Source organism: Chrysoperla carnea, chromosome 3 (genome assembly GCF_905475395.1).
Source record: "Chrysoperla carnea chromosome 3, inChrCarn1.1, whole genome shotgun sequence".
NCBI classification, from domain to species: domain Eukaryota; kingdom Metazoa; phylum Arthropoda; class Insecta; order Neuroptera; family Chrysopidae; genus Chrysoperla; species Chrysoperla carnea.
The window spans coordinates 79,445,181-79,517,269 of NC_058339.1; the positions used below are offsets into that span (position 1 = coordinate 79,445,181).

Genomic DNA, 72,089 nt, shown 5'->3' on the forward strand with positions numbered 1-72,089 from the left:
AATTTCTATGAAACTTAGGGCAAAACTTTGTATTTGAAAATCTTTTTAATGATTTTTAAATGCTCGTATGTCTTGAATTTTTACAAAATAATCTTGAGCGAGTTATTTAATTTACAATAAAAGTTTTTACTCAAAATTATTCCAATTTTTAAATTAGTACTTAAAAAATGCACAAATCTAATAAAGATCGAATTTTGAGGTTTCGTTTATTGTTTCCAAAATTGTTTTCGTATTTATTACTTTATTTCAATTCCATATTTTTCTTTTTTGAATACTTTTTGTTCCAATTAACAATTTTGAAAATGTAGTTCAATACTTCGAACGATCGAAATAGTTTCGTTCCTTATGTGAGCTCTCAACTATTTCGATCTTTCAAATTTCTTTTACTAGCCCCGATTTTATTCTACAAATAAACTACTTAAAATTTTGGTGAAATTGTTAAATGGAATAATTTTTCGGACAAAATGGACTTGATTTAAATTACAAAAATTTATTAATAGAATATTTATCAAAGTTTTTGGTGTTTATTTATTCGATTTAAATCAATACAATTTTTTTCTGTAACAGGTTCGTAAGAAATAATAAAATCAATGGAAGAATGAAAATTGACATAAATACCAAAAATATTTGATAAGCACACATTTTAATTTTAAAAAAAATGAAAATACGGTTTTATTTATAAACAAGTTACAAACAAAAATTATCGTATTAAGGTGAAAAATGTGACTTTGGAATAAAATCTTTGCCTAAAAAGAAAAATAAATATTTTGTTTTTTTATAGGAACATAATTTTTAGGTCTAGAGTCAAGCGTAGTATTTGTTATTTCAGAACGAATGATCATTTGAGAGGCAAGACACTTAATAATTTGCATGCTGTAATGTGTTTGATCGAAAACGTTGCTTTGTTGAGTTTCAAACAAAATGATTGAATGTTTTAGGACTTAGTTTCGAAAAAAAATGGTTGAATGTTTCTTCCCAATAAAAAATTTTCCAAACCTCTTGAAAAAGAAGTCTTTTGGCTATTAAAATTTATGTAAAGTAAAAAGTTGACAACAGCATGTCTTAAATTTCCCTCCGCTCTGAAATGATTGTCAAATATTACGCCAAACCCCGAACCTATTATATTAATTAATTTTTAATTAGTTAATATTTAATTAATATTGTGAATTGCTTTAGTTTAATTAAAACAAAACACTGTATTAGCGAATTATTTATTTTTACGAATAAAAAAATAATAATAAAGAAAAAAACTCAATGAAAATTTTAAAAAAATAATTTTTATTCATATATAGTACATTATTTTTCACTCTCGTATTTTGAAATATATTTTTCGTATTTTTTCGAATAATAATTGCTTTGATAAAACAAAAAAAAAAGAAAATTTCGTAAAGGTGTTTGTAATAGCTTAAGTTGTAATATTATAATATAGTTAATAATTATTAATTATAATTATATAAAATACTGTAAAAAAACCAAGCTTTGTTTTCGTTTTATTTAATTTATTTTGATTTTTCCACGTTTTCCCAAATTTTATCGACGATACCTTAATAATTTATTTCCTTCACGTTTGGCTGTCCGCAAAATTCACTATTATTTAATGATACATATTTGAAAAAAGAAAAAAGTGAGGTGTGCTTTTTGAGGTATGCAAATTTTATTTTCACGCACTCTATCGGCATCGAGGGCATCGTTGAAAGGGTCTTTAAAAGTGTTTTTAATTTCGAAAAATGTATAAAATATTTAACTGCTTCTGAAATATTTGTTAAAATATGAAAATTTCTAAATTGGAATCTATCAATGTTTTTTATGTACACAATTTTCATTTATTTACCAAATTCCATTTTAACGATTCATTTCTGTGAAAATTTTTGTTGAAAACTGTTATTATTCGACTGAAATTCATATTTATTTAGGAAACAAGGATTTTTCCCAATTTATAGCTTGAAAACAAATGATGATTTTACTTTTGTTTCTAATTTTGACGGAGGTCAATAACCTTTTGAGATTTATACTCTATTCATCCTAACATATTGTATATATATTCCTATTATAACTTAAAAAATAACAATTTCCGTTTCCGTATTTTAAATTTGTTAATTCTTAAACGTTATAACATTGGCATCGTGTATATAGAATATTTTGAATCGACAATATACGAATTAACATCATCGTAACCTTGACTTTTTCACGAAAGTTAATTACGAATTTGAATTGCTTGTTTTAAAATTGAATTTTATTTATTTAACAATTATAGTGATCTTTAATCTTTGTTAAAATGTCTATAAAATTTTGTTTATTTTTTAATTTGTTTTTCAATTTTATTTAATATGTTATTTAAGATTTTTCAATACTACATAATTTATCATCGTATTTTCCCCCTTTAATTGTTAACATGCATTAACCCCCTGATAAATTTGTTTATATTCTCTCCCTATGTAACTAATGAACTGTTTTATGTTTTTCCCCGAATTGCAATATTTTCATTTTCCTTAGTGTTTTTATTGATTTACGGTTTGAAGTTGTATGAATTCCCTAACTTTTTATACCATGTATATATAAAATATACATAGTATATTAAGTTTAGTCCCAAGTTTTTAACGCTTAAAAATATTGATGCTACGAAAATAATTTTGGTATAGGTAAATCGATCGGAAATCGATCCGAAATATCGTTTTTTTCGAAAATTTCTCGGCCAATCGCCAAATAAACTCGATTTTTGAATTTCTTGGGTCAAAATTACCTTATAAACTGAGTTTCATCAAATTCCGAAACAAATAATTTTTTACGATTTTTTCGAATTTTTCTAAGGGGTACCCCTTGAAAAAATTGCAAAAAATCGATACAAATTTGTCGTCTCCAATTTTGATAAAACTCTGTATATAAGGTAATTTTGACCCAAAAAATACAAAAATCGGTTTCATTTAACGATTGGGCGAATAATTCTCGAGATAATACCGGAAATCGATCCGAAATATCCTTTTTTTCGAAAATTTCTCGGCCAATCGCCAAATAAACTCGATTTTTGAATTTCCTGGGTCAAAATTACCTTATAAACTGAGTTTCATCAAATTCCGAAACAAATAATTTTTTACGATTTTTTCGAATTTTTCTAAGGGGTACCCCTTGAAAAAATTGCAAAAAATCGATACAAATTTGTCGTCTCCAATTTTGATAAAACTCTGTATATAAGGTAATTTTGACCCAAAAAATACAAAAATCGGTTTCATTTAACGATTGGGCGAATAATTCTCGAGATAATACCGGAAATCGATCCGAAATATCGTTTTTTTTCGAAAATTTCTCGGCCAATCGCCAAATAAACTCGATTTTTGAATTTCTTGGGTCAAAATTACCTTATAAACTGAGTTTCATCAAATTCCGAAACTAATAATTTTTTACGATTTTTTCGAATTTTTCTAAGGGGTACCCCTTGAAAAAATTGCAAAAAATCGATACAAATTTGTCGTCTCCAATTTTGATAAAACTCTGTATATAAGGTAATTTTGACCCAAAAAATACAAAAATCGGTTTCATTTAACGATTGGGCGAATAATTCTCGAGATAATACCGGAAATCGATCCGAAATATCGTTTTTTTCGAAAATTTCTCGGCCAATCGCCAAATAAACTCGATTTTTGAATTTCCTGGGTCAAAATTACCTTATAAACTGAGTTTCATCAAATTCCGAAACAAATAATTTTTTACGATTTTTTCGAATTTTTCTAAGGGGTACCCCTTGAAAAAATTGCAAAAAATCGATACAAATTTGTCGTCTCCAATTTTGATAAAACTCTGTATATAAGGTAATTTTGACCCAAAAAATACAAAAATCGGTTTCATTTAACGATTGGGCGAATAATTCTCGAGATAATACCGGAAATCGATCCGAAATATCGTTTTTTTCGAAAATTTCTCGGCCAATCGCCAAATAAACTCGATTTTTGAATTTCTTGGGTCAAAATTACCTTATAAACTGAGTTTCATCAAATTCCGAAACTAATAATTTTTTACGATTTTTTCGAATTTTTTCGAGTCATAAGGTCATTTGGGTCTTTGCTGCGTAGGACCTATCTTGTAAACCGTTAGAGATAGAACAAAAATTAAATGTAAAAAATGTTCCTAATAAAATATTAAACAACATTTTTTCCCGTGAGAGCACAAAATTTTATAGTATGTATGTTATGGTTATATCAGTTATAGTATCAGACAGAGTAATCAACACTGTCCATACATGGTATTTCGACAATTAACTCAATCAATTGTTTGTTTTCTCTTGTTTCATATGGAACTAAATAATTAGTTCTTCTAAGTTCTAATCAAATTTTGAACTGAAGGAATTATTTCTATTTCCATTCAAGAGAAGATATCTTAACTTCAAGCACTTTGACAAATTTTTGGGGATTAGGGTGTTATACAGACCACAGGGAATAAAATCTAAAAAAAATATTTGAAGATCAAAACACCTAAAAAACGTTTTTCGCAGATATTTTTCTCTTCTATTTTTTATAGGGTTCTGAAAACGGAACTGATTCCAATCTTCCTTCGATTATATAAACAAACGGATATTGTCATTTATTATACTAATCTAAAATTTTAAACAATGAAACAAGATATTTTGAATGAAAAATAATTAATAGTTTTTAAAAAGAAAATTGGCATCAAAATATAATTTAAAAAATTCTTTACATTTCGATTCTGTCTCTACAACTACGTAATTAAATTTTTAAATCGACATTAACATTCGATTTGACAAATATGAAATAAATTTATCATTTTTTTCTTTCTTAAACATTAAGTTATTTGTTTATAAAGCTTAAAAATTATTTGTGCAACCGCATCTTTACACATGATAAGTTAATACGTCGAACAGATTTGCTAATCGCTAGTATGCCACTTTAAAGCTATGTTTGATTTTCAGGATGGCGTGTTTTCAGTTTTTAAGATTGAGGTTGTATTTTTTATAATTTTTGGATTTGATAAAAGTATGTAAATCCAGTGTTTAAAAGTTTAGTATAAAATATCTGACAGATATTCGCGTGACCTTGAAATCATTTTAAGGTCAAAATAAATATTGGCGTCCATTCATATTTTTTATTACCAGATTTGAAACCATAGAAAAATTGCTGAGGGTTTTGATGAGACAGACATTCCTGCTGTGGATATTCAGGTACGGTTTCTGGAACTTAAACTTCGTATGGGAGGTTTTTAAATATAAGTTTAAAATTTTGTTTACTTAGAGTTCAGATATATGTTATTAAATTAATTATCACGATGCTCGAAATAAAATTTTGATTTGAATTCGAGTATCGTGGTAGTTATTACAATACTATAGCTTTTTAAATGTTAGGTTTATATATGACGAAATTAATCAACTTTTTTTTTTTTAATTTATAAAAGTTTTCATAGATAAAAATTTATAAACAATTAGCAAGATTTAAAAATGAAATTCATTTAAAACGAAGGATTAAATAAATTAATATCACTTATAATTATGATAATATATGAAACTTGTTGAAATTTTTTTTCTAGAAATTGGCTGTGTAAGCACCGGGTCATAATTGAATTGTATGAAGACAAATCCTGTTGGTAATATAAAAAGTAGCAAGTTTTGCTTACCATAAAAAGAGTTAGGGTAGAGAACGTTGCTAAAGAAAGCTGTGCTACAATTTAAGCAACAACATGTTGCGCATCACTTGTTGCTTAGTGAATATGCTTAAGTCTGAAATACGCGACGGGCAGAATTTTCTATGAATCAGGTTTTCCTTGGTTCACCTCTGACCTCTTAAGCCTTAAGAAATTGATAGAGAGGACAAATAAGGGATTCCCACTTATTAATAAATATTTTAAGAATCAAAGCTTTCCCCGATCACCTCTGATCTGCTACAATGTACAAAATCTAGAGAGTGAAAATGATGGAGAGTTTTCCATTTTATAAAAAATGTTTCCTGCTGCTATGATAATATAACGTGTAAATTATATTTCATATAGAATTTTATTCCCATTCCCACTTTACAGAAGACAGTGAATATTCTATTCAACAAAAATAAAAAACATTAATATTTATTATTACTATTGATATGACGAAATTTCCCCCGTCAAGCCGCACGGCGCGGCGAACTGATGATGATTATGAAAACGAATTTTAATTCGCAAAAAAATATATAATCGTGATGTTATATATAAAAACTGTCAAATATAAATACGGTGTAACTTTGAATATGAATAATAATAATGGATGCATGTAATAACATCTCTGTGAATCTGTAATATTGTAACATTTTAGTGTTTTGCTGGGCATGGATGTGATATGTGGTTCGTTACGTGTGCGCTGCACCTCATCAACGCATCCAGTGAATTTTATCAATAATAAAGAGCTATCAGAGCAGTCTAGTGATACAGACAATGAACATAATTTTACTACATATTATACAACATATGAACATAAACGTATAAATAATAGTGATTTGTGGTTATGTCCTAGTGTAATGTCACCTGAAACAAAACGACTGTTACCTCCAACAACCGAAACAATACAAACAAAACCATTTCCAATTCGTGGTAAGTTTGTTATCAATTGTATTCACAACGTTTTTCATTTTGAAATTATTAAAATATAAACAAACACATTGATTGTTGAATGTAACAATTGGGTTCTGAACTAAGATGTGTTTTTGAATTAATTCTCATTATTCATTGTTTTATCTAAAATTACGGACGAATATTTGGTTTTAATTACAGAATTTTACAGAAAAGTAGAAAATCTAGTTTAACAAAATATTTAGATTGTTTAAAAAATATTTAGTCGTATTTTTCTTTTGTTTTATAAAGTATCCCTTTGGAAAAAAAAAGGGTGGTGCGCATAGCTCGGGATATTTCATAGATAATATATAGTTAATTGTTTAGAATTCAAATGGTGTTCGGAATAAATTAAAATTTCGTCCTCCTCGATCTGGATTTATGATTTAGTTAGCTAACTATGTGTTCATGCTAAAATACTGTTGATTTTATGAGGCAAAAAATTTCTGATTTGCCCTCTGGACCGAAAGTTCTGCTTTTGTCTCTCATTAGGCAAAAAGGTGGGTAGCCCAATGATCCTCTTCATGAGCGTAAAAATGAATAACTCCTTAATTTTTTTTTTGTTGGATAGACGAACAAAGCTGTTTTTTTTTTCCACAAAGTGGCTGTGTTCATTTAGGATGCTCATGGAAAATACATTTTTTCAAAATAAACCTAAAAATCCCTTGAGAAAAAGGGTTTCTTATTAAAAAAAAATGTATTCATAAAGTATTCCTTGTTTTGTATTCGTTAATCTTTTTAAGCCTTTTGTCTGAAATATTTCCACAAGGATCTGCAGTATATCTAAGAATTAGAGACAGAGATTGTATTAGGACTTTATGAATGGTTAACGATTTGAAAGATGTTAAATTGATAATCGAATTTCGTGCAAATTGATTATCGAAGTTCCATCAATTTTCGAATAACTATAAGCAATTTGTAAAATAAGTTTAGAAATGACAAACAACTGTTTACGTTCGAATTTAAAGAACTCGAAACTCACGGAGAAATACAAAAAATTCAAACTATTGCATTTTTCTCTAATCGAGGTTTGAAGTATTAAAGGTTCAAAAGAATCAATTTCGAGTTTCAAATGTTGCGAGTTATTACCTAAAGTGCAAAGTAAGCAATGAAGCAAAAGTACATCATTGAGAAAAATTTTGAGTATGAAAAATATAGTAAAAAAAAAAAAAACGTAGTGTAAATTATGAATGAAATATAAAGAAATGGTTTTGTGCGCAACGTTTGAATGCAATTTTTACAGAAGAAAAGACCTTGTATGTTAAGGGTTTTCGTTTAATTAAAATATTTTTATAAAATCAATAAATTGATTATCGTCGCAGATTTTTCATATGAAAAACATGTCCGGGTAGAATGTAATGTATTAATTGAAAATTTCTAATAAAATGAACCTTGAAAATTAAAAATATTGATTTTAAAGATAATTTTTTTCGAGATTTATCGATATAAATCGTTCAATTTATTGTCATGTCAGTATCTATAAGAAATTATTAGAAAATATAATAATTATTATTTAGAGAAAATTTTATACTCTGGAAAATTTCATTCTTTTAAGTAACTTCTTAGTTGAAAAGGTCAATCGCTTTTAAACACATAATATTTGATAAATTGGCGGTTGATTTAGTCTACACTTCTACAGTCAAAGAAAGTAAGCGTGATTATTTAATAATGGAAGTGTCGCGCTTATTTTTTTTGGTATTTATGAATGTATAAAAGGCTGTAACATGACTTCAATACCTGATATGAAGAAATAAACACAGTTGAGCAGAAATGTAATTTTTTACATTTCCTTTAATTATCTGTATACATTTTTTATTTTAATTAGATTTAAGTTTAATCCCACGTTTGTAACGCTTAAAAATAATGATGCTAGGAAAAAATTTTTGTCATAGGTGTTCATAAAATCACCTAATTAGTCCATTTCCGGTTGTCCGTCCGTCCGTCCGTCTGTGGACACGATAACTCAAAAACGAAAAAAGATATCGAGTTTACCCATCTTGTAAACCGTTAGAGATAGAACAAAAGTTTAAATGTAAAAAATGCTCCTTATCAAAAATTAAACAACTTTTGTTTGAAACATTTTTTCGTAAACATCACTGTTTACCCGTGAGGGCGCCAATTAGGCGGAAATTTTATGTATGTGTCACATGTTTGTGTGTGTAATGTGATAAAGAAATCAACACTGACTATGCATGGTATTTCAACAATTAACTCAGTCAATTGTTTGTTTTCACTTGTTTACTATTCTCTTAGTATGACTTCAATGTCTTTATAAACTGATTTCATTTCAATACATACATTTGAGGTGTCAATTTTCTCGTCGTGACTTCATTATAGTTCTAAAATTTAGGAATAATTTTTGTTAGCTAAAAAATGAAACCCTTCAAATTTATGAGAGTTCTGCTAATTAAAAATATTTTTTATTTCCTTCCATAGAAAATAAATTTTTACGGGGCCTCCTCATTAAATCCTATTTTTTTTTTATCAATATTATTAATCAAACTAGAATTGTAAACAAATAGTAGAAGTCACATGTCTTAATAGTTTCAGATTGTTTACAATATGAAATGAAATTTCCTGATTGAAAATTTTTATAAACAAACAATTTATTAAATAAATTACGCATAAACAATATTTTTTGTATTTTTTTTTATGGATTACTAATCAATTGAATTTTTTTTATTTAATATTGTGTGTTATTTGGGGTTCCGTAGAGAACTTCAAGTATTTCTCTGAGCTTCCTAATGAAAATTTGGAATTTTGTATGTCCCTGAAAATTTCAAAAAATGCTTGTCTTGTTTTTTGGATTTTTTTGTGTAAATTAGACCCAAATTTTCATATGGATTTTTTTTCAGATCTTAGAGAGTATGCATCTAATCATCTAATTTTTGGTTCAAAATTATCCTATACTTAATTTTATCAAGTTCCGAAACAAAAAATTGTTTGTGATTTTTTCGATTTTTATATGGGACAACGCTTAAGAAAATTCAAAAAATTTGTTATTCTCAATTTCTGTAATACTAAAAGTTGTATTTATTTATGCTTTGTTTCTGAGATATCATCCGAAATCCCATACGAATTTTGGCAACTTTTTTAGAAAATGTTTGCCTAGTTGTCGAATAAATTGGACTTTCGTGACTTTTGGATTCTAACGTACATATAGAATTTTTTTATTTTCATTTCTTTCTTCGATCGAAAGTTTGGAAGTCGATTTCTTAATAACTAAAAATCTACTTATTATATATAAACTGATAATAAATAATTTAAATTTGTAATTTAAAATTATTAATTTATAATTAAACAAATTTTTTTCTCTATTGACGTCAGTAATAATTTTATAATTGTAATCAATATTTAAAAAACATAAAAATGAGTTTAACGATTATTTTCCCATAAATTGCATAATTTCAATGATAATAAAATTATTATACAGGATTCTTCAAAAAGATGTTACCACGTAAATGGAAGAAACCCATTGTCCAAAAATATATTACCAATTTCAACTTTAAAAACAAAAACTACAGCGTTATAGCCTTCACTTGTCTTGTCTTAGTTATGTCCCCTTTTTGTTCACAATTTCATGTTCACAATTCTATTTCTTTTGTACGAAGCTCAATTTTTTTGAAAATAAGATACAGTCCGTGCTATTCGCTGATAATGTAGCTGTTATCATGGCAACGGTTACCATGACAAAAATTAATCCGTCAGCACTTGCGTTATGAGCATTTTGCTTACGGTCGATTTAAAACATAAATAATTAATATTCATACTCATATAATTTTATCTATTTTCGAATTATTAATTTTTTAGATTTTTTCAAACTATCTACAGTTTATAAAAATAAATTTTGTTTCAAGTTTATCAGAAATTGTGAGAATTTCTCTCATCGCAATAAAAAAGAAGTAAGCAAAAAATATTACCTTCAGAAATTTTCGGGTCTGTTCGTGTAATTATTTTAATATAAGTCGTACTCGGTAAATTAAAAAAAACTTGTGTGGATATAAACATAAGAAATCTAAATTTTTTATACATTAAGATAATAGTTAATAATGTATACTCTTATATTATGTTCTTAAAATACAGATCTCTTTAAAATTCAGTGGTAATATTGTATTGAACAATACTGTCTATCTAAACACATCATTTTGTGGCAATCACCTCTAATTTCATATTTTGTGTTTTGAGATTCAAAATATTTTTGTTGTGACACGTTCGTCAATTTCTACCACTAAAGAGCATTTGGCAGAAGCGTATGCCAAAATATTATATTAATTACACAATACATAAAGCTTTAGCATTAAACATGGCAATGTGAAGCACGTGTGTTATGGGGAGGGGGGAATTTGCATAAAAAACAATAGTTCTCGCAGAAGAAATCAATGAAAATATCTGTTATTTTTTTGCTTAAATCATTAAAAATTTTTTTTAAAATAATAGTTATAAAAACGAATAATCTACAGAAAATATAGGGTCTAAAAAAATACATTTGAGAAAATGAAGCTGACCACCATTAAACCTAGAACCTATCATCCTCCAAAAATTTATTTTTTTGCAAATGTCAAGTTAAAAATAAGTAAAATCATCCAATTGACTGAGTTAATTGTTGAGATACCATGTATAGACAGTGTTAATTACGCAATCGTATGTTTTTTTACGTCATATAAGTAAAGAAAGGTAGCCAAACATACATATATGACACAAACACATAACTGATAATCTCATGTAATACATACTATATAAGTTGCTTTCTTACGGGTAAACAGTAATGTTTACGAAAAAGTGTTTCAAACAAAAGTTGTTTATCTTTTTATAAGGAATATTTTTACATTTAAACTTTACTATCTCTAACGGTTTACAAGACGAGTCCTGCGGACCTAATTGACCTATGTTGTTCATTTACGAACTCGACTTCACCTTTTATGTCCTGAGAACGCTATAAAAATTTCGAAGCTCGATATCGTTTTTCGTTTTTCAACTATCGTGTTCACAGAACCTCTTCTTTGCGGATGTTGTTTTTAAAATTTCTTAATTATTAATGCTTCATGAAATACATATTGGCGAAAAACGAATTTCTGGCAAATTTTTCTAGACATCATTCCGAATCTAACTAGCTATCACACGTATTTTTAAGACCATTTCTATGTATCACCGATTTGAACTTTTCGACTAGACATACTTACATAGTGATATCGAAAAAAATTTCTTACCGTGTGGTCATTTATTATGGTTTGTAGTACCTACCCAATAACATCTCAGTTTGTTATGCGTATTAACGATTCACATATAAAATTATAAATGAGTATCTAATTGTAAATGCTAATTAACTACTATTTGCACTTCCTTTGTAAAAAGTCATTCCGTATTCGAGTGTTCACACTCTAGAAAAACAAAAGAACAAAGGAAATTATTACCATGATCTCCATAAAATTTGATAAAATAAATTTTTGTAATTCTATGCATTTTTTATTTTCTTAGAATAAATAATATTTTCATTTAGATAACAATTTTTTTATGTTTATTTTATTTATAAACAAATAAAAAATTTTGCAACATTCTATTTTTTGCTTCAAATCATACAGTAAATCTATAGCACTGTTAGTAAATAATTGTGGCATTTCGTCAGTCCGTGTACAGTACATTATCTTATCGTACCACACTGACAACTGTTGTAATGCCACTGATAAAATAACGGGATTTATTAAATTTGTTTAGACACCGAATACAAATAAAGAATTTCTAAATATAATATTCAGAAAATAAAGAAGATTATTTGTATTATTAGTGTTATAATTATAGTATATTTCATATAGTTTGAACATTGGGCTTTGTTACGGTTAATTATCTAGAAATTGTCAAATTTAAAAATGAGTTCTTCATGTGGATGCTCCCAAAACAATTTTAGTTTGTGTACAAAACACACTCCGTTGGATACACTGGAACTTGCTGCAGATTTTGGAAAAGTAGGTAAGTTATCTCGTAATAAGATTTGGTGGCTATTGAAAACAAAACCCGGCATTGGGAAAAATATTTTTTGTTTTTGGTTTCTGATCGAGAATTCTCAAAAAACTTAACGCCTCGAGAACTCGAGAAATCAATTCTGTGCGCTAGGTAACTAAAAAAAGTCCGTATATAACACGTAGATAATGGATTATATCCAAACCTAAGTTAAATCAGTTTCATACATCGCAAACCAAGATAATGAAGAGGGACCTTAAACTTGAAAATGAATTATTTGAACTTTAACTAAAAAGGCCATTCAGACAGCTGAAACTCGAAACAAAAACACACTCACATACTTAACTAGAAATTTAATTTAAAAAAAAAAATGTCAGTTATTTGAGCCTAGTCTACTGGGTGTTTCCTCATTATCCGGAAACATTGCCACTAAAATAACAAACTGCCTGTCAGATGATGATGTTAATGGTAATGTATTTTTGCAAGCTGATTTTATAAGGAAAAGCTGTGAAATAAAATTTCATTTCTTTTTGTTGATTATTTTGTCTGTAACTGTTAGAAGTTTAGTTAGCATACTATGCTGAAATTAAAACAAGTGAAAAAAACAATTGACTGAGTTAATTGTTGAAATACCATGCATAGTCAGTGTTGATTTCTTTATCACATTACACATGCAAACATGTGACACATACATAACTGATAATCAAGTATAGTACATATCATAAAATTTCCGCATAATTGGCGCCCTCACGGGTAAACAGTGATGTTTACGAAAAAATGTTTCAAACAAAAGTTGTTTAATTTTTGATAAGGAACATTTTTTACATTTAAACTTTTGTTATATCTCTAACGGTTTACAAGATGGGTCCTACGGACCCAAGACCCAATTGACCTATGATGCTCATTTACGAACTTGACCTCACTTTTTACGTCCTGAGTACGCTGTAAAAATTTCAGCTCGATATCTTTTTTCGTTTTTGAGTTATCGTGTCCACAGACGAACGGACGGACGAACAGCCGGAAAAGGACTAATTAGGTGATTTTATGAACACCTATGACCAAATTTTTTTCCTAGCATCACCGGGGAAATTGTTATAAGTAAATGAAAATAAAAGATTATATTTAGGCTAGAGACCACACAGAATTCTCACAGTAGTCAACCGTTTCTCTGTTGGGATAGCTCCCAAAATAATTCTCTATCGAATCATAATTGTACAAATAATTGTATTTGAATTGTGATTTTCCATCACGAATAATTTTGTTTAAAACTGATTCGTATGATAGAAACTGTGCTATTAGTAGGAAGCTAATAATATGATTGTTTCAGACCTATTTACATGACGCGTTAAGCAATGTTGTTGTTAAGTCTACATTAGCTAATAAAAATGTAATTATTATGTTTGTATTTACACAACACCATCACACAGTCTCATAGTGATGTGAACTTAAACTTCAAATCAAACTTGTATTTTAGCTAATTTTATTTTACATACACCTCTCTATAATATCTCTAATGTGTTTTATTTTGAGCACATGTTTATTACATATTTTATACCTACACTTACATAGTAGAATAAGGAAAGGGGAAGACCTTGAAAATCGTATCGATGTGTGTGAATTTAAACGTAATTAAATTTATTAATTAAAATAAACATATTTTTTAGAAAGATTTATTAATTTCTAATACACGTGGAGACACTGACACAAAATTCCAATTATTAATAATAGGCTTTTGGCCACTAACAATAAATCAATCGGTTGGATAAAAGTTCATAAAAAAATATGGATTATTATTATTTTTATAAAATAATTTTAGTAAAATTGGCATTCAATCACGTGATAGCAAACACAAATCAGAAATGATTGAAAGTATTACGTCACACCATGATAGAACGAAACAGGTTAGTTGATTACAAGTGCTTAAATTTGCATACATAAAAAAAATTGTATGCCAAGTCATGATGTCATTCAAATCACCATGACACTCTACATTGTTTTCTAAGTAAATTTGAATTGGTTTTTGAATATGCAAAATATATAGTGTAAAGTGTTTTTTTTTTTTTTGTTTTTACGCGTACTAATGTAGCGTAAATTGCGCCTTTATGTCCGTGTCTCCAAGCTTATACCTCTTTAAATTCTGAAAAAAATACTTTAGTAACTTATTCTGTTTTTGATATAATTTATAAGATTTTGCGATGCAAACGTGAGATTTTAGACGTAGTACTTGTATTTAAGAATTCTCTAGGTCAGTGTTCTGTAGGCAAGAGGCACGTCAAAAACCAGTTTTTTTATTGATAAGGAATAAATTATGTAATTTATTATTATAAAATACTTTCCATTTTTTCGATCTTTTACACTTTTTACACAATTTCATTACATTAATGTGCGAAAATTTCTAAATTTATTCATTTATAGTAATGAAGTTATCAGCTCCAATACTCTATTAAAGTCTTGAGTAGGTATAAGATTGGTATAAAAAATAATTTTAAAAGATAACAAGCAAATCTTTCAATCCGGTCAAATGACCGGAAAAAAGGCTGATTCATTTTTATCAATTTGAAAATATGAAGAAATATTATTTAATTTTTATCAATTAATAATAATGTTATAATTATAATCAATTATTAAAAATTCGATAGTCACGAGTAAAATGTTTCATATTAAATGCTGGTCATGAGTAATTATCATTGGAGTGAAAATTCATAAACTGATAGAACTAGAATTTTTAACCTTCATGCAAAATTTAAGATAGTATTTAAATCGAATAGATTTATATACTTTTTACTTTTATCCTTTTTATTTTTTGCAAAAAATTTTTATTTCTGTACAAATTTTGTTTTAAAATTAAGAAATTGTTTAACAATTATACATTACTAGCTTCGCTGGCTTTAAAAGTAAAGATTGGTAAAGACCATCGCGATATAGCCTTCAACTTCCTTGTTCTCACTTATCCACCTTCTATAACACTCGAATAACGGATAGGGATAGTTTAACACAGGTAAAATATATGTACAGCTTAAAAATTTTTTAAATGTAAAATAGCCATAATTCCTTGAGTTTATCAGAAAATATGACCATGAATTGTATTTCGTTTACTATTTTTACAGAAATATTTAGTTAATGTTTCAAAATGGTACTCATAGATGGTCAGTAAAATGTTAGATTAAAAAAAATATTTTTATAAATTATAGCTCATGTGTTAGTCTGATGTATGAGCTATATTACTATCGAGTTTCATTCAATTCTATTCAGTAGTTTTTGCGAGAAAATCTAATAAACAAACAAACATTCTTACTTTCACATTTATAATATATAGAGATTAGAAATATATTTTAAAAAAGAAGTTAATATCTTTTAGCATACAAAAACTTTTGCTAAAGAAACAAATGTATATTGTAAATGTAGACGCATAATTAATAACTCATAAAAGAATTTTTTGTACTACTCATAACACTTTAATCTATTTTGCATAATAATTAATGAATAATGCAAATTATCATTTATTATTCTAATTTATTGCTTTAAAATAATTTTAAACAAATAACAAATTGCATACAATACACTAGAATTTGAAATATCTCCTGGAAAATGCATCACGGATTTCAAATTTATAAGAAACTTGCAGTTATCCACCAGTCTCGCTGGGTAATTTCAAAAAAACAAAAACTACCGTGTTATAGCCTTCATTTTCCTTACCCTCACTTACCTACCCTGGGCGTTTAAAATTTTTTGAAAATAAAATACTCCCATGTCACTTCCTGATAATGTAGGATGATTCTATAGGTGAAATAATTTTTAAAATCGATTAAGTAGTGGACTCCAAAATGGTGAATTTTCATAAATACATTCATCCCCTAATTCACCCTTTTAAGCATTTTGTTAAAATATATCCCCTTAAGGACCCACAATAAAAATATTTAGCTACATTATAAAATTATTATTAATTAGCTAGAAATAATAGCCCACAGAAATGCTCATCTTAATTTGAACACTCTTTTAAGGCATTAATTTCGAAAAATCTTTTATTAAATGACACCTACAGGGACTAAACTTAATACCTTGGTATATTTCATATACATAGTATAATATGTATATTTCATATACATGGTATAAAAATCATAGATAGTTTATATGGAAAATTTTCCAATAGATGTAAACAATAATAAAAGTTTTCCATAAAATTTTCTTATAAATTTGTTTTAACAGCAATTTAAAATTATGTAAATATTAAATTAAATAATGGAATATGAGTGAGTGCTTTATGTTATCCAAAATAAAAATTATACTAATTAATTAGATAAGCACACCTGTTAAGTATCTATTATGAGGTCTGTTTATTTGTGGATCAAATAAATTGTGTGTCTGGTTCAAGTTATGAGTTAACTTTGTTGATACATATTTTGGATAAAATAAGTATAATAAAGTCCTAATATCCACTTCAATATATACAGGATATTTGAAACATTAAGTTAGTTATTTGAGATCAACAGCTAACAACAGTTAATATTCTTTAAATAAAATTGGCAACCTTTTGAATATTATAGTCTATGCTTAAAAGTTAATAAAATAAACAAAAAAAACCGACTGCGTTAAATCAAATCTGAAAACAAAGAAACAAGTCCAGTAGTTTATATAGCGTCTTTAAGAGTCGGGGCCTATTATTGGGAATATATAAGTCGGTCTAGATGTTAATTGGCGTCGACTGTTAAAGTCGCTATGTAAACTTCTGGACTTGTTTTTTTTTGTTGTCAGATTTTATTTAACGCAATCAGGTTTTTTATTTTTTTTAATTATTTATATTATTTTAGACTTTTAATTTCCTTTATTTTAATACCCTACTCGATAGGTTTTGTTAATTTTTTTAACTAACGTATTACTATTTCAATCCAAAAATCCGCCATGTTTTGTTTTTTCAAACACCAATCTATGAACACTTGGGTTTTTTAGACAAATATATTATACGTTAAATGTTGAAATCTATTAAGCTGTTTGGAATATACGAGGTAATAAAAAATTTACAAATATACATACATACGAGATACGCGCGAAAATCATAATTACTTCTTAACAGTCGGGTAAAAAGGTAAAACAGATTTAAATCTGTTCTGTGCAATATAAATTGTTAAGTACATTATTACATAGATATTATAATAATTGTAGTTTGTAGATATAGATAATAATAAACCCTTTATGTTATGATATACTTTTGTATGTAGATATGCATAATATAAAATACCTACATTTTATACAAAAATAATATAAAATTGACGTTGAAACAACACCCACGAACTTAACATGTTATGTACCACGTGAATAACACGTGAGTAACATCTGATTTACTTTTTATTTATTTATTGTACAAGATGTTACAGGAATTATAGGCAGTCATTATTTTTTGAAGAATTAAGAGAGTATTATCGTCTCTCTAGAAGACTAAATCGTAGGAATTTTTCAAACTAAGATAAACAAAAATGAAAAACATTTGTGTAGCCATTTTTTCATATGATATTTAAAAAATAGAATCCAAAAATTTAAAAAATTAAAAATTATTAATTCTTCGAATTACAGGCCAAGCCAGTGAAGAAGGGGCTACAAAATAAAACACGGCACCGTGGATGACACGATTACAGGCTTTGAATTGATCCGAAACAAAAAATTTTGAAAAATTGTTAATTAGTAAAGATGTTGCTATCGTCTGGACCTTAGACAAAAAAAAAAAAAAAATCACAAAATGGCATTGGCCCAAAATTTTGTTTTGACCCCTCTTTTTTACCTTTTCGGATTTTTAAAAAAATACTCAAAATTGAAATTTTTTGAGTTATTTAATTTAATTTATAAAGAAGATTCCCACCAAATCGAATCGGTTAAGTCGAAGTTGAGATATCATATCAAACACCTCGAAAAATGCAGTTTCAAAAATAATGCGTTTTAAATTTGAGAGACAATTCCATCATATTACTCACTTTGGATTAATCGGCGATCTCAGATCCATACATTGAGTCTTCTTCTACTTCATATGCAGTGTCTTGCAAAGTTATTACTGGTACCCGAGTTGTTTTGCCTTCTTTTGAAGCAGCAGAAGCTGTCATAAGTTTATTATCCGAATCCGCATAGTTTTTTTGTCATGAATCATGTGTTTGCAAGACCCAAGACCTGCTGTGCGATATATTTTATGGTGTGCTCAGATGGATATATCCTTGAATATGCGAATCCATATAGTTTTTTTGGCATAAATCATGTGTTTTTACAAGACCGTATCAACTGTGCGGTATATTTCATTGGGTATGCCGTCTCGCTTATTATGCGAATTCATATAATTTTCTTGCCATGCATCATGTGTATATAAGACCGTAAAACCTGAAACATACTGTAATGTTGTGTTAATAAATTAAAAGATTTTTTAATAATCACTTCTTTTTTTAAATATCAAGTGGCAGTACACAGCGGCCGCGGAATTCACTCAACAGTCACTCATTAAAGAACATACAAAAGATAAGCAGCTGTATTGTAGATGACAAGTTGGTGATAATGAATGTAATGCGTGTTATGCCATCTATTCAATTGTTTTTGTGGTAAAACCATTTTTGGCTTGGATGTAATTACAATCATCATCCATTCATTGTCTTTATTTATTTTATTGATATACATAATAAAATCATGTTTTATTCATGTTATTTTTAAGTGTACATATTTTATTTGAAAAATTGATTATAATTATTTATTGTTATTTGTTAAGGATGTATGCACATCGTGAATTCAAAGTGTCAGCCATTTTGGTGACGTAATATTGGTAAAAACAACAGTCGTGTATGTAATTATTATATGTATAAATAAAGTTGATGGTAGGTTAGGTTAGGTTATATTGGCTGTCCACGAAGGACACACTTAGGCTATAGACCCCATTGTGATACCAAAATATGTGTTTTACCACCTTTCCACTGATAATTTCATCAGCTCCTCAATTTCAGAGGCTGAGTGCATCTCCTTCACTGACTGGCGGACTTTGGTGCAGTCCGCCACCAAATTAACAACGAGTAACATACATAATAAGATTAATTACGATTAGCTAATTCATACTGATGATGACTACTTAGTACTTAGTAGTCGAAATACGTATTTATAAAATACAAAAAACTGATCTAGGAAATTGGGGCAAAAATCGAAATTTAATGTTTGCCTATATAATGTCACATCATAAAGACTCGTGTTTTAGTCACGTGATCTAAAACACGAGTCAGATATACAGATTAAATATTACGACTTTTAATTGTAATATAATAAAACAATAATTTGCTTTTAGGACTCAAAATCAGAATATTTAACTATATTTTTATATAAACTTTAATTTTTTCATAATTATTTGTCACTACCAAAAAAGTACCCTATTATGTCGACCCAATTAATTTTAGTTTTAAACTAACCAAAAATTAATTGTTTTAAATTAATCAAAAAATAATTCGACTACGGCAAATCATTTCCGTTCTGAAATCTTACCTATGCGAAAAATGCAAAAAAAAGTTTATGGATTGTATAGCATGCAAATAGGTAACAAATTTTATAATTTCTTACCCAAAATCGTTTTTATTTCATGAATCGTTCAAAGATGGCAGCAGAGAATTATTGGTGATCGATATTAATTACCATAAAATGATTTTGCGTTTTTAAAAGAAATTTTCTATAAGGTAATATTTTAATGAATTAGAAAATTATTTTAATACACGGTGGTTGACTTTGACATTGATTAAAAGAAAATTAATTTAAAATTAGCAATCAATGCGCAATTGCAACACACGATGACGTCGATAAATAGTAAACATTTTTATTCATCCGTAAAAAAAATACAGTGATAGTAAAAAATGTTTTCCCAAAAGATAGTTTTAATTTGATTAATTTACAAGATTAGATATTTTCAAGATTAGAACTTTTGTTTTGTATCAAAGTTAATGTTTTCGGCGTCATTTATTTATTATTCTTTTTTTTGTGAATATGGTACTTGTAAGGTTTCAAAAATACTCGAAAAGTTCAAGGATAATTTGAACAGTTTCAAAAACTTATTTCAAAATTAAACACAAAATAATTGAAATGTTATCAAAATTGAAATGATTATATTTCTTTAAACAAATTTTTTTTAAGTAGATATAATATTATGTCTGGTCGAATATTTTATCGTTAAGTTCAAAAAAAGATTAAGTGTTAATCAAAAGATTCATCTGCCTAGGAGATACCGTGTGAAATGACTACAATAACTCTCCTAATTATCACTTCAGCTGAAGAATTCTCACTGAACGGGCAGAAAAGTTAAGTTGGTTTTTGAAAACCTTTAGTAGTATGCATCATATGAACATTTGAAGAGGAAGATGTAGTTTAGTGACGTTGTTGCACGGTATCGCCATACAGATTACATATAAAACTTAGTTTTGCTAAAAAGAGATGGGCAACAATCTTTGAATGCTTATAACTTCTTCGTTTTTTAATCAATTTTAATTTTACTTTCAAATCTTATGGTATCAAGTCTAGTTTTACATTTTTATGGGTAATATGACAAATTCGACATCAGGTAACTACCGTATTGGGCGAATAAATCCTGATATATCGCTTTAACTCATATCATTTCCAGTGGCTTCTTAGATATTACGATAAACTAAGAAGTTTTTTTTTTTTTTTATTACGTCATTTACGGAGTCTTACGAAATCAGAAGAAACATTTTTCTAAATTTTGTTCACTTTGAATGTTATTAGCGTTTCTTATCGGACATTAAAAAATTAGATAAAAACTAGAAGTGGAAAGCAAGAGTGATAGGGTTTTTCATTTTAAAATCACGATTCACATTTGTTTCGTATTAAATGATTTATAACCAATGTGATAAAATGAATAACAAATATCTTCTATCTTAGTCCTACTTATTGCTGTCAGTACGAAAAAATAAATTCTGCACTTGCGCATATGACATGATGAAAAGGTCCATAGGGCTTTTCTTTTTAAAATCACGATCCACTTTTGTTTCGCACTAAGTGATTTATAACCAATGAGATAAAATGAATAACAAATATCTTCTATCTTAATCCTACTTATTGCTGTCAGTACGAAAAAATAAACCCTGCACTTACGCTTATAACATGATGAAAAGGCCTATTGAAGACTTCGTAAAGAAATGGAGAAGGGATGAAATGGTAGGAGAGATAAAAGGATGCCATTTGGCGGAATCCAAATGAAGAACGAACCCCAGGAAAGTTAAATAAAATTAATTTCGATTGCGTTGCACTATTTTTGCTACTGATTCCTGAAGATAATTGAAATTCCATTATGAATGTGTACAAATATTTGAAATTATGCATACATAAATTGTAATTATAATTTTATTATCTCAATCCATCATATATAATTACATTTTATATTATTATAATAATTTTATTAACGAATTCATAAAATATTCCAAAAAGGTGACCGTTACTTGACACTTGATTGGAGTATATTTCCAAGTTCAATTACATTTTTATATTTACTTAACTAGATAAAAAAAATTATGTATTTAGTTTTTATTGTCAATTAGTATTTACGGAGTTCCGAGGGCAATTATAAAATAAGATGAATAGATCATTCTAAGTTTATAAATATACGATTTGAGTACGGTTACTCGGTGTGCACTTCAATCAGTTTCCGATTATAAAATTCAAACTGGTTTCTGAAGTCGTGGCATTTTTTTTTTATTCTACATGTGATTTGAATACTTTTTTTGTTTGTATCAATACTCTCTGCTTGCTTTATCTATAAATGGAAATAAATTAAAAATTATAATGTGGAATATATAAATATTGTGGTTCGGTGTGAAAATATCTAAATCATTTGTTCGTTGACAAAAAAACAAATATTTGACTAAATTTAAACATGGATTTACAAAACCTAGGATTTAAATTTTTAAATAAAGAAACTTTTGAACATGGTATGTAGTTTTATAATCTTTTTTTTGTCGCTTTTATTTATATTATTAAAAATCATAAAAATGGTTATAAACTATTTGTGATTATAGTAGTTCAAAGTCTTTTCATTAGATAGCATTAGTATTTGATGGCGCTTTATTTAAATGTTTTTAAGCAAGATTATTTGGAAATTTTTTTCAATGAATTTGTTTACAGTTCAAAGTCGTCTTATTTTAAGTAGTAATAACCTCAATTTTGATAGATTAATCAGAATTTACTTAGAATTTATGATGTTTTTTTGATCAGATATGTGTAAATTTTTGATCAAAGTACAAATCAGAAGTATATTTTTTTACGAACTTTACAATATTGTATTTTGTTTCTGAACATAACCAGTAAAATAGACGTTTTGTATTTCAAAATACCATTAGACTTAATCCTTTAAGGCTTAAAGACAAAAGACTTAATAGATATTAATATAAAAATATTTAAATGACTTATCAGTTCAACTAAGCTCATTATTTACACGGAAAGCAGAGTTTTAAGACAATTAAATGCAAATTTAGTTAATTAAGCTAATAATAGATATCCTTGAATATTATATTTCTATTGAAAATTAAAAAAAACATTAATTTTTACGACTTACAATTAAATTTTTAGTATTAAGAAATTTTATTTAAATATTTTTGTCGCTGCATCATATTACTTTGAAAGTTCTTTCGGTAAATGTACATCCAATGCGCTAGTCACTATTGGAGCTGTTAAATAACGATAATTATGAAGATACTTCCGACATTTACCGAAATATTTATCCTTCACGGCTCATAAGTTAACCCGATAATTATTTGGGTAGTGGATATTGAGATAAATGTGACAAAAAATTAGATAGTTAGCTTAGTAAGGCAAGGATATACCAACCCTCTTGGGTTCAATGACTTTCTAAAAGGAAATTATCCTGGGAAAATTTGAATAACTAGACGGAGAAGCAATTTCCTAAAACTTGAATATGTCTATTGTATATCAATTTAAAGATGCATGTGAAGTCGGATTAAATCTACCATATTGTTTCAGCTTCTTGTCAAGTTAGTTTTCGAAAATTGCCAGGAAGCATTAAGAGGAGAGTATGATTATAATTTTTGAAGCGAAAAACGAACGTTTTAATAATCTTTTGAAATATCGTTTTTACAGACAGCAGATATCCAGATAAAGAATGTAACTTTTGCATCGGCGAACTAAAATAATAGATTTTGCTATTATTTATAACGCATTTAAAAAAATGTTTTAAATTTATAATAGCAATATTTAAATAAGTGGAGATTAAAATTTGGTTTGTTTTTTCTAAGAAAAAACAATGAGAGTTAATTTTAAGTTATATACATTAGTCATAAAAATAAAAGTTTTTGGAAAATTTATCAAAACTTTGACCTTTAATTTTGAACATAAAATTTTGATATCAAATTTCAATAAATTTTTTCAATTTATCAGCATATTATTTAGAAATCTTACGTTTAAATAAAAAATATACGCTTTTGTTTATCCTTGAGTATAATATAATATATAGTATTAAATATGATTATTGCATTTTGTAATAAATATAATGTTTATTTAATAATAAATTATAAAAAACAGGGTGTCCTCCTATTCATAATAACTTAAAATAAAAATAATTTGAATGCTCGTAATATTCAATTTTATTCCACTTTTTTATAAAAATACTTTAGGCTCAAACAAATTGATAAAAATTTTTCATATGTATTTTTATACCATGTATATATGAAATATATCAAGGTATATTAAGTTTAGTCCCAATTTTGTAACGTTTAAAAATATTGATGCTACGAATAAAATTTTGGTATTGGTGTTCACAAAATCATTTAATTAGTCCATTTCTGGTATTCTGTTGCCGCTAAAATTCAAAAATGAGATTCCAATCTATAATGTTTCTAGAATGACTAGAAATATTTCTATATTATTTTTAATTTCATTAAAATCCATTAAATAGATTTTAAGTTTAGAACTTTCATTTCAAACATAAATACGAATATTTATTAGTATACATTATTTTCCCTAATCCTTGTATCAATTATATGTGTTAAATATATAATTTTTTTTTTTACAGGAGAAAGAGCGAATTATGTTAATAGCCCGCACGTTATTGCCATGGTTGGTTTGCCAGCCCGTGGTAAAACTTACATATCAAAAAAATTGTCTAGATACCTAAATTGGATTGGAATCAATACTAGAGTATTTAATTTGGGAGAATATCGACGACATGCTACAACCGCTTATAAAAGTCATGAATTTTTCCGACAAGATAATATGGAGGCAATGGCACTACGCACTAAATGTGCGGTTGAAGCATTACAAGATGTTTGTCAGTGGCTCAAAAATGGTGGGGAAGTTGCAGTAAGTAAATGTTTTATTATTTTGAAAATTATTTGATTTTCAAACTCATTTTTAGACCTTTTATTTTCTTACTACCTGTGAACTACCCGCTTCGCTGGGCAACTTCAATTTTAAATACAAAGATAATTATGCTATAACCTTCACTTCATATGCCGTCACTTATCCTCCTTTTGTTCACAATTTCGTCAATTTTATTATTTTGGTGTGGAACTCTGGTTTTTAGTACCTAAACCTATATCTTGAAGGATGTGGTCTAGTTCATCTCTTCTGTTGCCTTCACCTTTCTAAATGAACATTTATTTTGCGTTATTGCATTAATTTCTGATTCACATTTTGTAATGACTTCGTTATTCTCTGTATTTCTTCTATATTTTTATTTCCTGTATTTCCCCTATTCTGTATTCCAACTCCTTCCTCAGGCTCTAGACTATCTCTGTAACAAATTTCATTTAAATCGGTTTATAACAGATTTTAGTAGCATCCCCTATTTCAACCCCTTACAGCCCAATTTTCACATTAAAAAGATAATATTTAGATTTTTTATTTTATTTATTTTTTTAATTTCAAGGTATTTGATGCAACAAATTCAACGATGGATCGTCGAAAAATGATACATAACATCGTTGTAGAAAAAATGGGTTATAAATTATTTTTTGTAGAATCTGTATGTGATGATCCAAGTATTATTGAACAAAATATTATGGAAGTGAAAGTTAGCAGTCCAGATTATTACAACATGAATACAGAAACAGCTTTAACCGATTTCTTACAACGAATACAACATTATCAAGACCGTTATCATCCGTTAGATGAAAAATCAGAAAAGGATTTATCATTTATGAAAATTTATAATACTGGTGAAAAGGTTGTCGTGCATAAACACGAAGGGCATATACAATCAAGGATTGTATATTATTTAATGAATATACATATTACTCCTAGGACAATATATATTACAAGGGTAATTATTTCTTTTACATTTTTAAGTAACATTTTCAATTTTATTTTGAATAGTAAAACATACAGGGGCGCTATTTCTCTGGAAAAAATCGTGTGGATGTATAGTTCTATCAAAACAAAGTGGCACTGAGCAAGAGAGACTGTAGATATGAGTGCACAAACATATATATCTTTTTCGCAGTGCCACTTTGGTTTGATATAACTCTATCACTTATATAGGAATCAATATTTTTTGTTAAACAAATCCTGCAGAAAAGCGAGGAGTTTTCCTTCGCCCTTCTCTTTTTTGCGGTTTTAACTTTTTATTATTTTGCCAGCCAAATGTCTGCTGCCTTTTTATACCCAGTGAATTTTCTTTTTCTTTAACGAACCAAAGATTGATTTCCCATTTAAACCAAAAAGCGTAAAACAGACAGAAATATTAACTGTTAACTTTCTTCGCCAATTTGGTGGAGTAGGTTTCTTTATTTGTATTTATTCTTGGAAAGAATTATCTTTTAACCTAACAATTTTGTATTAACGATTTTGCATTCAATATTTCTACTATATTTTCATTCCTAATTTTTCTTCTGATTCTTAGTTCCTTTTAATTAATAATTTTGCCGCAAACAAGATAATAACACTTAACTGTTTTGTTTTTGGTTACAGCATGGTGAAAGCGAAATGAACTTAGAAGGTAGAATAGGTGGTGATTCTAATTTAAGTGAACGTGGACAAAAGTATGCAAAAGAATTAGCTAAATATATTCGTGAACAAAATATAGAAGGTTTAAGAGTATGGACGTCATGGTTGAAACGTACCATACAAACGGTAGCAGAAGTACCCGCCCCACAAGAACGATGGAAAGCTTTAAATGAAATCGATGCTGTAAGTTTATGATCTATTCGAAATAGATCGTAAATTTATTCTTTTACTTTTATTTCACAGGGCATTTGTGAAGAAATGACTTACGATGAAATATCAACCAGTTATCCGGAAGAATTTACTGCTAGGGATCAAAATAAATTTGCGTATCGCTATCCTAGAGGTGAAAGCTATGAGGATTTGGTGGCACGCTTAGAGCCAGTTATCATGGAATTAGAACGGCAAGGAAATGTACTAGTTGTATCACATCAAGCGGTTATTCGATGTCTGTTGGCATATTTCTTGGACAAATCTGCAGGTATATCACATCGTTAATAAATTTGGCAAATTATACAAAACCATAAAAAAATGTGTCGATTTAAGAGCCTAGAACTTCTAGAAATCATGATTGGCTTTTATTATCATGAAGCTATAAAATGAAATAAAATTAATAACTAGCCATATACGGACATACTTTCTATAAAGAAAGAATTTGTCTTGCGAATTCTTCAGAAAAGTTTGTCTGCTAATGGAAAGCAAAAGAAACTACGTTTTCATTGATGCGGATAACTCTGTAGGATTGTCTGTGTTTTTCTATCCTTTTTTGTGGGGGAGAACGTAACACACTAAACCTTGAGAAACGCCGAAAACATGTATCAACATCGACCACCATTTCATCAAAGGAAATTTATTGTTGTAAATAAACTATGTTTGTTATTCTGTTTAAATTGCTTTAATTTTTTGTATTTTCTTCCAGATGAATTACCATATTTACATGTTCCATTACATACAGTGATAAAATTAACGCCTGTCGCTTATGGTTGTCGTCTCGAACATATTCGATTACAAGTCGATGCTGTCGATACTCATCGGCCAAAACCAAAGGTAAATATTACATAAATAACAATAAATTGTAAGCAAGTCAAATAGCAGTAGTTTTTCTCTTATTATATGTATATCCATATTTTTCGATAATAATTTGTTTTAGGGCTCCAACAATGAAAAGCAGTGAAAAATAATTATGAAAAACTTCGAAATAATAAAAAAAAGCTCTTTTTCTTTAGGTTCTTTTTTCTTTAGACTAATTTTTCCTTCAAATCTTTCTTGTGACAAATATTTATTGTAGAAAATTATTTATTTATTGAAGTTGTATTTTATTTAAATTATTTTTTATTAATTTTCTTTTAAATAAAATTGAACAAATAATAAAGTGAAAATTTAAATGAGGATATAGAAATTTTTCTTAATTAAAGTTTTCAATTAATTATAAAGTAAAAGATTTAAAAAAATGCCTGGAATGTGATGATTTTTAAGGTGATCCTGTTAAAAAATGGCAAAAGTTCTAAAGCCATCGTAGTAACGATTTGCGTTAATGTAACACTTGCATGTTAATAGAAAATAGTGGTACTTTTAATTTTTGATCCATTTTATTCTGTATATTTTCGTCTATAATTTTCTCCTAAAAAGTGTTCGATATCATTTTTTTATAAGCGGGCTTGAAAACTGTAACATTTACTAAACTCCTTACCGCATTTAGTGAACATTACTGTAAAATTTAAAATTTATTTTACTAAATATGGCTGTAAAAGAATATTGCCTTAATAATCGAATATGTTCTGCATAAGTAATTTTCATTTTGAAAAACAAATGACAACCTTATGTAGACGAAAATTTGACAAAAAAAAAAAGGATATAACCTAATTTAATACATTTTATCAAATTTGATACCTTAAGCACGAATTATCTAAATGCCTTTTGATTAACCGCTTCTTAAATCTTTTACTTTTTTGATTGAATCTCTCAATTTCTTGCATGCTAACACCTTTATCTTTTTACAGGTTATATTATAGTACCTACTATTTAAATAAAATTCCAAAATTTCTAGACAAACGCCACTAGATTTAGTCGAAACATTTTTTATTCGCGATAAAAACGATATACCTACAATACAATAAATTATCTCTAATTAAAAATTGATATTAGAATAACGTAATTTCATAATTGAAAGTTGCACCTTGATCTAAATTTCCATATTTGAAAATTTATCAAATGCATCGTTTTTTCATTTTTGATTTTTCTAACTTTCAGATACCAGGATCATTAGAGGACAAATTTAAACATAAATTTTTACCAGTTAATGGACATGATGCAGTTTTGGATTCTGAATTAACGAGTAACACAAATTTTTGAATATTAAAAACGAGTAACGTAAATTTTTGAATTTCATAAAATGTAATTACTCTTGCAGCTTATTATTTTTGAAAAAAAAAACCAAAGAAAATCATTCATGGACGCGAGAGAATTGAAGAAAGAAATGTGTTTTTTGTTTCTTGTTAAAAAGTATACTTTCAAATTATATTTTTCATACTTCGACTGACTTTTACAAGTTTTTATATAAAATATTTCGAGATCGGACCCTATACCCCTAGTCATATATCAATTTTATATTGGAATTTTTATTTTGTAATATGGAATAAATTTTGAAAGTGTTTTTTAGACTCAAAATTTATCATTTGATAAAAGAAAATGTATACTTAGTTAGAATCTAACGAATTGAAAAACCATTAAGTTTAATGACGAAATTTTTTTTTTTATTATTCATTTCCTATGGAACTAGAAAGCAATTTTGAGAATTTTTGAAGAGGTTTGTCTTTAATAATATGTTAACATATTAAAAAAAAAAGTTTTATTTTTTACATTTAGGTCTTGAAATAGATTACTGAACTGAATAAGGGTAGTTTTCAAAGTCGTGTTGTTTCAAAAAGAATTCAAGCTCATAATTTCTGTTATACGACAGGTAAAATTCCGTTCATTAAAATTTGAAAATATGCGAGAAATGATGACAAGATCTGAAATCAAAATTAAAAACGATTGATAAACCTTGCAAAACAACTTTTGATTTTTAGTGTCTGTGGCTAATTGCAGGTTATGACGTCACAAAGTGTTATTTTCCTTACTTTCTATTTGTACATTTCATCATTCATATTTTCTTAGTTATTGATGTTATCCAAAAATTGATTTCGCACAACGTTTTGGATCGATGACGAACGTCTTTCGAAGCAACAAGAAATATAGCTTTAAATGTGATTAAAGGCTATTGGTTAAAGTAAAAAATTTACTCGTTTGTTAATTGAAAGCAAAGTCTTGAATCTTGTTTCATCTGCTTAAGAACTATCTGCTAATATATTTTTAATAAATACTTACGGTTTTGTTTAAGAAAGAGTAGAAACAGAGAAATTGAATTCTCAGCAAGGACAATTCTCAACAAGTCACTAATTTTTTTTTAATATGCAGGATGAATCATAAAAGAACATTTTTGTAATTAAATCTAGGCTAGATTTTAATTTTTTATCGAGGTATATTTTCATAAAACGAATTTCAAGTCATGTTAGTTTTTGTCGACGAAATCAGCAAATTAGACTTAATAATTTTACGCACTTTTTTATCTATCGTGCAAATTTTCTCTCCTATCATGAAGACGAATTGCAGCAATTTCATCTTTTGGTCGTTATCATAGTTCTTTGTAGTTCGTTTTGATAGTTTTATGAGTTTAATTTGAAATTTTTATTGAAATTCCGTTAAGTTCCACGTGTTGAACGAATTTTGCCCTAACACGATTTTATCCTCGTTTACAAAATCATTTTCAGGACCTAAGTTATATTATTTTATTTTCTAGGGCTGTGATGCATATAAATTTTACTATAATTAAAAAATATATCATTTTAAGCCCCTCCAAAACATTTTAATTATCTGTATGTAAATTTTCTTTTCTTAATTAATGATATATAATTCCAATTATATAGCTAAATTAATTATTATTATTTAATTAAAATGAAGTACTATTGTTTTGTCTTAAAATATTATTATTATAATGTATATATATATATATTATTAATTCATATAAATTAAATATTATATTAATTATATAAACTATTGAATAAATATTTTTTTAAATTTAAGCTGATCTATTATAATTTTTGTCTTAATGAACCATTTTCTTCAAATTCGCAAAAATTTTTCATTTGGTAAGCGCTAATGATATAGGTATGTAAAGGCAAAGAATATTCCATAACAACCTAGTATTTAGGTTGGAATTTATAAAGCCTCAAACCACACTCTCGCGAAGTAACACGAAATCGGGTAAGACACAATATTGTGGTTTTGATGTGGTTCTCGCCTAGCCTTGTTCAAACTTCGCTAAAAAACGTTTTTTTGTACCAGTCAAAGACAAAAAGAGAAGATAATTATTGTCCCAGCAATATGCATAGAGAGAGTGTGATGAGTGCTTCACTTCGGATAACTTAAGCGAATTTACTCCACGAGAGTGTAGATCAAGGGTAAAGTGAATTTATTATATTTTTATTTCATATCGTTTCAAATGAAAAGTATCTAGAAGTTTGAGTTTTTTAAGTAAAACTTCTTTAGGCACACTTGACTTGGGTAGTAAACTGGATAATGTATTATCAGAATGTTATGAAAATGTGTGATCAAGCTTGTTAAGAAAAGTGTAATCAAGTTGAGACGGAAATTTAAGTTAGTGAAGATAGAAGGAGATTGAGTTACGTTGCAACAACTTAACAATCTCCGATACCGGAGACCAGCATTCGAAACCAGCTCATGTATATTACAAATTTTTGTTTTTGTTTTTATTACTCAATAATCTTATAAATGGTAATGTAATTCAAAGCAATAACATCATAGGCGTACCCCGCTTTTATACCATGAGAGTGGAGGGGATCAACACAGAAATTTTTGGACCAGGCTTCGGCATATCACTTGTTTGATTTGTAAATTTCATAAATTCATCAGTATTTTTCATTAAAATGAATCTAGTCAATTAAATCTATGGTAAGTTGGCCTCCCCCTCGTTACGCTCATGATTAGCATCTCATCAAAATGCACTAAGACCAAGTAATCACTTGAAATACATTAACGAATTTTTATAATTCTTATATGTAATTTTTGTAATGTTTCGAATCTTGGGAGCGCCTTACTTACCTCATAAATGATTACTCAAACAACGTCTGTGAATCTTATTTATAGAAGTGAAGGTTTAATGCCGCTACAAACAGAAAGGGATTTTAACACCGTTTTTGAGATATTTTGAACATTACATTAACTAAGTAGTCTTGAGTAATAATGGCATTTTGTCATAGTTTGTACAGTACTGCTAATCAGGCAAACAACTAATCAGGACTCAATTCATATTTTATATTTATCCTATTTCATCTGTAACCATTTTCTTCATTCTTTAATTCCAGGTTTTTTTTTGTAATTTCTAACACTCAACAGTCTGATCAAATATTTGTATGTGGCAATGCTATCTTTTCGAGGGCTTTTAGAAATAGATGACGTATTTTCGAAGATCGATGATTAGTGTTTTGGCCTTCAAATAATTGTAGATGAAAATCGACTTTCTAGATTTTATTACAATCATGCATACAAACACGTGTACCTAATAGAAGTATAATGGAAAAAACAAAACACAACATTATTACCATTAATCAAAATGTTTATTTTTTTCATTTTTTGTTAATTTTTTTTTTTGTCATTTTTATTTGATTTATTGATACATTTCACAAATCGGCTTATTTTGTTTACGAATACTTTTTGCATCAGTCAGATGTATCCACAGTAAAAAAATACTAATTATTGAGACTTGATTAGGTTGGGTTATGTTATGAGACATTTATTTCAATAATTTAAAATCAATATTACAAATAATTTTATCATTTTTTAATTCTTTGAACACATCTGACACAAGAAAAAAATTTTACTTCTTTTTTTTTTTACATTTATTTATTATTATAATTATGATGTACAACATAAAAATACGAGAAGGATTTGTTTTATGCTTACGCCCGCATTAAAAGAATTTTTTTTTAGTTGGCATAACAGCAATAATTAATATTTAATGTAGAACTGTGGGGGTAGTGGAAGATATTGAATGCTATACATTAATTTATTAATTATATTTAAAATCAGTCAAATTTATAATAATTTTGGGAGAAGGGGAGGGGTTGTATGATTAAAGAAACATTTTTTATGGTCCTTGTCTATTGTTAAGGTCTATGCCCACAATGATACAATTCGATCGAACCAAACTTCAGCAACTACGCGGATAAAGGAGGTATTTAATCATATATTTTCACATTATCTCACTCTAACTGTGGAAAAATTGGTTGTTTGTCATGTAATCGTTTGCGTTCTAATGGTTTCCACTGCCAGGAATTGTCCAGAATGTGTACCACATTAGGCCGTCATATATCCTATTGACTGCTTAATCCACAAGTACCATAAGAAATCGAGTATCTTTGACAAGTGAGGAAATTTTCTATTTAAAGTCCTTCGCAAGAGTTAATTCTAGAACATTTATTAATTATTTCGCCATATTTTAATCCTTAAGTAATAAGAATGTGAATTCGCGTCTGTTTTGATAATACAAATTGAGCAGCTCTTAATTCATCCTGTAATTCTACTAGCAGTTTTAATGAGAGTACATCGTTTATACTGAAATTTTCATAATATTCGAGGTAGAACCAGAATACTATTCCGAGATGCTACAGTCCTTGAATCATTAAACAGGTTAAAAAATGTCCCTTCGTAAAAGAAAAATTGACGAAGTACGAGACTCTGTTGAGCTGTTATATTAATTATTTTCGGAAAATACACCTTGTTTTTTAGTGTACTTAACGCCAGGAATGGTATTTTGCACATAACAATAGTTTCATTTGCTATAGACTTAAGATTTTTTCATTTCTTAAAACATTTTGTAATTTCACACGTTATGTGTTTTGGAAATTCTGACGAATTAATGAATTATGTATTATGGACTATGCTTCGATTAATTCTCCGAATGGATTAGATTTAGTATCGTAAACATGACCTCTTCCAAAAGCTTAACTGCTCTATGTGAAGGACCCTTAATTTCTTCTTCATATAAATAATCAAATACGAAAAAAATTAGTATAAACATAATTTGCCTCCTGCAAAAACACCAAGGTTGAATATTTACAATATTCAATAAATTCATTTGAGATTTAAAGATGGGGTTAACAATTTATCCACGAATATCTTGGATAATAACTTGAAATATTATGCTAAGGAAGCGTAAAATTGCGGAAAATAGGATTGGTAAATTATTTAAAATTAACATGATTATATTGTGCGAAAATCGTAAGAATAATCCAAATATTGTAAGAGAAGTCATGTATAATACTAAAGCGTAATCAGGTCAAGCGAAAGTAAAAAATGAGATGTTATTCATTTATTTTTTCAACTCAACTTTCTTGGACGTCAAATTTTATGTCATCATAAATAATTTAACCAATCGAAGTATTTTATTTTAACCCCATTTTAAGACAGAGACGTATACAATTCGATACGGAACATACATATTTCCTGACACAGCCCATATGAACTTATACAATTTAACACCAGATGGTATTTTAAAAGAAGTATTTTTCAATAAATTAAGTTAGTTATCTCCCAATTTTCCAATAAGAAATATGTACGGCCGTATTAAAAGTAAAAAAAAGATATTGAGGGAATAATACGTTTAATAAATGGAATATAAAGGTTCTCTGATTGCTGTAACACCGTAGAAAGAGCCGATTTAAAATAGGCATGCGGTTACATTTAAATTTTATAATTACAGGTAAAAGCGCAACTATACCTAAATTTTTTTTTGTTTTTAGTAATACAATCAAATAGTACACAGCACTCATACTACATGAAATTGCACTGTTCTTTTCGCAAGAGACATTTCAGGAACCAGAAACCTCGAAAGTTACATAAGTTTTGTTTATTTATTTATAAATAAAATTGTTTAAAAAAATTGCTGACTTTCTTTAAAACAACAAAAATGTAATTAATAATAAAAAAAAAATTGTGTTCGAATTTTTTTGAAAATAGTGTGGCGATTTTAAGAAAGTTTACCTAATCTAAATTTAAAAAAAGTGTGGCATTAAATTATTTATTGGGCTTTTTCATTCTTTCATTAAAAAAAATGTACGTACAAAAACCAAAATACATCTATCTTACTCTCTCCTCGTTTATAATAAATACCCTGTACCTAAAAAAATGTATTTCGCCATTATATGAAAAATTTTGCTACTTAATCTTAAATAGGGTGAATTGTCAGTAACAGAAAAAATAAATTTGTAGATAATGATCCGAAATTTTTAGTATGTTATAGTTAACGAAACATATTATAAAATAATTAATTAATTAAAAATTCACTAAATAACATATCCTGTTATGAAGATGGTTATGTTATTTAGTGTATTTTTAAGTAATAACTACTCCCTTAATTGATCGGTAAGGTAACCAAATTTTTTTTGATATTATAATATGTTTCGAACTATAACATACTTAAAATTCTGATCATTATCTACTAATTTATTTTTTTCTATTACTGGGCGAATTACCCTCTTTAAAATATCAGAGAAAATCAATTAAGGGATAGGAACCGTGTTACCAAGTCAATCATTTATTAGAGAGTTGATTAATAATTGAGTGCTCAAGAAAAACGGTAGTATATATTTTCATCAATCAAATTATGGTGTCTTACAATTGCTAGCGTCTTTAAATATATTCGAATTATTATTTCATTTGAGTAAAAAGGCGTCGTAACATTTATTCTTATCATTTCACACGGCTCCTGTAATTTAAAATATATTCGCAAAAATTTTATCTTTGAATAATTCTACGAATATATATTTGAATTATTTTATCCAAATTGATAAAAGAGATCATTTTATACAGATAATTTTCTAAATTGAAACCCGCTCAAGGCTCAGCTCCATTAAGTGGTGGAACAAAAACTATAAATTCGTATAATTAGTCAAAGAGTAATTCTCTCCTAAATTTAGAATCACCCTAGTAAACAAACAAAAATTTCACTTTCACAAAACAGCCCATTTGTCAAAAAAACACTAAAGGTGGCCACAAACGGTGTTTCTTCTCAACAAATTCAATCAAAATGGGTAAAAACAATGAATTAAGGAGTCCACAGACGTCGTACTTTCTTTCATTACTTCATTCTACCATTGTTTTTCATAAATTGACGTTTATATAACACTGATCTGAATGGTGCAAATTTTTGAACGACGAATATATTTTACCCATTTGATATTTAAATTGTTGAACAAGGTGGACCTCCCATATAAAAATTAATGCCAATAATTTTTTTTTATAAATTATAAGATAATTTTTTTATTTAAACAAAAAAAAAAATCACTTCAAATTTTTTCAAATTAAAAAAAAAAAGAAAATTATAAAAAAATATCCTACTAAATAGTCATATTCCTAAACTTAAATGCTACAAAAATGTCCATGTAATGATTTTATGGTTTTTTAAGTTTGTTTTTTTTTTTAAGTTTTTTGTTTTTATAATTATGAGAATGACGATGATCGAAAAAATAATAATTAATATAATGAATAAATCGAAGTTTTTTTTGTAAGGTAGTTATTTGTAGTAGTGTGTTGTTTTTTTTGACTCGACCACAAGAATAATAAACCTGTCTATACACAATATAATGTTTGGGAAGGATAATGTGGGGCGAACAAGGAATAAGATCCATTTTGTTTATAGTAATTTGACACATATCACGTTGCATAACGTTTTGTCCAAAGTCGAGCGATACGATCATGCTCTTCACGATTTTGTAGATATTGTGTTGCGATACTGCCAACTAATGGATCAGCTGTAACAATATAAATGCTTTTATCAATTTTGGAAGAATTTAGAAAAAAAATAAGATGAGCGGAGGGAGAATTAATTTCTATGATAATTAGACACTAACGAAATTTCGAAAAATGCAAATTAAATTGCCAAATAATTGTTTAAGTTTAACATGTGTATCTGTGTTTCTGTCTGATGTAATGTACGCACAATGGTGTATTTATATAAAATTTCTGGTCAAAAGTCAGAAAATTCAACTCTTTTATTTTACATTGAAAATTGTTTTTTAGTGTAGTTAGATAACCACTCCACCACAAACAGATCATTTGAGTTACGTCAACCTCGCCTCCTGCCTGTTTTGTAAGCCGCAATCAACTTGCTCTTACTGATGCATGTTATTATTGTTGCCGTTCTCAATTTACCGTGTTATTCAATTTATGTTTACTGTGCTTATTAGTGCAATTAAATAAAAATTTATACTGATTATTGAAGACCAAAATTTGTGCTTTATTTTCTTGTATTTAATTTTAATGTTTCTATTAATGTAAGTAAATTTTTTCTATTAAAAAAGGTAATTTCTTTTATTAAATTTATCATACTCAAAGCTTTTTGTTTATGTTTCATGTTTTGTCGGGCAAAATTTTTTGTAATAAATTTAAATATTCTATAATTTGTTAATGAAATAAAAAAGATAGCTTAAGGCAAAAATCCAAAAAAGGATAAAGTATTTTTCCAGTGAAACTTTGCAACATATAATTCCAAGATCACGTTACGTGGAAAAAAAAGAACAAAAGCAAGCATAGATAAGATAAAAAGTGGCTCTGAAGGAAAAGAAATTAAGAAAATGATTTAAATTGGTTTGAAGACGAATATGACTAAAAAATTTTTTAACTTTTGCCAATAAAAAGAACTTTGACCAGAAATTTGATATAAACCAGTGGTACGGATGAACCGATTTTGATTTAGTTTTTCGATTTGAAAGGTGATTTGATCAAGAAGGTCCTTAACCTTAGCTATGTTTTAAGAAAATATGTTCAGTTTGGAATAATTCCGAGAAAAGCAGCATTTTTTGATGTTTTCCACGAATATAGATGTTTTTTTGGGAATAATGATTAAAATTAAATAATTTTTGAGTGTACGTATATAAATTTCTTAAGCTAAATGGGGTATATACTTTTAAAGTAGAAGCAATTTTGAGCCAGGACAACGAAATAGGAATAAGTACGTGTTGTCTAATTCTTTTCGTTAAGTTTTAAAAATAAATTTCAACTTACCCGGATTACAGTCTGTTAGAAGGGAACAAATTGACAGCAACACTTTCGAAATGGTTAATGCTGGGGACCAATTATCTTTCAAAATGTCCAAACAAATAACGCCTTGACTGTTTATATTACAGTGGTATATTCGTGTTCTAAATGTTACCTGCAGTATAAAAAAATATTACTTTTAGCCAAAAACCAGAATTTTAAAACAGAAACTTTTTCATAAATTAAAATTTAGTATTTACCTTTGGGGGTTTAAATGGGTATTCGGGTGAAAAATGAATATCTAAAAAGAAAACACCGCCTTCATACACGGATCCTGGTGGACCTAAGATTGTGGATACCCATTCATATAAATTATCGCCTTTCGGACCAGCACTACAATTTGGTGGTGGATCTAAAGTAATCTCTGCCAACTCTTTTTGAATACGTTTAGCAGATGTACCAAGAGCTTTTGACATCTTCGGATTTGGTTTGCTTTCTTTATTGTCTGGTTTCGTCTCACTAACAGTTGCTGTAGTAGGTGTACTACCACCGGTTCCACTACCACGTCCTCTCCCAGATCCACTAGATCCAGCCGCAGACATTGTTTAGTTGCTAGAATTTAAACCCCTTCAACTTAGTCGAATTGTTTACGATTGTTTATATAAAGGTAGAAAGTCAATTTGAATTTCAATAAATTATAGTGAATATTACTTCTATGATGTAAATACAGTGTGAATTTCTTTTTAATTAAAAAATAACACTCCCTTGCAAGAGTCGGCCATTTTGTTCCTTTATACTCAAAATATTTTTGTATTAGATTTACAAACAATATACAAGAGTATCAGATAAAATTCTATATGAACTACTAATCAATTATCACTTTCTAAGAAATTTCTAATAAAATCCATGTAAAATTCAGTCATTGATTTATGCTTTAGTTCAAGTATCATTTGTACAAAAGTAAAAATTCAATAATAAACTTACATTTCTTTAATTATTTATATCACATACAAATTTATAATTGTTAATTACCATTAAAATATTAAAATTTAATAATTATTTTATATGTAAACCAAAATTAAATAACTAAAATACAATACAATACACACTCCCTTCCCGAAGCTTACTGCTCATGGCGGTGTGTGAAAATTGAAGCGGTCAATGGACCTCTGACATCTATACAATAAATAAATTGAAATACACCTAATTTTGTAGATATTTTATAAAAATATTAATCTTTGTTAAATATAAATCAAGTACAAATCAAAAAAATTTATTAGAAAAATCGAATTTGAATGAATCAGCTCATTAAAAAACCCAACTTCAACACAAAGGCCTGTAAAATTTAAATTTACCGCTAAATAGAATATCGACTACGGTAAAAAAAACTTTACTAATTTATGATGAATTAATATAAACAAGAAATTTTGATTGAATTATGATGTTTTAACTGTTTTAACCACGAAATTCATCTATTTTAATTAATAATTTATATTAATTTTTTAATATTTTTGTATATACAACATAAGTGAAAGTAGCTGCAGAAATTCGCAAATGACTGACATATAACCCCTTAAAAAAGTTATATGACAACACAATGCAGTACCAACTTAAAAAAAAGACCAATATTTTTTTCTTTACACCCGCGTAATAATCATAGAGATAATACCACTCTATGGTAATAATACATTATTATTTCAAAGTGCACTATTTAAGGTAAACTAAACATTTCGTAAGTTAGTTATTTTTAAGGGAAAATTTTTAAAATAGTATATGGTCCAAAGAGTCCATTTTATGAATTGCACACGAGAGCGTAGCAGGGTTTCATATACTATTTTTTATTTGTTTTTATGAATGTGAGACAAATTCTCTCGTTGTGCACGATTTTTTTTTTTTTTTTTTTTTGCATAACCAGTTCCCTTGCCTCATATGCCACACGGAAAACAGCTTATCCGCATTAGAAAAAAACTTAAGTATTAAATTTTATTTGGAAGTCAAATCAAGTTAATCCATCATTAACATCCAATATAGGTCGAACAGATACCTGTATTTATTTTCTCCTCAAAATTTCTGTTTTATTTTCGATTGTACGTTTTGAACTTACCTTTTATCCCATTATTTTCTGAGATCTATTTAACAAAAATATATTGAGTGATTCGTTTAGGCTGATTTTATTAAAAGGGAAATAATTACGGAACAGGAATTGTAGGAATTTTTTGCATCATTAATTTCTAAAGATGAAATGTTTTGCTTCAGAATAAATGAAATTTATTTAGATCTATTATTACTTAAATGTAGTATGAAGTAGTTGTATAACTAAAACCCCTTTATTATGCATGTAATGTGAAGTAAATAAAGTTGCCTGTAAATAAAAAACAAGTGTACACTTTCAAATACTGTTCTTTATTTGTAATGAATTTGAATAAATTACATTATTTAAAATTTAGATAATTTTTCCAATGATTTAATAATAAGTCATTTTTGGTTTAGAACTACGAAATTTTTCATTAAATATGAAAAAAATTTATTAAATTAATAAATTAATAAATAATAAATGTAATATGATTTAATTAAATTGTAACAATACTTAAGTACTTTAGTATTTATTATAAATGAATATACATTTTTCAATACAAATAGTGTATATTCATAAATTTTGCTCTTGTTTAAATTCTAAAGCCCATACATGCTCTGGCCATCCGGTTCGTCCTTTACTAGTTTTGTTGACTTCGTCTTTCTGAAACTAAAAAAAAAAAAACAAATTTTAAAATCTTAATTTAAATAAATACAAATAAAATGGGACTTTATTCACATGAATTCTTAAACACAAGCGGGTAATTTAAGAATTCCGAAATTAATATAAATATAAGGATCTTACACAAAACCAATATAAAAAAATTCTGTCAGTTACTCTCATTCTTGTTAAACAGATAATTTATAAGATTTCAGACAAAATTTATCATTGAAATAACTTAAAAAACGACCTTTTCGAGTTATTCGAACAAATTGATTGATACACGTTATTTTAAATTAATTCGTTTATAAAAATGAATATACATAGTATATAGTTTTATATGCAATGTACATTACAATAATATAATATATTTTGCATACATCCGGTGAGTCATTTTAATCGATTTATCCAATTTTCTAAAAATGCATCAGCTACTAAGAACTTGTACATTCCTCGGGGTCATTTAATAGTCAACTTAGGTTCGAGCACAGATGGCTTTTTTTATTGAATGAGTTTTCCAAAAACTATCTGATCTTCGAAAAAATGTTACAAACAAAAAATGACATTTTCTATGAGGATAACTTTTTATTTCTTTTATCAAAGTTTCCTTCGGGTAAGTTTAGATTATCACTTACCGAAGTTATGATTTATTTACAGTTTTTTTTAAATTGGTTTTGAGCAAAGCATCTACTTTATGGTTCAATACTTAGACAAGTTTCCATTTTTTGTTTGGTCCACTTTTATTACTTTTTTACAAACAAGACTTCTTCTTTTTACAAACTTGCTGCATTTGTTTTTGCAATTCAAGTAGTCGCCGATCCCGATCTCGTCTCTTTTGTTCCATATTATATTTTAATATAACCAATTGTAATATGATACCACAAACAATTAACATCGTTGGTGGATCCATTTCGAATTTTTGGATCAAATTGTTTATTATAAAAGGAATTAAAATATCGTTACGGGTCTTGATAACTTTGAAACCAATGAGACTAAGATTAAATCATTGCTTTGTGTGCATATTGATACAGAAAATTTTGGGGGTTTGTTACAAACCGTTTATAATAAAACGTTTTTGTGATATCAAAACATATTTTTGGAAAAATTTATAACGGGAACTTGAATAAAATGGAATGTCAATTTTGAATATTATGTAATCAATTTTTTTGTCTGCATTTAGAATCATGGTTAGCTTGAATGACAAACTATTTCTATGGAAATTTCACATAATTGTACTTGTCTAATTCTACTATGCTTGCACTCTGATTCTACCAAGCTTGTACTTATATAAAAAGGAAAGGTCAATAAAAAATCGATCTCGGTATTTTCTAGGATGGTTAAGACTCGAAATTCTCGAAAACTAGTTTAGGTAGGTATTTCAAAATTAATGAATATTTTCTAACATATTACTTCAAATCGATCAGGGAAATAAAGTCGTAGTATTTTGGACAATATCTCAGAAATTAAGCAATCCAATTTTTGTAAATTTTGGGTTAAAATTACCTTAAGTAGTGAGTTTTATCGAAATTGGAAACAAAATTTGTCTCAATTTTTTGGAATTTTCTTAACTCCTTTAAAAAAAAAAACAGAAAAAATTACGAACAACATTGTTTCAGGATAAAACTCGATTTATGGGGTAATTTTAATAAAAAAATCGAGTTTAGTTGACGGTTGGTCGAGCATGTTTCATTATTGTTTTCGGGTCCTGTATGAAAATCTATAGTTAGAAGATATGTTATATGTTGCAAAAATAGAGAAAGCAAAAATTTTGAAATTCTTGATAACTCTCTTTTTAAGTGCAATTATAAAATTTATGAGTCAGTGGAACGTTTTTTATTTGTAATTAAAAATCATTGCTTAATCATAGCGCATAATTGCATAAATCATAGCGATAGCAGGCAGTTGTTTCAATGTTTGGGTGGTTAAAATTAATAAAATCAAATCCACCGCCTACGCTACACAACACATCAAGTCACAACAAAATTACACCGAACTGGCCGGCAAACTCAGCATTCACGAACTCACTCAAAGTTAGCCGAACGGCGGCGATAATTCACGAACGCAGAGTTTCGTTTGGGCCGAAAGTTCGGCAGATTTTCTGCCGAAACCGAAACTGACACCTTCGGTCGGACACTAGTTATAATTATAAGCTTTATAAGTAACTTTGAGATTTTAAACGAGTAAATTTAGCTATGGGATCCAACTATTTCTTTAAGCAGTGAGTCAAAGAATAATATTTACAAATACAAAAAATGTTTCAAAAAAACAACTTTTGAACAAGCACATGCTGGGTATTTAAACAATTAACTCAGTTAGTTGCCACCTTTACCTTTTCTGTTTTGTTTTCAATTAGTTAGAAAATTTTGTAGATAATGTATAGTCGCTAATTTTTAAGGCATTAAATACTTAGGTATACAAAACTGATTAATTTATTTTTAATATCATAATCTATTGATCTTATATTTTTATTAGACTAAAATAACACATTCTATGGATAATAAGTTAACACTTAAAAACCACCCCATTTATAGTAATGATATACATAAATATACCCTTGATACTAAATAAAAATAAAAACCAGATGGGATGAAATTAAATTATAACGATCATAGTCAGATATGTCAGTAGCCTAAATGATTATTATTTTTATTTATATTATCTAACTCACCACATCTTTTAGTCACTTATAATCAAATTATAAATCAGATAATATCGCTAACTCCGCATTAATGTCTGAGATGCACAAAGCCTTCACAATTAAATTAAAATATTTGATTTAGGATTTAATTTACTAGATTTATGGTAATTATTACAAATATGAGATGTGCTAAAATTTATTTATTTAATTTTGGATTATTTGTCGTAAATAAAGCCATGGGGTTTTCTGAAACGTAGAACTCTTTTTTTTTGAATATAGACTATTGATTATGTTTTAAGGACCGGGCAATAAGGAACTAAGACGTTCACGGGTTTTTACAGCAGGAATCGTTCAATAAGTTATTAAGGAAAAAAAATGCGAAGCGCTATTAAATTAGACGGTGGAAATTAAAGTTAGGGGTGAAAAAGGCAATCCCTTTTTTTTATACCATGCATATACGTAATATGCAAGGTATACTAAGTTTAGTTCCAAGTTTGTAACGCTTAAAAATATTGATGCCACGCACAAAATTTTGCTATAGGTGTTCATAGAATCACCTAATTAGTCCGTTTCCGGTTGTCCGTCCGTCCGTCCGTCTGTGGATACGATAACTCAAAAACGAAAAAAGATATCGAGCTGAAATTTTTACAGTGTATTCAGGACGTAAAAAGTGAGGTCGAGTTCGTAAATGAGCATCATAGGTCAATTGGGTCTTGGGTACGTGGATCCATCTTGTAAACCGTTAGAGATAGAACAAAAATTTAAATGTAAAAAATGTTCCTTATATCAAAAAATAAACAACATTTGCTTGAAACATTTTTTCGTAAACATCACTGTTTACCCGTGAGGGTGCCAATTAGGCGGAAATTTTATAGTATGTACCATACTTGAATATCAGTTATGTGTCACATGTATGTATGTGTTATGTGATAAAGAAATCAACACTGACTATGCATGGTATTTCAATTAATTCAGTCAATTGTTTGTTTGTAAACAAAGCAAAATTTCGTTAAATTTTATATAAAAAGATAGCAATAAATTAAAACCTCTCGACTCTGCTCAAACTGAATACTTAATAAATTTTTTAATTTTTTGTTTTTAATGACAAAAATAATTATTCTCCTGATTGGCTGCCTATTTTAATTAATAGCTAACTATCCGTGCATCGGATCAAAAAATGAAAGAGGACTTTTCGTCTTAGAATTTTCTATCTGATGCAACAAAAACGTGCGGTACTTATGGGACACCCGGTATTTTCGATAGTAGCACTAAATTCGGTTGTTCACAAAAGAAGAATACACTCTTCATCAATCAAACAAGTAAATATATACTCGAATCGGTATTCGGTATGTATATAAAAAAAGTTATTTTCGTCAATTAACGATTTAAATAAATGTAAACATTATCGTATATATAATATAGGTATTTAAATGTTTATATAAATAAAATTTTCAAAAAACAGACCTCACAATTTTACGATCGTCAATAATAATATATTTCAATTGTGATCATTAATCTTTTCATATGTAGGTATATATTTATTGTATATTAATTACCATAATATATTCTTCATTTTAACTTTTTGAAAATGTTTTATTATTTTTATTATTAATAAATAAAAATGAATTTTACTTTGATATTATCTTTTATTTATATAGTTCATATTTATATTAATACTAGCTGCACCCTTCACGCTTCGCTGTGGCACATTTGAGCTGTGTAAAAATTTGAGCTGAATCGATGCAGAACTTTTTGAGTTTTTGAAGCGTACACAAACAAACATAACATTTTTATATATATAGATTTGAAATTTTATGATTTTCAATAAATATGAATTCGAATATTAATATCCCGTTCAAATTTGCAACTAATTTTAAATGTAAGACACGTTGTTGAAAATACGCATATTTTTCCTAATTTCAAAACTTATTAAAAAAATTTAATAAAAAATATTTTTAAAGGCAAGCTTTTATTTTACACAACTGAGTATAAAATATCATACCCATGCATAGGACATCATCAGTTATATACATTTATTATACTACCGATAACCATACTATACATATGTACTTAGAAAAAGCAACAAGCGTGTTTTTTAGTTTTTTAAACGATATTCTTATGTTATTTTACGATAAATCCACGTTGCAAAACATTTAAAACTTAATATTTCATTGGGAAAATTAAAAATGTTGTATTTATTTAAATTTTCGTGTCAGGGAAAAATTACAGCAATGAGTTTGAGAAAAAAGATGCGCTGTTGATGACTCGGTTAAATAGTCTGATATGTTGAAAGCCCTTTCCACATTAATGAAAATGACAGGGGGGAAGTTCAGAGAGAATAATGCAGAGCTCTAAGATTCGTAGAAATAAACTTACCTCTTGATTATTCGACTTAGATTTTCGATTGATTTCTCGTACCGATTCCGGTGTACAGATTGTAATATCACCAGTAATTTCTTTATAACATCCAGACGATAATGTAGTATTATTATTCCGTGAATTATGCCGATGTCCACCACCTAAATTCTCAATTTCAGCACAAAATCCATTACTTGGTTTATCACCATCCAACACCGCTTTTAAATATGAAATGTATGATGTTGCCAAACGTAATGTTTTTATCTACAAAAAATGTAAATAAAACAGCCAATCTATATAAAATATTAATTGAATAAAATACGACTTTAAATTATTAATAATTTTGTACTTTTATAAAAAGGGCTTAAATTTTTTTCAGGGCCGAATATAATATTTAAAAATTTTTGATTTCACCCTCAACGTGTCTTGAATAAATGAATGATTCCCGAATAAGTGGTAGAATTAAGTATGGGGTCTCACCGTGTAAGGATTTGAGACATTTTTATTATTTTAAAAGGGTCATTCGTGCGTTAACTATTAATGGAGTTAATATTATTATTTTTCCAAAAATCAATATCTAGAGAACCGTTTATTTTATCTCAGTGCATACGCCAGTCATATTCTATATTAAAATCGCAAAATGCGATGTAAAGCTGCTGTGCTACCTGCGTAAAAAACTTTTTTTTGCAATTCAATGCAAATATTTTCATTTTTCCAAATTTTTTTTATAAGGCTCACTAGTTGAAGCTACGTACAAATCTTTATTTCTCTATCTTTTATATTTTTGGAGAAAATGCACTCCAAACTTTTGACTGAATTTGCTCCCTCGCGAGAAAACAATGATGTTGACGAAAAATTGTTTCAAACAAAAGTTGTTTATTTTTTTATAAGTTACATTTTTTACCTTTAAACTTTTGTTCCATTTCTAGCGTGTTAACATAAGCAAAACTCAAAATTTTAACATTTCTAAAAACCATGTAAATTTTTCAAGCATCATATCTCAAAAACTATTACAGTAGCAACTAATGTCAGAACTCACAGTTTTTGAATAGAACTTAAAAAAACTTAAAAAAGTCCGGAAATTTTGGAGTTTTTCACGCAGTACGCAGATAACACAACCTTTTTTTGCTTGCAAAACGTAGTTTCACAAACCCTTAAGGCGTCAAAATAACAAAAAAAAAAAAAAAATCAACTTTACATCGCGTTTTGCGATTTTAGTATTTTTTTTTTGTAAATTTTACTGCCGTATTTTTCATTTCCCTCTAGATAAAACATCTCTAGATAAACGTGACGAAACATATCCTGAAACCTGAACAAATAACAGTGGTTCTAAAGTACAGTACAATCTCACTAATCCGGCACTATTAAAAACCAGACGATTCCGAATTATTTGAATGTTCGTATTACTGGATTTTCGGTAATTTTTTCAAAAATTCGATTGCCGGAAGGTGCCGGGATTATTGGACGAGTCGGCCTATTATATATATTATTTATTAGTATCGGATTAGTGAGATTGTACTGTATGTTTTGATAGATAATAAAATTTGAAATAACTAATCAGCTTATGTCTGCATAAAATAGAAATAAAGAAGATAAAGTGTAATTATTCGGCCCTGATAAAAATAAATATTTATATGTATATTTAATAATAATAAAAATGACTTATAAATAAAAAAACAAACCTTAGAAAGTTTGGTATCAGCTGGGACACTAGGTATACAATCACGTAGATCAGCATATGCATTGTTGATCTGCATATGAAATATTGAGAGACAATCACACATTGTTTTTTGATTTTTGATTTTTTTTAATTTGATTACGAATGAGAAGCTTAACTTTTAGAAATAAAATAAATATGTATAAAATATTTCAATAGAAACAAACCTTTGAAAGTTTCGTATCAGCTGGAACACTCGGTATACAATCACGTAAATCTGCGTATGCGTTATTTATACTTTGTGTACGACGTCGTTCTTTTTTATTTGCTGTATTTCGTTTTTTTACAACCCGTACAAATGGTTCGGCGTTGCCATTTGTTGGAGGGCATTGTAGCGATTTCGGTCCATTTTGTTGTTCGGTTGTGGAAAGCGTGTTTGCTGATGGTTGTCCAGTGGAGAGAATTACATTGGGATTGTTAAAAGTGTTGAGAAGTGGATTACAATTGTTTTCTGGAAATAAACCGAATAATTGTCGATATAGATGTCTACAGATTTCTATTTTCTAGGATATTAATGCATAATTCCGAGAATCGAAAAAATTTTAGTGGAATTTTTAATGAATTCTCTAATTTTCGGAAAACGTTAAGATAAACGGTAAGACTAAAAGAATCGAAGAGTGATTTTAAAAGATAGATGCGGTGAATAAAAGATAGATGTAGGTATCCGGCGGATTACAAAGCAGCCTCGATATTCAATTTGTCAATATCGATATACAATTTTTAAATAAATAAAATAACTCATTCATAGTAGAAATAAATTTCCAATGGTGTTATATTCAGTGTTCAGAGTGCATTTATTAACACAATAATTTTCGCCCACAATATCGAATTACAAAATAAATAATTTGTTTTAGTATATCATTAGTTTATTTATTAATTCATTTATTTTATTTATTTTTTTTTTAAAATTATTTTTTTTTAATTTTTATCGCTGTTAGTATTTAAATTTTATTTCGATAAATAATTAATAATACAATAAATAATTAAAAATAATAAACTAATTTTATTATTGGCATAAAAATAATTACCATGTTTTTTCTAAAATTTTACGAATTTATTAACTATTCAATACCTTGGAAATTGAAAAGAAAATTTAAAGAAAATCATTTGAAATTTAGACTCAAAATAGGAGTTTGTAACACATTCTTTTTATCGTTACACGTTGTTTTTGAATTTATCCAAATTTTTAACCCTTCTTAAACGTTCATAAGCTTCGCTTTTGCACATGTCCGTAAAATTTTGTATGGAAATCATTTGGTAGAGATTTTTACAAAAATACCTTTAAGTTAATTGCCGACTTTTTTGAAAACAATTTATAGTAATGTTGTATTGAGAGTATTGTACAGAAGTGAAAAATTTTGTAAGAAAATTGGAAAACTAGATAAAAAACTAAGAAATCTGGACAAAATTGAAAATAGAACAAGTGAAAAGAAACAATTGACTGAGTTAGTTGTTGAAATACCATGTATACACAGTGTTGATTACGGAATCGTTTGTTTTTTCAGGCCATGTAAGTAAAGAGAGATAGCCTGCCATACATACATGCCACACATACATGACTGATTCCAATATAATACATGCTATACAATGTTCGAACTTGCGCCCCCATGGGTAAATAGTGATGTTTCGAAAAAATGTTTTAAACAAAAGTTGTTTATTTTTTTTATAAAAAACACTTCTTACATTTAAACTTTTGTTCTATCTCTAACGGTTTACAAGATGGGTCCCACGGACCCAAGACCCAAGACCCAATTGACCTATTTTGCTCATTTACGAACTTGACCTCACTTTTTACGACCTGAACACGCTGTAAAAATTTCAACTTTCAAAATTTTGAAATTTTAATATCTTTTTTCGTTTTTGAGTTATCGTGACAGACAGACGGACGGACGGACAACCGTAAATGGACTAATTAGGTGATTTTATGAACACCTATTCACACCGTGTGTGAGTTTCATTGGAGGCGTTTCCATGGTAACGATACACTACTTTAATTATACTGTCTAACAAATTTAAATAAATAATTATGATAATTTTACATTTGAAAAATAATGTTTATGCAATTTGATTTCTTATTTTCACAATTTTTTTGCATTAAGTTTAATTAATTACTGTTTTTCTATAATTTAAAGGTGACATTCACTATAACATTTACATGTAAAGAATTGCAAATTAGTCATAACAGCCTCGTTTAACGCCAAAATTTTTCACTGGAAGAACTGGCATCGATTTTATTGTCCCTACTATAACTACGCACACAACGAATACCGAAATTTTGTTCATAGCATCAATATTTTCAATATTTTTAAGCGTTACAAACGTTGGGACTAAACTTAGTATACCTTGATATATTTCATATCTACATGGTATAAAAATAAACACACTTACCATGATGATTCTTCAAATGATTCGTGTAATGTGTATTATTACAATTATCATCCAAATGTGCTGTTCCATAATTTGTGGATGTAATATTATTTGAATAGATTTGTGGATGATAATTATTTGTAGATGTTGGTGATATACAAAATGGATTTGTTGAATTATTATTATTGTTATTATTACATAATCGTTGTGTAGATTTATTTAACGATAAATCATCTGATGAAATATCTGTATTACAACAATCTGGTGAATGCATTCCACTATCTGTCCAATATTTTTCTTCATCATTTGGCGAACAGATTACCATCGCACCTGAGAGGAAAAATATAACTCAAATGTAGATAATGCAAATATTATAGGCGAGATAGGTATTGAAAAGGAAACTAATTGAAATTTGGAAATTTGAATACAAAACAAATCATGTTTTGACGGGTATCAAAAATTATTACCTTTATTATTATATAAGAAACGCTGGGAAAAATTGCAATTAAAAATATCAATGTAGAAATATCAATATTTGGAAAGTACCGAAACTATCACATTAATAAAGAGTGATATAGAAATATAATTCTAAGAGTAAGGCAAGTTAAAGTTTTTGGATCCGATACTATTAGGTTATGTTAGGTTATATTGGCTGTCCACGAAGGACACATTTAGGCTAGACCTTTCCGCTGATAATTTTATTTATCAGCTCCTCAATTTCAGAGGCTGAGTGCACCTCCTTCATACATATACCATGCACTACACTAGCCCATCGCAACTATTAATTAAATTGATTTTGTTGCGACGGCGGGAATCGAACCCGCTACCCTAAGCATACCGCGGACGGAATTGGTTATGCCTTAAGCAACTGAGCTAATAGGGCGACCGTCCGCTACTATTAACAAAATGGAAATTTTAATAATGAGAATTGCCCATAAAAAAAAGAAAAAAAACAGCAATAAAAAAAGTAAAAATAAATAAAAATAAAAAAAATTAAATTAAATTAAATTAAAAAACATGAAAAGTCGTATTAAGATATTTACAAAACTTATCGTCAGACTATTTTTTCCCAATTTTAGCAAAATGTACGAGATTAAATTTATAAAAGTAGAAGTTATTACTCTTAATCTATAGAAGCTGGACCAAAATTATCGAAAAGGCGTTAATATTTGTTATTCAAAATATATGTTCAAATTCCAATTTTTCCAATCCCTATATATTATAAATGTGAAAGTAAGGCTTGTTTTTTTGTTTGCGTGTTTGTTATGCTTTCACACAAAAACTACCAAATGGATTTAAATGAAACTCTTGAATAATATAGCTCATATGTCAGAATAATACATGAATTATAATTTAAAAAGATATAAAAAAAATTAAATTTAATCTGACATTTTACTGCCCCATCTATGATCACCATTTTAAACCATAAATTAAATATTTCTGTAAAAATAATAAATGTAAAACAATTCATGGCCGTCTTTTCTGATAGACTCAATGAATTATGACTATTTTACATCTAAAAAAAATTGAAAACTGTACACCTTACTATTATTTCGAGTGTTATGGAAGGGAGATAAATGAGAGAAAGGGAGGTGACTGCTATAATGCAGTGGTCTTTACCAATCATTTCTTTTAAGACCAGTGCTGCGGGCGGGTATCAAACTAGTCAACTACAAAATTTCAAAAAATTTCAAACAAAATCTAAGTGGTCAAATAAATAAATAATTTAATTAGAGCACGCGTGTCAAAGTTACATTTTTTTTCTAAACTTTCACAAATATTTCATCAACTCTTTTTTTTTTATGAATCTTTATATAGGAAGCCTACCTATAAACTACTGTACGTAAAGTTAAAATGTAAACAAAACATCCTTCTGTTTAGTAATCTTCCCTCCATGAAAGAACAGTAATCCACAATATTATTTATTTTTGAAATATTTTAAGAAGTAAACATTCTACAAAATTCAGTAGATAATTTTAATGTTACATTTTATTAACATAAACAGGACGTAAAAACGTAATAAATATATTTTTGATAGATTTCAGGTGTATATTTTTATTTGTATTTTAATCAAAATATTATAAAACTGTATAAAGCAATGATGGATTTAGGCCTACACCCGTGAGGCCTGGGTCTAGGGCGGCAGAATTTGAAGGGCGGCAAAATTTCGTGGATAAATTTTTATAAACCGTTTAGAAAATCGATATGCATTTTTCACAAAAGACGTAGGTATAAAAGGGTGATTAATTGATACCTAAATATATTTTTGGTATCATTTTTAAATGTTTATTTTGAGTAAATTTTATCTGAGTACCTACTTACCATTAGTATATAAATCCATTTTATAATTATTATGCGTACAGTGTGATTGAATCACTTCCATACTATTATCATGAATAATAGGAGGTGATTCTTCTTCAGCCGATAAAACATCGGTACCATTTCCAATATATTCCTCTGATGACCAACTTCTTCCGTAACTATGCATTTTTTCTGTTATTTTCCGAGTTTTTCGTTTCCAAGTTTTCGAAAGACACGCTCTCAAATTATTTTAATTTTACATAGATGTATGCATTCTGTAATTAAAAGAAATTAAAATTATTAAAAATTAAAATTAAAATTATTAATCTGGTAAGAATAAATCTGTCGAAGAAACTGAATACCGAATTATTTTGTCGTAAAACTCACCAAATTAAGTGAAAATTAGTGAATAAATGTTAATAAAAGCATGTGTTACAAATTTTGCCTAAGAAAAATATAATGATTTATAATAATTGGTATACATTCATGTTTACAAGTTTTTACAGAAAAACGGCTACTTCAATTTTTACGGCTTCTTTAATTTTGAAAGGAACAAAATTTTCTTTAAGAAAAGAATAAAATATAATATAAAAACTGTGAAAAATCTATTAAATTTTTATTAAACAAATGATTTAGCTAATTATTATTGAAATACCTTGTTTAGAAAGTATTGGATATCAGTGCTTGCATTATTTTTTATAAATAGAAAAGTTTAAAAAGCCAACACAATTATGGCAGCCTTTTGATGGCATTTGTTTTGTTTTCGAAAATTACTTATTTGTTTGTCGAAAATCTTTCACAAAATTACTAGTTGACTCTAGATACAAGTTTTCAACTCCCTGTCTTTCAAAGTTTTGGAGAAAATGTACCACTTGTATCACTTTACTTACCTAATTTACTCCCTCACGGAAAAACCTTGATATTTACGAAAAAATGTTTCAAACAAAATTTTTTTATAAAAATTATTTTTTAAATTTAAACTTTTGTTCTATCTCTAACAGTTTACAAGATGGGTCTTACGGACGCAAGCCCCAATTGAGTTAAGTAGCTCATTTACGAACTCATCAGGTGTTTTTAAGAAAACCTATATCAAAATTTTGCTCGTATCATCAATATTTCATAGCGTTTTAAACTTGAGGCTAAAATTAGTATACCTTGATATATATGCAGGGTATAAAAAACGTTAAATTCTTTGTCTTTTTAAGAATAGAAAATTTTTTTAAGAATACTGCTATATAATTTGAAGTTAGGGTTGTTACCAACTTTTTAAAATGTTGTTTTCCAAGAAGCGACTTTCATAAATTGTTTTTCAAGAAGTGACTTCCATTAAATTTTGCAAATTAATCGGTGATTTATTCTAAGACACTTGGCTAACACTTTTGGAAAATTTTACTACAAAAATTTTAAAATAAATTGGGAAACTATTACGTTCCTTAAAAATAATTCTGAGAAATAAATTGTGTATAAGATACATTATTATAAATAAATAAATTGTTTTTTTACCCAAACTATCATAAAATTGTGAACAATTTTTATTAATTTTGTGACAAATTTGTTCAACACATGTTTTGTTACAATTTATATTACAAATTCTCTTCTAATACGAAACAAAAAAAGAACGGAAAATAAATAAACAAATTTAATAATGACTAATTATTTTAACCTCCGTGTATAAACATTTCTGAATATGAATTAATTTTTATTCCATGTATATGAAAGTACGCTTAAAAATATTGATGCTATTAATAAAATTTTGGAATAGGTGTTCATAAAATCACCTAATTAGTCCATTTCCGGTTATCTGTCTGCCGTCTGTCTGTCCGTCTGTCATCACGATTACTCAAAAACGAAAAGAGATATCAAGCTGAAATTTTTATAGCTTGCTAAAGACGTAAAAAGTGAGGTCGAGTTCGTAAATGAGCAACATAGGTCAATTGGGTTTTGGGTACGTCGGACCCATCTTGTAAGCCGTTAGAGATAGAACAAAAGTTTAAATGTAAATGTTAAATTAAATGTTCCTTATAAAAAAATAAACAACTTTTGTTTGAAACATTTTTTCGTAAACATCACTGTTTACCCGTGAGAGCGCATATTATGCGCAAATTGTAGTATTATATGGGTATATCAAGTATATGTGTGTGGCATGTATGTATGTGTAATGTGACAGAGTAATCAACACTATCTATGCATGATATTTCAACAATATACTCAGTCAATTGTTTGTTTTCACATTGTTTTAACACAAGATTTGACCAAAATTTAAAATAGCTGTATCTCTGGGAAAAATAATCGAATTCGGAACAACTATAGCTTGTTTGAAAACTTGTACTTTCTTGTTTGGGAACCTATTACTCAAAAAATTACCTTAAATTTAAAATATTATTTTATAACAAACTCTTTAAGACCACTCAAAAGCTTGTTTATTTTTCTTGAAAAAACTCGTTTAAAAAAATTTACGAGCTTTTTGGCCCAATATATTTGCTTTAAATCTAATCTGACACTACTGGATTTAAAATCCTGTATCATCTAAAATAATCATCGCACTTAAATTTTTCTGAAATCATTCGAAAACAGAATTCAAAAAACAGATTTTTCCTATATTTTAGGCATTTTTTCACCTAGCTCCCATTTTGTAAATAAGGTGTTATCTAAAGAATTTTCATGCTTATTAGAAAACTTGTACTTTTTAGTTTTGGAATCTATTGCTCAAAAATTTGTATCACCCTTTGCCGCTTTGTACGGAGGGTTGATATATAACATGGAGGGTCGACCGATTTCTTTATTCATTCGCTTATAAACGCCATATAAGACCAACTTAAATGTTATTTTCAACTTCAGGAGACCAAGCTTATAGCTCAATAAATATTTCAAAAGATATATTTTCTAGAAATTTTTTTATTTTATTTTTTGTCTACTTCAAAACAGATGAACTTAATAAATATGGTGGAAGCGTTTCCACCATTAAAAATTTGGTATAAATTTGAATGAAATATCAAAAAGAAAGGCTTATAAGGCTAATTTTCAGCAAAGAAAATGATCTCATTTCTAAGAAAATTTCATACCAATGTAATACTGTGTCCAAAAAATAAGATGACATAAGAATTTAAACTGCGCGAGTTTGTTGTGCATTATGAATTACTTCCGCCCGGCCAAACAGACAACAAAGAATATGCGTAACGCTATCTACCTAAAAAGGCCGGAATTGTGGAAAGACAATTCGTGGTATTTACACCACGATAATGCATCATCTCATACTGCACTCATAATTCGTGATCATTTCGACAAAAATTCAACCCATATTGTTCCGCAACTACCGTATTCACCTGATCTGGTGGCGTGCTACTTCTGGCTGTCCAGGAAGCTCAAAAGACCGCTCCGGCGACATCGTTTTGATACGAAAGAGGAGATTAAAGTCACAGCGAAGACGGAACTGAAGGCAATCCCGAAAAATTACTGCAACCAGTGTTTCGAAGATTGGAAAATCCGTTGGCATAAGTGCATTGCATCGGGAGGGGATTACTTTGAAGGAGATGAAATTGATTTAGAAGAATAAATAAAGAATTTAAAATAAATACAATGTCACCTTATTTTTTGGGCACAGTAGATATAAGTAAGGATTTACCCTTAAAATTCATATGGATAAACCCAAACAGGAATATTGACATATTCTGAAACTGGAAAAGGTAATTTTTCTCTTGGGAAATTATCTCCAGGAGCTGTATAAATACGAATATGGCCCCATAAGTGTGAAATTCTTAGAACAAACTATTTCAATAATTTTCTTCTGAAATCGAGAGTAGATTTTTTCTGATGCCGTCGATAAATTTCAGAGAATAAGCTTTCTTTTAATCATCATGATAGTACTCTTTTTCAACATTTAAACCCATTTTCACGACTGCCATACAAAATACATGGTATAAAACGCTTAGCTTTTCTGGCGCCGGACGTTAAAAATTATTATATTTTTAAAGCGAGCGCAAAGAAAACCATTCTTTTTAATATTTTCTCATTAAATAAGTTTGAATATTCTATTGTTCGCAACCTTTCTACATTATACATTCGAAATTCCTACAATGAAAAAAAATAAAAGCCGAATAATTTTATGGGACTGATCATATTGTCATCAAACATGTCTAGAAGTCATCCCGAGTTTTCTCGATTAGCTCTTACTCAAAACACGCAAATTAAAATCGATGCCATAGATAAATAAATGTAAATGTATTAAACTTATAACATAATTTGTTTGGACAGGTTTTATTTGTAGTTAATAGTTCCAAGTATTAACTACAAAGGGTTTTTTTTATTTCCAGGAGAGATTAAAGGATTTAGTTTTCTTTTCTAATGTTTTCCAAAATATTTGAAAAGTTGATAAAACCATCATTGGTAAGAAAATAAAACTGTAAAAAAAAAACTCCAAAATAAAATAAAAAATTTACCTTTTTTTTCCAAAACTTTTAATAAATCGTAAGCACAATTGAAAGTATGTTTCCAAAAATTTCACAATATTTCACTTAAACTCACGCACTCAAAACTAACTCTTGACTGGTTGTGTAAAATTTTCACTTTGAAATAAATATTTGGTAAAATAAAGGTTTGTTTAAGGATTCACAAAATCCACGAAAATTATTATTTTCGAGAGAATAGAGAATATGTTTTCTGTAAGAAAATTACTGAAGCACGAGCAATGATAACTCAATTATCTAAAAGTTATAATTCACACTGTATAGATACAGTATTTACTGTTAAATTATGTGCTGTAAAACCCACCCCTTTTTAACATGTGTAAGTGTTTTGTGAACTTATGGAATATGATGCTATTTCAGGATACTGTATATAGAAAAACGAGAACCATGTAAAATTGGATTTTTCAAGCGGATGGAATTAGATAGTAGGTAGATATTTATATACAGTGCAACCACCATAACTCGAATCTCAAGGGAATTGCAAAAAATTTCGAGCTATTGAGTTTTTGACTTAATAAGTAGTTTGAGATACAGAGAAGATTTAATTGCTAAAATTTCGGCTTAGAAGTCACGAAAGTCAACCCATTTAACTATATCTACACGATAACTTATATAAAAAAACAGAAATCATTCTTCACAGCCTTTATAAACTCGGTTAATTTCAGTATATATAAGATATTTAAACAATATAAAATTATTAATGGTATAAATTATGCATATTACGTTCAGTGTTTATGGATTCAATATATTACGAATAGGTAATAGTGTATAGGCTCATACTTAACCGATTCTATGTTTAAAATGCAGTACAATTTTTTGGTCATGACAACGAATTTATGTTTGATTGAAACTTGGAAATAAGTTTATTAGATTCATCATCAGAAAATTTATTATAAACATTAATTTAGAATTTCGATCTGTAAGATCTAATTTTATTTAAATATGCACATAGTTCAGTCGAACGGCTAACCATTTAGGTTTTCCAGAAAGTTATAATACTATTATGTAGTAATATTTTAAAGAATTGGAAAATAGTTTAATTTGAAAGATCTTTACCTTCTAAAAATCTCGTTTAGAAGTTATATTCTAAAATTCGAAACTATAGAATATTCATTGACATTGAAGGGGTCGAATATGAAATTTTTAAATTAGAAAATTTTGGTGGCAAGATTAAAGATTCTACAAAACTATTAAGGGAAATTGATGACACAGATTTTTTGACACTTTCAGGTCAAACTGGAAATTGTTTGACAATCAACATAAATAAACTTTTTCCATTCATTAACAGGATAAACTTTATTTACTTTAAGAAAGATTTTTACTAGAAATATTTATAAATAGGACTTGAATTGATAGTTGGTATTGTGAAAATTCCAGTATATTTGTGTGCTTTTTCAAGTTACAACCGTTGGAGTTACCCAGTAAGCTTAACAGTGGCGGATTTTGGAAATTTTAGTGAGATACAAAATTTTTTTAAGAAATTTCTCTGGAAGAGAAGATTTTTGTTATCTGGTATCATTTTAGTGGGGCATGTTTAAGTAAACAAATTGTACTTTCATTAATTAAAGAATACACTTGCTATGTTTTATACAACAAAAATATTTATATTTGGGTGTAACCTTTGAATTTAGTACCGCCTAAATAAAACGCGCGCATATTTAAATATCAACCAATGAGAAATGATGTTAAATGAACATTATCATCTTCATCAGAGTTTAGTTTATCAAATTTATCACATAATAACTAACATAAAGTCAATTTTATTTATTATTATAAGTTAATATACTTCTACCATAGCATACACAAATTGAATTTCCATTTACAAGAAAATCAGTGGAAGGAAAGGATTTCGCAAAAAAAACCGACAAAATTTACAGTAATTTACGAATATTTGAGATATGGCAGGGAAGGGGGTCAAAGTTTGAGCATTGGCAATAATATAAACCTGTGGTTGCTTATAGTTGACATACCATTTTGAGGAGAAAATTACAATCATGGGGCTACACAAAAATAAAAATTTTCATCCGTCAATTTAAGGTGTTTCGATACCAAAATCAAAGTGTTATAAATTTCAAGTCGATTCTATATGCGGTTTACGATAAATTAATTAACAAAAACAGCCTTTTTTTATTACATGGTGGTAGATGAAGAAGGCATAATAAATGTTAAAAATTAATGGTCAATAAGTGCTTTAAAAAAGTTTTACCATTTACATACAAAACTTTTATCGATATTCCTCAAGTTTTAAGCTTTAAAAACATATCAATATTAAGAACCGTGCATAAAAATGAAAAACTTTTTTTGGTAAAAACACTGACTTTGATAGTTAATTTCTCCTAAACCGTGCAGAGAATCGATATGAATTTTTCACAAAATACGTATAAAAGGATAATTAATTGATAAATAAAATTGCAAATCTTTAGTATCGGAATACCTTAAAGAGTTGAAATGAAAATGATAACAAACATTTAAATTTTTTTATCAATTAATCATCCTTGTATAGGTCTTTCGTGAAAAATTCATATCGGTTCTCACTGGTTTATGAGAAATGTGAAACAGCTTTTTAATTGTATTTATTTTTTTTAAATTATTATTTATAATTTTTTTGGTTTGAATAATAAATTATTACATTTTAATTATGGAAGAACAGAGAAATAATAATTTAAAAATCTTTAAAAGCTTGATTTAAGACTCGTATATGTAAGACCTATATATGTCTAAGCCAGACCATGACCATGTAAAGTCACTTGTCTACGCCGATAAACTAAAGACAATTGGCAAGTAATTGGCGAAATACGGCCACAATTGCTTCGAGTGTGTAAAAATTGGACATCCAGATTGGCATGATTATTCCACATGACCGAAATCATATAGGTAGTTTAAGGTAATTTAATGGAAAGTGTTCTTAGCTATGTTTTAAGTGCGAGTTTAGGGATCCGCATCCGAAAAAACTAAAAAATTAATGATGATCTTCAAAATCGGCTCAGTTTGGAAAAGGCTTTACAGAAAAAGGTAATTTAAGGGAAAGTGTTCTTAGATATGTTTCAAGTGGGATTTTAGGGTTCCGCACCGGGAAAAAAAATTCATTTGTTGCTTCCGGGGCTAAAAATATGCTATCATCGTATTGTAGATATTGAAACTGAGATTTTTCTGTAAAAGGAAAGTCACTATAATGTTATTATAGTTTTTATTCACAGATAATAAAAATAAATAAAAAGAATCAACTCCATCTCCCCCCGTCGATTTAGTTGGCACCTACTATATAAATGTATAATTTGTGTAATTGCTTTTTCATTCAGTTTTTATTTCACACCATACACAGATAATAAATATATAAAAATAATAATGTATCTGTAAATTAAATAAATGAATTATCTTTATATTATAAACCATAGTAAATTTATTAAATTATTATAAAGGTTTTGAAAAAAACATTGTTTTGCTATTATGGTTTTTGATCTAATCGAAAATTTCTATTATTAAATTTTCGTTATCTATAAAGAATGTTAACTGAAGTGGGACAAATTATATAAAGAACATGCAAAAATTAGAAAAACGTGTTATATAATATAATGGCCAGAAAATGTCTTGTTTAGAGAGATAGTAGAATGTTAAATTTCTTGAATAAACTGTTTCCGTTCACATGGAAAGTTTAAAACCTCCTGAAAATATCTATTTCTGGAATAGAGAATCCGGAAAATCAAAGTTCTTAAAGAGTTATTAACTTCCCACTATTCGTTGTATGCGTAGTCATGGTAGTGACAAAAAAATTGATGCCAGCGCTTCCAGTGAAAAATTTTGACGTTAAAGGAGGCTGTAATGACTTATTTGCAATTCTTTACATGTTAATGTTATAGAAATGTCAAATTAAAATTACTGAAAAACACTAATTAATTAAACTTAATGCATTAAAAGTTGTGAAAATAGGAAATCAAATTGCATAAATATTATTTTTCAAATATAAATTATCATCAATTATTTATTTAAATTTGTGGGACAATAATATTAAATTTTCAATATAAGTCATAAATGCAATCCATAGAATTATATATGCATCCATACAATTCTATAATTAAAATAGTGTATCGTTACCATGGAAACGCCTCCAATAAAACTCACGCACGGTTTGAATAGGAAGTTATTGTACGATTCATATCTTTACGATTCATGGTTATTGCAAGGCATTAACACTAATTTGGAGAATAATTATGTATGTGTGTGTGTGTGTGTATGTACGTTTGTCCGTAGATATTTTTTTCGTCGTCGACATCGTTCGACATCGTTTTTTAAAATTTTTTATAACTTTTTATTATGCTGGGTTTAAGTTACTCGTGAAAAGAAAAGTGACTTAATTATATACTTTTGTAATTTTTCCTAGAATTCTATAATCGACGTTCTTAAAACTTTTCAAATTTTCATCAAAACTCCGTTAAATTTTAATTCTTGCAGAATTAACATTTTGTTTCATGAAGAATGGTGGAAGTGTCGGGAATTCATATTTGATTAATAGAAAATTTCATGAAATATGGTAAAGAAGCTTTTGTTGAAAAAATAACGGCGGAGAATTGATATTTTATTTATTAATTAACCATGTTTTTATACGTCTTTTGTGAAAAATTCATATCGATGGTTAAAGAGAAATTAACTATCAAAGTCAGTGTTTTTACCAAAAAAGTATTTCATTTTTATGAACAGTTCTTAATATTGATATGATTTCAAAGCTTACATCTTGAGGAATATTGATAAAAGTTTTTCATATAAATGTTAAAACATTTTTAAAAGCCCTAATTGTCTAAAAGAACCAACATTTATTAAGACTTCTTCATATACCAACATGTTAAAAAAGCTGTTTTTAATAATTTATTATCGTAAACGCGCGTACAAAGAATCGACTTGAAATTTATACAGAAGACGTATTAAATACTCATTGTATACAAATTATTTTTTCAAATTATGTTTTCTTCTTGAATATTAATTAAAAACAGAACTAAGTACTAGTTTTTAAAGAATTATTCCCTAAACACTTATATTGATTATGTATGTACAAAAATAAATACTAAAATAATTGTTTTGTAGTTCAAAAATAAAAAGTCTAAAATACTTATTGATATGGGTCAGTCTTAAAAGAGAATTATAACTATATTACTTACGTAATATAAAAAAAAAAAAACTTAAAAATCTTTATTTAATATAATTGTGCGATGGTGCGTCTGTTTGTAACCGTGCATCTTCTGAACTACTTGACCGATTGAAGTCAAATTGACATAATACATTTATTTTTTCGAAACGGAGGTCCGTACTTACATGAGAACTTCCAGGGCCTCCTTGATTTATCCCTCTTATTGACCCATCTTTATAAGAAATGCAAACATGACGAATCTACATTGTAGACATTATTATAATATATCTTACCAGCAATTTAATTTCACTGACAAAAAGTACTAGTTTCAAGAAAATATGTTCTTAACATGGTAACAAGTTAATATATTTTCTTGGTTCAAGAAAATATTTAGGTATTATACTTTCATTTCAGCCCAGAAAAATAATGGTTTTTCTGCTTAAAAAATCCAGGCAAAATTATGTGCGCAAAAAAAAAAATTATTCACTATCAAAGGTTGCGAATATAGGTTTTTTCAAATATCTCGTCAACTATTAAGTTTATGACAGTTTTAGCTATTACATAATTTATTTGTGAATTAATTTTACATAAAAAAGGATCTGTACAAAATTTCCGCAGAAGCAACAGTTTTCTAAATATTTAATAGAGAAGTCGCTTACACAAAAATACAGTATTGTGTATTATTGTATTTTATAAAATAAATGAACTGTGTATATTTATAATAAGAAGCTTTTATGCTCAGAAGAGTTGTTTGATTCACACATTTATGTTTTCTGTGGCGTTTATAAAAAAATAATTAATATTTCTATTGCAATGGCAAATATCGTGCTTCATTTGTAATGAAACTTTTATTTTTCTCAGCCAAATATCTTGACTATTGCTTCTATTGAACCTTTTTTATGTAAAATTAACTAGCGAACAAATTTTATTATAGCTAAAACTGCCATGGACTTTTGATTGCCCATTTCTTGTATCCAAATAAAAATAATCCCAGCAAGAAAACTTCACTTGGATTTTTTAAGCAGATCAGCTGTTTTTTGTTTTATTTTTCTAAGCTATTTTTAAACAGTCAAATAATTATTTTCTTGAATTAAGCATTGAGATCATTGACTCAACCGAAGTCAGATCGAAAGCTTTAGAGTTTAAGGAAAAAGAGTCAAAGGAGAGTTAAAAACACAAGGTGCAATATCGTCTGGTCTCAGCGGACGAGCAACGTCTAGTAAAGAAATAAAGAAATAAAAACCAAAATGTAATTCGATATGTACAAAGTTTTAAAAGTGTAAATATGTATAAAATTCTATGACACAATGAAGGGTCACTGTGTGATTTTTTTGTTTCTTGTTTTTGAAGTTAAAATGTTATTGATATGTATTAAAACATAATATATTCAACCCCCTATTGGGTTAGACACATATATTTTAATTTTACATAATATTGTCATTTCATTGACTGATTTGTCTAATAATTGTTTGAGCATTCAATGTGAATGCAAGGCAAAACGTCCTCTTTGACATATTTCGACGATGTATGCATCTGCAGCCTCTCCTTGCTTATATAAAAATTGAAAATTACAAAATTTAGAAAACTCCCGTCATGAAACAGCAAATCTTTAATTATAATTTTTTTTAAATATTTTTGAGAAACATCCCGATTAACCGATTAAAATTATTTCACATTCATTTTTCTTTATCATAAACCATGTATGTTGAATAGATGTGCGTATTTGTACCCTCCACGAAATTTGCGGGTACGGAATCCAAAACTCGCACTTGAAACATATCTAAGAACACTCTTTAGTAAAGAGCCTTTTTCCTTAGAGCCTTTTCCAAACTGAACCGATTTTAAGGATCTTCGCCTATTTTTTAGTTGTTCCGGGTACAGAACCCTAAACTGTACTTGAAACATTGCTTTAAATTACCTTTCAAACGAAACAAAAAAATCAAAAAAAGGTTAATCAGTTTAGGCAGTAAGATGCCGCAGACAGACAGACAGGCACACACACATTACGGTCAAACTTATAACACCCCTTTTTTGTTCGGGGGTTAAAAATGGCAACTGTAATAAAGAACTCGTACCTAATCTTACATGAACAAATATCCATCAAACATATTAAAAAAAACTATCCCGTTTAAAAAAATTTCAAATTATAAAAAAAAAATTGAAGAAACAAATGACTGAGTTAACTGTTTAAATACCCTGTTTAGAAAGTGTTGAATGTCAATGTTTGGATTATTTTAAATAAATTAGAAGAGTTTAAAAAGCCATTACAATTATAGAATCGTTTTAGACGCAATTTATTTGGTTTTCGTAATTTTCCTAAGTATTTTGTAGAATTTTTTTTCTTTCGTTTTCGAGGTATCTTTTGCAAAGATCACAAGTTGAAGCTACTTGCAAATTTTCAACTGAGTATTTTTTATAGTTTGTGAGCAAATGGCACCAAAGTTTGTCCAAATTTGCGCCCTCACGGATAAACAGTGACGTTAAAAAAAATGTTTCAAACAAAAGTTTTCTGATTTTTTAAGAAATATTTTTACTTTTACGCCCTGAGCAAGCTATTTAAATTCAGCTTGATATCTCTTTTCTTGTTTGAGTAATCGTGATGTCAAAGGGACCGACAATCGAAAATGAGCTAATTAGGTGATTTTATGAACCCCTACACCAAAAATTTCGTTCGTATTATCAAAATTTATAAGCTTGAGACTAAAATTAGTATAGCTTGATATATATTTCATGTACACAGGGTATAAAAAGGGAGAATACCTTTGACTTTTAAAAATTAAAGAGATTTATTATTCAAGTATGTAGATACAACAGGATTAGCAGGTCAGTTATGTTACAAGTTACAAGTGTTTTGCGATCATTGGCGCCGGCACTAAACATTAAAGATATATCCTACTTATATACATTTTACATATCATATTTGTATAATAGTAGTCCCGTAAATTAAATAGAAGCTATAATGTTTTAAAATAGAAACAAAACTTAGTAGATACATGAATTTATAATTTATTACCCCGATTTCATTTTTATACACATTAATTTGTTTTTGAAATATTATGATGATAAAAAAAAAGTAATTTTGAAATTTTATACTTATTAGGGTCTATCGTTTTATTATAAACCGTAGGCACTTACGATAAGAAAAATGCTTTTAAAAAAAAGCTTACTATTAGAATACGTTTAATTTATTATTAAGAAATAAAAACAAGCATTTGATTGAGTTAGTTGTTGAAATACCATGTATAGACAGAGTTGATTACGCATTCGTTTATTTGTTTTTGTCATGTAAATAAAGAAAGACTGCCACAAACAAAGTAATAAGAGAATCTTTCTTCTCACTTCCTTGGGGGATATAGTATATGCTATATAAACAAACACATACATAATATATGTAACATATAAACTTAAAATATATATTATACTATATAAGGTTTCTAACCTAATTTGCGCACTCACGGATAAACAGTGATGTTTACGAAAAAATGTATCTATTAAACAAAAGTTTATTTTTTTATAAATTTTTATCGTCCTAACCCAAAAACTAAAAAATATATCAGTTCTAGCGTGCTCAGGACTTAAAAAGTGAGTTTGAGTTCGTAAATGAGCAACATAGGTCAATTGGGTCCATCTTTTAAACCGTTACAGATAAATAATGTTTACTGAAAATTACAATTAATATTGATTAAAAAATCCAAGAAAAAATCGTAAAACCGTAATTTTATTAATTTCCATAAGAACTCATGTTGATTTACGATAACTTATTTTTTGAAAAACGGGCATAATTTTCATTAATTTAAAAAAAAAATTAATTGCAAACTTCTTAACATTTTTAAGAACAATTTCTCTCGAATTTTTAGTTAATGGGGTTTTTTTCTTTAGAGCCTCAACTATCTTATGGATATAATATAGAATATATTAAAAAATTTATAGGACTCAACAAATGTATTAAAAACCATCAATGGATTCAACAATAATAAATGCTATCAGAATATTTACAGGATATATACACATATAAATCCCACAGGATCTTATGCTATTAACGATATATGAGACACTTTACATGAGGAATTAGATAACGAATATAGATTAACTCAAAGAAATTAAAGTGTTTCAATTGATTTTTTTTTTTTTTTTGAGGTTTTTGTTCGCTTTTATTTTTTGATGTCATGTTAATTTGATTGAACAAATTATACTACAAGATACCGTCACACGTTTTAAAAATAAATTATATTATCCAGGGCTGGATTTAAAAACTGAAACAGTTTGAAATATTTTAAGAAATAATAGCTAAGATAAAAAATTACATATTCGCGAGTAAATGAAAGAACGAAACCTGAACACCTCGCTTGCCCTTAAAATTTTATATACTCTGTATTTATTGGAATTCATTATATTTTTATACCATGTATATATGAAATATACATAGTATATTAAGTTTAGTCCCAAGTTTGTAACGCTTAAAAATATTGATGCAACGAAAAAAATTTTGGAATAGGTAAATCGACCGGAAATCGATCCGAAATATCGTTTTTTTCGAAAATTACTCGGCCAAATAATTTTTTAAGACTTTTTCGAATTTTTCTGAGGGGTACCCCTTGAAAAAATTGCAAAAAATCGATACAAATTTATCGTCTCCAATTTCGATAAAACTCTGTATATAAGGTAATTTTGACCCAAAAAATACAAAAATCGGTTTCATTTAACGATTGGGAGAATAATTCTCGAGATAATACCAGAAATCGATCCGAAATATCGTTTTTTTTCGAAAATTTCTTGGCCAATCACCAAATAAACTCGATTTTTGAATTTCTTGGGTCAAAATTACCTTATAAACTGAGTTTCATCAAATTCCGAAACAAATAATTTTTTACGATTTTTTCGAATTTTTCTAAGGGGTACCCCTTGAAAAAATTGCATAAAATCGATACAAATTTATCGTATCCAATTTCGATAAAACTCTGTATATAAGGTAATTTTGACCCAACAAATACAAAAATCGGTTTCATTTAACGATTGGGCGAATAATTCTCGAGATAATACCAGAAATCGATCCGAAATATTGTTTTTTTCGAAAATTACTCGGCCAATCGCCAAATAAACTCGATTTTTGAATTTTTTGGGTCAAAATTACCTTATAAACTGAGTTTCATCAAATTCCGAAACAAATAATTTTTTATGATTTTTTCGACTTTTTCTAAGGGGTACTCCTTGAAAAAATTGCTAAAAATCGATACAAATTTATCGTCTCCAATTTCGATAAAACTCTGTATATAAGGTAATTTTGACCCAAAAAATACAAAAATCGGTTTCATTTAACGATTGGGAGAATAATTCTCGAGATAATACCAGAAATCGATCCGAAATATCGTTTTTTTCGAAAATTTCTTGGCCAATCACCAAATAAACTCGATTTTTGAATTTCTTGGGTCAAAATTACCTTATAAACTGAGTTTCATCAAATTCCGAAACAAATAATTTTTTACGATTTTTTCGAATTTTTCTAAGGGGTACCCCTTGAAAAAATTGCAAAAAATCGATACAAATTTATCGTCTCCAATTTCGATAAAACTCTGTATATAAGGTAATTTTGACCCAAAAAATACAAAAATCGGTTTCATTTAACGATTGGGCGAATAATTCTCGAGATAATACCGGAAATCGATCCGAAATATCGTTTTTTTCGAAAATTTCTTGGCCAATCGCCAAATAAACTCGATTTTTTAATTTCTTGGGTCAAAGTTACCTTATAAACTGAGTTTCATCAAATTCCGAAACAAATAATTTTTTATGATTTTTTCGACTTTTTCTAAGGGGTACTCCTTGAAAAAATTGCTAAAAATCGATACAAATTTATCGTCTCCAATTTCGATAAAACTCTGTATATAAGGTAATTTTGACCCAAAAAATACAAAAATCGGTTTCATTTAACGATTGGGCGAATAATTCTCGAGATAATACCGGAAATCGATCCGAAATATCGTTTTTTTCGAAAATTTCTCGGCCAATCGCCAAATAAACTCGATTTTTTAATTTCTTGGGTTAAAATTACCTTATAAACTGAGTTTCATCAAATTCCGAAACAAATAATTTTTTACGATTTTTTCGACTTTTTCTAAGGGGTACCCCTTGAAAAAATTGCATAAAATCGATACAAATTTATCGTATCCAATTTCGATAAAACTCTGTATATAAGGTAATTTTGACCCAAAAAATACAAAAATCGGTTTCATTTAACGATTGGGCGAATAATTCTCGAGATAATACCGGAAATCGATCCGAAATATCGTTTTTTTCGAAAATTTCTTGGCCAATCGCCAAATAAACTCGATTTTTTAATTTCTTGGGTCAAAATTACCTTATAAACTGAGTTTCATCAAATTCCGAAACAAATAATTTTTTACGATTTTTTCGACTTTTTCTAAGGGGTACCCCTTGAAAAAATTGCAAAAAATCGATACAAATTTATCGTCTCCAATTTCGATAAAACTCTGTATATAAGGTAATTTTGACCCAAAAAATACAAAAATCGGTTTCATTTAACGATTGGGAGAATAATTCTCGAGATAATACCAGAAATCGATCCGAAATATCGTTTTTTTCGAAAATTTCTTGGCCAATCACCAAATAAACTCGATTTTTGAATTTCTTGGGTCAAAATTACCTTATAAACTGAGTTTCATCAAATTCCGAAACAAATAATTTTTTACGATTTTTTCGAATTTTTCTAAGGGGTACCCCTTGAAAAAATTGCATAAAATCGATACAAATTTATCGTATCCAATTTCGATAAAACTCTGTATATAAGGTAATTTTGACCCAACAAATACAAAAATCGGTTTCATTTAACGATTGGGCGAATAATTCTCGAGATAATACCAGAAATCGATCCGAAATATTGTTTTTTTCGAAAATTACTCGGCCAATCGCCAAATAAACTCGATTTTTGAATTTTTTGGGTCAAAATTACCTTATAAACTGAGTTTCATCAAATTCCGAAACAAATAATTTTTTATGATTTTTTCGACTTTTTCTAAGGGGTACTCCTTGAAAAAATTGCTAAAAATCGATACAAATTTATCGTCTCCAATTTCGATAAAACTCTGTATATAAGGTAATTTTGACCCAAAAAATACAAAAATCGGTTTCATTTAACGATTGGGAGAATAATTCTCGAGATAATACCAGAAATCGATCCGAAATATCGTTTTTTTCGAAAATTTCTTGGCCAATCACCAAATAAACTCGATTTTTGAATTTCTTGGGTCAAAATTACCTTATAAACTGAGTTTCATCAAATTCCGAAACAAATAATTTTTTACGATTTTTTCGAATTTTTCTAAGGGGTACCCCTTGAAAAAATTGCAAAAAATCGATACAAATTTATCGTCTCCAATTTCGATAAAACTCTGTATATAAGGTAATTTTGACCCAAAAAATACAAAAATCGGTTTCATTTAACGATTGGGCGAATAATTCTCGAGATAATACCGGAAATCGATCCGAAATATCGTTTTTTTCGAAAATTTCTTGGCCAATCGCCAAATAAACTCGATTTTTTAATTTCTTGGGTCAAAGTTACCTTATAAACTGAGTTTCATCAAATTCCGAAACAAATAATTTTTTATGATTTTTTCGACTTTTTCTAAGGGGTACTCCTTGAAAAAATTGCTAAAAATCGATACAAATTTATCGTCTCCAATTTCGATAAAACTCTGTATATAAGGTAATTTTGACCCAAAAAATACAAAAATCGGTTTCATTTAACGATTGGGCGAATAATTCTCGAGATAATACCGGAAATCGATCCGAAATATCGTTTTTTTCGAAAATTTCTCGGCCAATCGCCAAATAAACTCGATTTTTTAATTTCTTGGGTTAAAATTACCTTATAAACTGAGTTTCATCAAATTCCGAAACAAATAATTTTTTACGATTTTTTCGACTTTTTCTAAGGGGTACCCCTTGAAAAAATTGCATAAAATCGATACAAATTTATCGTATCCAATTTCGATAAAACTCTGTATATAAGGTAATTTTGACCCAAAAAATACAAAAATCGGTTTCATTTAACGATTGGGCGAATAATTCTCGAGATAATACCGGAAATCGATCCGAAATATCGTTTTTTTCGAAAATTTCTTGGCCAATCGCCAAATAAACTCGATTTTTTAATTTCTTGGGTCAAAATTACCTTATAAACTGAGTTTCATCAAATTCCGAAACAAATAATTTTTTACGATTTTTTCGACTTTTTCTAAGGGGTACCCCTTGAAAAAATTGCAAAAAATCGATACAAATTTATCGTCTCCAATTTCGATAAAACTCTGTATATAAGGTAATTTTGACCCAAAAAATACAAAAATCGGTTTCATTTAACGATTGGGCGAATAATTCTCGAGATAATACCGGAAATCGATCCGAAATATCGTTTTTTTCGAAAATTTCTTGGCCAATCGCCAAATAAACTCGATTTTTTAATTTCTTGGGTCAAAATTACCTTATAAACTGAGTTTCATCAAATTCCGAAACAAATAATTTTTTATGATTTTTTCGAATTTTTCTAAGGGGTACCCCTTGAAAAAATTGCTAAAAATCGATACAAATTTATCGTCTCCAATTTCGATAAAACTCTGTATATAAGGTAATTTTGACCCAAAAAATACAAAAATCGGTTTCATTTAACGATTGGGCGAATAATTCTCGAGATAATACCGGAAATCGATCCGAAATATCGTTTTTTTCGAAAATTTCTCGGCCAATCGCCAAATAAACTCGATTTTTGAATTTCTTGGGTTAAAATTACCTTATAAACTGAGTTTCATCAAATTCCGAAACAAATAATTTTTTACGATTTTTCCGACTTTTTCTAAGGGGTACCCCTTGAAAAAATTGCATAAAATCGATACAAATTTTCGTATTCAATTTCGATAAAACTCTGTATATAAGGTAATTTTGACCCAAAAAATACAAAAATCGGTTTCATTTAACGATTGGGCGAATAATTCTCGAGATAATACCGGAAATCGATCCGAAATATCGTTTTTTTCGAAAATTTCTTGGCCAATCGCCAAATAAACTCGATTTTTTAATTTCTTGGGTCAAAATTACCTTATAAACTGAGTTTCATCAAATTCCGAAACAAATAATTTTTTATGATTTTTTCGACTTTTTCTAAGGGGTACCCCTTGAAAAAATTGCTAAAAATCGATACAAATTTATCGTCTCCAATTTCGATAAAACTCTGTATATAAGGTAATTTTGACCCAAAAAATACAAAAATCGGTTTCATTTAACGATTGGGCGAATAATTCTCGAGATAATACCGGAAATCGATCCGAAATATCGTTTTTTTCGAAAATTTCTCGGCCAATCGCCAAATAAACTCGATTTTTGAATTTCTTGGGTCAAAATTACCTTATAAACTGAGTTTCATCAAATTCCGAAACAAATAATTTTTTACGATTTTTTCGTCTTTTTCTAAGGGGTACCCCTTGAAAAAATTGCTAAAAATCGATACAAATTTATCGTCTCCAATTTCGATAAAACTCTGTATATAAGGTAATTTTGACCCAAAAAATACAAAAATCGGTTTCATTTAACGATTGGGCGAATAATTCTCGAGATAATACCGGAAATCGATCCGAAATATCGTTTTTTTTCGAAAATTTCTCGGCCAATCGCCAAATAAACTCGATTTTTGAATTTTTTGGGTTAAAATTACCTTATAAACTGAGTTTCATCAAATTCCGAAACAAATAATTTTTTACGATTTTTTCGACTTTTTCTAAGGGGTACCCCTTGAAAAAATTGCATAAAATCGATACAAATTTATCGTATCCAATTTCGATAAAACTCTGTATATAAGGTAATTTTGACCCAACAAATACAAAAATCGGTTTCATTTAACGATTGGGCGAATAATTCTCGAGATAATACCAGAAATCGATCCGAAATATTGTTTTTTTCGAAAATTACTCGGCCAATCGCCAAATAAACTCGATTTTTGAATTTTTTGGGTCAAAATTACCTTATAAACTGAGTTTCATCAAATTCCGAAACAAATAATTTTTTACGGTCATTTTTCGTTTTTGGGTAATCTTATTGTTCGGGTTCGACAATAAATTCCTCTTTTTTTAAGAGTCAGATAATGTAAGGAGATGTTAAATTTGCACAAAGAACGATCGCTTTAATAGCGTGTTGTCTAAGAACATTATAAGTTCTTATAAATTACTCCATTAGTAATTCTTCTAAAATTTTTTCTATGATCGATTTTTTCGATTCCATATTTTTCTAAGCAATAGGTACTTATATAATAAAAAAAATATCGTAATTCGGAAATGTCCAGATAAAAAATCCACAATCATAATAAGGAACTTTTTTGTAAAATTCCAAAAGCATTTGGCACATTAAAGCTTACACGCTCTTTTTAGCATGTTTCTTGTTCGAAGGAAAATGGTATCCGTTTTACTTTTTGGCTAATTGATCCGGCTCTGAATTTATATAATATTTGACATTCAATCACTTAATGGAATGAATAATATTGATAAAAAAAATTTATTTTAAAACATTTTATGAAGATTACATAAGTGGAAACTGGTGTGCCTTTTAAAAGATTGTAATAATATTACAAACACTTTGTACCAAGTATGAGAAAATAATTGAAAGTTGTACAATATCAAATAGTTTAAGATTTTTGTGACTCTTTAGTACCTCCTTTCCAATATTTACACGAGTATCATATCAAAAATTTACTGATTTCAATTTTTTTTAAAAGTGACAAAATTTGGCGACTGGACCTTATT

At 28.0% G+C, this 72,089-nt stretch overlaps 4 protein-coding genes across 9 annotated transcripts in view; 2 read left to right on the forward strand and 2 right to left on the reverse strand.

Moving 5' to 3' along the window:
• The window catches only part of LOC123296659 (chromodomain-helicase-DNA-binding protein Mi-2 homolog), a 13,137-nt gene extending 11,990 nt beyond the window's left edge, over positions 1-1,147 (forward strand). The window contains exon 10 of the mRNA XM_044878226.1: positions 568-1,147. Within this exon, the coding sequence (XP_044734161.1) occupies positions 568-582 (15 nt within the window). The 3' untranslated portion in view covers positions 583-1,147. The remainder of the gene's footprint in view (positions 1-567) is intronic.
• A 5,063-nt stretch (positions 1,148-6,210) lies between these two features.
• LOC123295413 (6-phosphofructo-2-kinase/fructose-2,6-bisphosphatase-like) lies at positions 6,211-29,228 on the forward strand. Of its 4 annotated transcripts, XM_044876755.1 has the most exons (8): positions 6,211-6,558; positions 24,569-24,855; positions 25,424-25,816; positions 26,464-26,682; positions 26,743-26,977; positions 27,416-27,543; positions 28,747-28,831; positions 28,907-29,228. In XM_044876755.1, exons 1-8 carry the CDS (start codon positions 6,297-6,299, stop codon positions 28,918-28,920), a joined length of 1,623 nt encoding a protein of 540 aa, XP_044732690.1. In that variant the 5' UTR covers positions 6,211-6,296; the 3' UTR covers positions 28,921-29,228. The 4 variants fall into 4 exon arrangements, with proteins under 4 accessions (XP_044732690.1, XP_044732689.1, XP_044732691.1 ...); XM_044876754.1 differs by lacking the exon at positions 28,907-29,228 and having other exon boundaries at positions 28,747-28,867; XM_044876756.1 differs by lacking the exons at positions 28,747-28,831; positions 28,907-29,228 and adding an exon at positions 27,647-27,735.
• A 6,858-nt stretch (positions 29,229-36,086) lies between these two features.
• LOC123294732 (ubiquitin-conjugating enzyme E2-24 kDa) lies at positions 36,087-38,743 on the reverse strand. Of its 2 annotated transcripts, XM_044875859.1 has the most exons (4): positions 38,575-38,743; positions 37,851-38,202; positions 37,618-37,765; positions 36,088-36,365 (listed from the first exon to the last, which is right to left on the reverse strand). In XM_044875859.1, the coding sequence occupies exons 2-4, from the start codon at positions 38,190-38,192 to the stop codon at positions 36,268-36,270; spliced, it is 588 nt and encodes a 195-aa protein (XP_044731794.1). In that variant the 5' UTR covers positions 38,193-38,202; positions 38,575-38,743; the 3' UTR covers positions 36,088-36,267. The 2 variants fall into 2 exon arrangements, with proteins under 2 accessions (XP_044731795.1, XP_044731794.1); XM_044875860.1 differs by lacking the exon at positions 38,575-38,743 and having other exon boundaries at positions 36,087-36,365.
• A 1,471-nt stretch (positions 38,744-40,214) lies between these two features.
• Positions 40,215-56,332, reverse strand: LOC123295530 (myb-like protein D). Of its 2 annotated transcripts, XM_044876909.1 has the most exons (7): positions 56,142-56,332; positions 51,727-51,980; positions 49,426-49,734; positions 47,205-47,488; positions 47,003-47,071; positions 45,339-45,584; positions 40,215-40,333 (listed from the first exon to the last, which is right to left on the reverse strand). In XM_044876909.1, the coding sequence occupies exons 2-7, from the start codon at positions 51,890-51,892 to the stop codon at positions 40,238-40,240; spliced, it is 1,170 nt and encodes a 389-aa protein (XP_044732844.1). In that variant the 5' UTR covers positions 51,893-51,980; positions 56,142-56,332; the 3' UTR covers positions 40,215-40,237. The 2 variants fall into 2 exon arrangements, with proteins under 2 accessions (XP_044732844.1, XP_044732845.1); XM_044876910.1 differs by lacking the exon at positions 47,003-47,071 and having other exon boundaries at positions 56,142-56,331.
• Between the last annotated feature and the right edge of the window lie 15,757 nt (positions 56,333-72,089).

What these genes read in the sequence shown, in the direction of transcription:
- LOC123295413 (XM_044876754.1), top strand. Translation starts at nt 6,297, where the DNA reads ATGGATGTGATATGTGGTTCGTTACGTGTGCGCTGCACCTCATCAACG. An exon ending in GGACAATATATATTACAAGG is followed by an intron (nt 25,817 to 26,463) that starts GTAATTATTTCT and finishes TTTTGGTTACAG; the next exon opens with CATGGTGAAAGCGAAATGAA. An exon ending in CTCATCGGCCAAAACCAAAG is followed by an intron (nt 27,544 to 28,746) that starts GTAAATATTACA and finishes TCTAACTTTCAG; the next exon opens with ATACCAGGATCATTAGAGGA.
- LOC123294732 (XM_044875860.1), bottom strand. Translation starts at nt 38,192, where the DNA reads ATGTCTGCGGCTGGATCTAGTGGATCTGGGAGAGGACGTGGTAGTGGA. An exon ending in ACCCATTTAAACCCCCAAAG is followed by an intron (nt 37,766 to 37,850) that starts GTAAATACTAAA and finishes TTTATACTGCAG; the next exon opens with GTAACATTTAGAACACGAAT. An exon ending in TCTAACAGACTGTAATCCGG is followed by an intron (nt 36,366 to 37,617) that starts GTAAGTTGAAAT and finishes ATATTGTTACAG; the next exon opens with CTGATCCATTAGTTGGCAGT.
- LOC123295530 (XM_044876909.1), bottom strand. Translation starts at nt 51,892, where the DNA reads ATGCATAGTTACGGAAGAAGTTGGTCATCAGAGGAATATATTGGAAAT. An exon ending in CTGATACGAAACTTTCAAAG is followed by an intron (nt 47,072 to 47,204) that starts GTTTGTTTCTAT and finishes TTTCATATGCAG; the next exon opens with ATCAACAATGCATATGCTGA. An exon ending in CTGATACCAAACTTTCTAAG is followed by an intron (nt 45,585 to 47,002) that starts GTTTGTTTTTTT and finishes CATTTTTTGTAG; the next exon opens with ATAAAAACATTACGTTTGGC.